The sequence below is a fragment of the Nyctereutes procyonoides genome, unplaced genomic scaffold (assembly GCF_905146905.1).
Source record: "Nyctereutes procyonoides isolate TBG_1078 unplaced genomic scaffold, NYPRO_anot_genome, whole genome shotgun sequence".
In the NCBI taxonomy this organism is placed as follows: domain Eukaryota; kingdom Metazoa; phylum Chordata; class Mammalia; order Carnivora; family Canidae; genus Nyctereutes; species Nyctereutes procyonoides.
This window is the reverse complement of record NW_026575137.1, coordinates 10,672,876-10,744,964: the sequence shown is the minus strand read 5'-3', so window position 1 is coordinate 10,744,964 and position 72,089 is coordinate 10,672,876. Positions and strand designations below refer to the sequence as shown.

The following is a 72,089-nucleotide window of genomic DNA, read 5'->3' as shown; positions in this document are numbered from 1 at the left end:
AGTCACAATAGTTCATTTTTGCTTTTGTTTCTTTTGCCTTCGTGGATGTATCTTGCAAGAACTTACTGTGGCCTAGTTCAAAAAGGGTGTTGCCTGTGTTCTCCAGGATTTTGATGGAATCTTGTCTCACATTTAGATCTTTCATCCATTTTGAGTTTATCTTTGTGTCTGATGCAAGAGAGTGGTCTAGTTTCATTCTTCTGCATGTGGATGTCCAATTTTCCCTGAAAAGGGAACCCTCTTACACTGTTGGTGGGAATGTGAACTGGTGCAGCCACTCTGGAAAACTGAGTGGAGGATCCTCAAAGAGTTAAAAATAGACCTGCCCTACTACCCAGCAATTGCACTGCTGGGGATTTACCCCAAAGATACAGATGCAATGAAACTCTGGGACACCTGTACCCCGATGTTTCTAGCAGCAATGTCCACAATAGCCAAACTGTGGAAGGAGCCTCGGTGTCCATCGAAAGATGAATGGATAAAGAAGATGTGGTTTATGTATACAATGGAATATTACTCAGCCATTAGAAACGACAAATACCCACCATTTGCTTCAACGTGGATGGAACTGGAGGGTATGATGCCGAGTGAAGTAAGTCAATCGGAGAAGGACAAACATTATATGGTCTCATTCATTTGGGGAATATAAATAATAGTGAAAGGGAATAGAGGGGAAGGGAGAAGAAATGGGTAGGAAATATCAGAAAGGGAGACAGAACATGAAGACTCCTAACTCTGGGAAACGAACTAGGGTTGGTGGAAGGGGAGGATGGCAGGGGGTGGGGGTGAGTGGGTGATGGGCACTAAGGGGGGGCACTGGACGGGATGAGCACTGAGTGTTATTCTGTATGTTGGCAAATTGAACACCAATAAAAAATAAATTTATCATTTAAATAAATAAATAAATAAATAAACAGTATTATCATCACTTTTAAAAAAAAGCCAGTTAAAACAGGTGTACATAAGATCAGAGTCTCACAACACAATATCCAAAATGCCCAGTTTTTAACTGAAAATCACTCATATGCCAAATATTAGAAAAATCTCAAAAGAAGAAAGATGATCAATAGATGCCAACACTAAAGTGGCAGATGCTAGAACCATCTGACTAAGGTTCTAAAGGAGCCATCCAAAAATGCTTCAAAAAAGCTATTACAAATGCCATGGGAGGGAAACATGAAAAAATTGAAAGTTCAAGTAAGGAAATATGGTCTCAGTACAGAAATAGAAAGTAAGAAGAAGAACCAAATGGAAACAGAACTAAAAAATACAATAATTAAAGTCGATTCACTGGATGGACTCCCTAGCAGGGAGCAGGGGCCAGAGAAAAATGAAATCTGTGAACTGGAATAGACAGCAGTAGAAATTGCCCAGTCCGAATAATAAAGAGAAAATAGACTAGAATAAAGAGAAAGAAAACCGGCAGAGGTTCAGAAACCTGTGGGCCCATAACCAAAAATCTAACAGTCATGTCATTCAAATCCCAGTAGAAAAGAAGAAAGGGAGCAAAGCTGAAAAAAATAGTTGTAGAAATAATGGCTGAAAACTTCCCAGATTTGGCAAAAGACATAAACCTACAGACTCAAGATGTGAGTGAATCACAAACAGGATAAACCAAAGAGATGCATGCCAAGTCTAATTTTTCAAAATGGAACATAGTGTTTGTTCTTATATTTAAGTGTAATTTTATGCCTGAGTAGAATAATAAAATTTAGAGCTTATTAAAAAAAAAAACTAAGAGAAAAAATTTTGAAAGCAGTCAGAGAGAAATCATACCTTACACATAGAACAAAAATAACTTGAATGATAGCAGATTTCCTGTAGGGAACCATGGAGGCCAGAAGAAAATGATGCATTTTGCAAGTGCTGAAATGAAAAAACTGACAATCCAGAATTTTGTATCCAGTGAAAATATCCTTCAAGAATGAAGAGAAAATCAAGACATTATCAACTGAAGAAAAACTAAATGAATTTGTCATCAGCAGACTTACCTTAAGAGAATGGCTAAAAGAAGTCCTCTAAACAGAAAAGGAAATGAAAAAGAAAAGAATCCTAGAATATCAAAAAGAAAGAACAACAGAAAAAGTTAAAAGTAAATATATTTCTTACTCCTCTTAAGCTTCTGAATTATATTTGATGGTTTAAGCAAAAATTATATCACTGACTGTTGTGCCTGTAAATGTACAAAGAGGAGGGGTGTCTGGGTGACTCGGCCAGTTGTGTCCAACTCTTGATCTCAGGTCTTGATCTCAGGGTTGTGAGTTCAAGCCCCACGTTGGGCTCCACACTGGGCATAGAGGCTACTTTAAAAAAAATGTATGTAGGTATATAGAGAAAATATTTAAGAATTTATAAGCAGGGGAAGGCAAAAGGATGTAAAGGGATTTGAGTGTTCTATACTTGACTTGAACTGACAAAATGGATACCATTAGGCTGTAATAAATTATGCATATATAAAGTAATAGCTGGAGCAACCATTTAAAAAGCTACAAAGAGATACGCCCCAAACACTGTAGTTCTAGAAGAATGTACAGAATGATGTAATTGTAAAATGAAAATTAAAGTTAAAAAAGCCATCTATAGATAAATAAAAATAGAACTCCAAAAATTGTTCAAGTAATCCACAAAAAAATAAGAAAAATAAACAGAAGAATAAGCAATAGAACAAACAGAAAACAAAAAATAATATGGCAGGTTTTAAGTCCTAATATCAATAATTATATTAAATGTAAATGATCTAATCAAAAATCATGACATACCACCTTATATTTGTCAGAACGGGCTAGAATCAAGCATTGGTCAGGATGTGGAGAAATGGGAGCCCTTGTACACTGTGGGTGGGAATGCAAATTGGTGCAGCCTGTGTGGAAAACAGCGCAGAGATTCCTCAAAAAATTGAAAATATGATACTATACAATCTAGTAATTCTCCTACTGGGTATTTACCCAAGGAAAACAAAACACTAATTCAAAATGATACATGCACCCCAATGTTTATCGCAGCATTATTTATAATAGCGAGGATATGGAAGCAATCCAAATATTTAGAAATAGATGAATGGATTAGAAGACGTGGTATAGTCATCGATGGAGTATTACTTGGCCATAAGAAGAATAAGATCTTGCCATATGCAACAATATGAGTGAACCGAGAAAGTAAGAAGCTAAGTAAATTAAGTCAGAGAAAGACAAATACAATATAATTTCACTTATATGTGGAATCTAAAAAATAAAACAGAAACAGAATCAGAAATACAGAGAACAAAATAGTTTTTAGTGGAGAGGAGTTGGAACCTGGTTGGGGAAATAGGTGAAGGGGATTAAGAGTTACAGACTTGGGCAGCCTGGGTGGCTCAGCGGTTTAGCGCCGCCTTCGGCCCAGGGCGTGATCCTGGAGACCCGAGATCGAGTCCCACGTCGGGCTCCCTGCATGGAGCCTGCTTCTCCCTCTGCCTGTGTCTCTGCCTCTCTCTCTCTCTCTCTGTGTCTCTCACAAGTAAATAAATAAAATCTTAAAAAAAAGAGTTACAAACTTCCATTTATAAAATAAGTCACAGGGATGAAAAGTCGAGCATAGGGAATAGTCAATAATAAATGCAATAACATTGCGTGGTGACAGGCGGTGACTATATCATTAGGCCGAGCGTAGCATAACACACAGAACTGTCAAATCACGATGTTGTGCACCCGGAAGTAAGAGAACACTGTATGTCAATTATACCTCAATAAATAAATAAAAATCATTCAAAATGCAAATGACCTAACTCCATCAATAGAAAGACAGAGATGGGCAGAATGAACTAGAAAATGTAACCCAACTGAATGCTGTCTACAGGAAACTCCTGTATAGTTAAGTTGAAGGTAAAAAGATAGAAAAAGACATATCATGCAGACATGAGTCAAAAGCAAGCGGAAGTGGCTATACTAATATCAATAAAGTACACTTCACAGTGAAGAAATTTACTCACAAAGGCATATTGTGTGATGACAAAAGGGTTAATCTACCAAGGAGACACGGCAACCTTAAATACGATGAAGCACCAAACAATGAGACACAAAATATGTGAAGCAAAAAGTGCTAGAGTGAAAAGGATCAGGGGACAAATCCACGATCAGGGCTGGAGGATCCTACATCCCTCTCGCTACAGTTGAGAGAGCAGCTGGACAACGAGTCAGCGAGGACGGAGAACATCATCGAGGATCGGGATTTAATTGACTTTTAGAGAACACTCCGCCCCCAAAACAGCGGAAAACAGTCTTTTCAACTTGTTCGTGGGACATATGCCAAGATAGGGTTGTATGTGAATTTCACAATTTAAAAAAAGACTCTCTTGGCCCTTTGAATATTTAGGAATAACAATGGGGTTTATATTGGAGCTAATTTATCAAAAGCGAAGATTTACATTTTATCTCACTTTCATTACCCGTTGATGTTGACTGCATCTCATCTGCCACGACGGGTAACTCCTTTCCTCCCTTCCCGAAGATGGGTGCAGCAACCCAAGACAGGGGAGCACATGCTTTAAGCAAACCAAAATTGTCTATCTGGACTTAGAGAGACGTTGTCACATTCACAGGTGTTTTCATAAAAGACTGGCCAAAATATTGCTTTCCTGGAAGCTCCCCTCTTTCAGCCTGAATGCTCTTTCCTAACTAATACTATGCACGTTCTAGTTCCTTCGTTCATTCACTCCCTCATTCGTGCATTTATGCCAGAGACAGCATGAGAGAATGGGGCGGGGGGGGGGGGAGACGCAGAGGGAGAGAGAGACTACCTCAAGCAGGCTCCAGGCTCAGCGAGGAGCCCCCCGCCGAGCCCCGAGATCATGACCTGAGCCAAAATGAAGAGCTGGTCGCCCACCTGACGGCGCCATGTGGGCGCCCCTTGTATGTCCTACCTCCATGGGCAATCGCGTGTGTTACCTAGAGCACCTGTACAGTGGCTGTGACGGGAGTTGGTCGTGTGCCTTCTCCGGGCATGCACACTCGTGAGCACAAACTGGATCACCGGGGTCACACAGCCGCCAGCTGGTGGTTGGGCCTTTTCCTCGGCCAGGGACGTGGCACGTACATCTCATTCCTTCATTCACGCTCTCAGCCCCTCCGTGGCCAGGACCACCGTGGCTATGAGTGATGGAAATTCAACTCAAACTTGCATAGGCGAAAGGGAGGAATTTACTAGAAGGCTCATGAAAACCAAGCTGTGGGCAGGACAAGGGGTGCTGTGGCATCACAGATATCTGTGCTTCCCCAGCCCCTAACACAGCATCCAGTTGCTGAGGGACTAATTCATCTTTTTTTTTTTTTTTTAACAAATCTCCCTGGGCAATGCATTCCAGGTGTAGAGAACAAGGAGTTGGAACCACCCGCGTACTGTGATGTGCATGAAGTAGTGACCACGTAGCACAAGAGATCGCTGTTGTCTGCTGGGGAGAATGACGAGGCCTGTCCCGGGGAGGGGGGGGTCACACTTTTTTTTAAGATTTATTTATTTATTTGTGATAAACAGACAGTGAGAGAGGCAGAGACACAGGCAGAGGGAGAAGCAGGCTCCATGCAGGGAGCCCGACGTGGGACTCGATCCTGGGACTCCAGGATCACGCCCTGGGCTGAAGGTGGCGCTAAACAGCAGAGCCACCCAGGGGTCCCCTGGAGGGGGTCACAGTTAACATAGAAGTGCGTTCCCTGCTCCCCCGTGTGGTTTCCTTGGTTCACGGAAGACAAGACTCCAAACAGGACGTGTCACGTCGATCCGATTAGTGATTTAAGTTACGACTATATATCAAATGAGTTACATCCCAGAAATGTCCCTGGAAAAAATAAACTCCCATCTGGGCAGTTGGCATCAAGATTGAAACACTTAAGGCTCAGTGGTTGAGCCACTGGGGGGCTCAGTGGTTGAGCCTCTGCCTTCAACCAGGGCGTGACCCTGGGGTCCCGGGATCGAGTCCCGCATCGGGCTGCCCGCAGGGAACTGTTTCTCCCTCTGCCTCGGTCTGTCTCCCTCTGCCTCTGTGTGTCTCATGAATAAATAAGTAAAATATTTTTTAAAAATTGAAAAATCAAGACACACACAAGGACCCTTCTCCTTTGTCTTCGTGAACAAAGAGAGATCGGACAGAGGAAGAGCCGAATGAACTGTTTCCACTTAATTGTGGGAGAAAAGTCACCAGTGATGAGGAGATGCCCTTGGCCCTGGAAAACAACGTGTCGGTCCCCGCGTGGGCGTTGGGGGCCGCTGAGGAGCCGGCGGGGCCCGGGCTGCTGCGTGCTGGTGGCCAGGACGGGCAGTGGCCCTCCCACGAAGCAGTCATCCCTCAGAGCCACGCCTGCCCCGTTTCCTCTCTTCTCCTGCTTCTCCATCCCTCCAAGTGCGTCTCCTGGGGACCCTCCAGGAGCAGGCCCAGCGCAGGTGCCCAGGTGCCGCTGCCTCTGGTGGGAGCCACGTGGTGTCTGTCCTGGGCCTCAGTTCCCGCCCCGACCCCGCTGGGTGGGTCAGGGGCGCCCTGACACCGGAGGCCCCCACGGCGTCATTGTGCCTCCGACGCCCGCTCGGGCAGCACAGCACCAATTTGGCCTACTGCTCGCCCCCTCTCCCCCTCTCGGCCCCGCTCATGGCAAGGAACAAGCACTTGCCCCCCAGGACTAGTGAAGGGGTGAGCTGAGCAGCTGCACACAGGCGCCGGCCCGGCCCGGGAAGAACAGGTCCCACCGGCATCTCCTCCCGGAACAGTGAATGGACACAGGAGACGGCGGTGGCTCCAGTGGGGAAGGCGGTCCTCCTGGCACCGGCTCCATCCACACTAAGTGAATCGTGACATCTCATTTAAATGAATACTGGTTTAGATGGAGCTAAATGATGGGCATGCGTCCCTTCCGGGGTGGCGCCCTGCACCCCGCCGCTGCTCCTAGGACGGCTCGCGTCCCACCTAACGCGGCAGGAAACCAAATGAAAACCCTGTTTTCTTTTGTGCCTGCCCAGAACCAAGAGGGAAAGCAAACAAAAAGGTCAAGATGCCTTAGAAGCATGTAAGACGCGGACAGTCACCGCCCAGGACTCAGAGAGTGTTGTTGTGCTTGTAACAAAGGGGGAGTTGGAAGGAGTGACCTCCTCTAATTTATTTAAAATACCCTTCAGGGCCCCTGGGAGGCTCAGTCAGGCAGACGTCTGCCTCTGGCTCAGGTCGTGATTGATCCCAGGGTCCTGGGATCGAGTCCTGCATCAGGCTCTGCGTCTCCCTCTCCCTCTGCTCCCACACTCATGCCTTCTCTCTCTCTCTCTCTCTCTCTCTCTCTCTCTCTCTCTCTCTGTCACATGAATAAATAAAATCTTTTTAAAAAGTACCCTTTTCACATTCAAGTTGGGAATTGAGTGTGTGCTTAACGTGGCCGATGGCACCAGTTTCCGTGGGCAACCATCTGTGGATCCGTGCTTCACATCCTGCTTCACGTCCGTTTCATGTGGGTTCACATGTAAAAGAAAATCAAAACACAAAACATGAAAAGAAATTGTGAGAGAAACGTGTTTTTTTTTTATAATCTTCCAGTGGGCAAAGAATATAAAGAATTAAAGGATAAACAGGTGGCTTTCAAATACATGACAAGGTGTTCACATCCATCCATGAAAAGAGACAGGCAAATGAGGCGGCATGGAGAAGGGACAGAAATATTAAGTCCTGTGTTTTCATTCTACCCTGGAGATCCTATAGATATCGGGGAAGGTTATGATGCTGGCTTTTCACCGGGCATCCCATGGGGGGTGGTCTATACCGCTTTTATTTGGTCATTCAAGGGAAGGTTCGTCTGGTAAGGCTGAAGGCCTTAGATGCAATTGAGATCATAATTGCAAAATAAGAGAGAGAACATATTCCTACTAAATCAACACTCTATAGAATAAGAATCAAGCATATTTCTCTAGGATCTTTTTACATCGTATTACTAAGGTAAAATGCAGACTGAAAAAAACAGCATGTGGGATATATCAATTTTGTCTGTTTTGTATGCCGAGGAAAAAACTGGAAAATGGTAATGGTGGTCATCCCTTACCTAGTAAAATTAGAGTTGATTTTTAAAATATTTTCCTTTTACACGCTTTTCTATTTATTTTTCCCGATATTTCTGCAAGGAGCACATGCACATTACTTGTGTTTAAAAAGAAAGAAAGAAAGAAAGAAAGAAAGAAAGAAAGAAAGAAAGAAAGAAAGAAAGGGCACATTAATTAAAACAAAACCCAAATCTGTCCCAGGAAAGAGTGTGTGATACATTCATTCCTCCAAACCAAAACCCAAACAGATCTGTGACAACCACGTGCAGTAACTTACAAAGAAATGGAGGAAGCATCTTTATGTTGACTGACAACTTTCTCAACTTGTCTGTCACCTTAGGAGATCAACATAGGGTAAAACCACTGCAGCAAGAAATTAAGGGATAGTGAGATAGCTTCTCAAAGCTTTGACTTCCTAAAAAAAAAAAAAAAAAAAAAAAAAAATCTTTGCGGCCCCCATCACAGATCCTGTGGTTTTAAACAGCTCTCGGGGAAATTTAATCCACGGGCCTGTGTTTAAACACTCAGGATATTATTATGTAACTAAGCAGCTGGGAGATTAATCGTGATTAAAAATAAAAAGGGAAAACACAGTGCACCCAGGCAGGACTGTTTGATGAGAAACGGGTACCTTGTTGGGAAACCGTATTTGTAGGGGGACGAGCAGTCACCCGAGGAAGACGCTGCAGCTCGCGTCTGCCCCGAGAGGTGCTGCTGACCCCAGGCAACGGGACACCGGCATTGCGGCCCCCACACCCCGCAGCGTATACACGACTAGGAGTACCAGGGCCGCTTGCAAGTATTAATTTTCAGATTTCATGCCCAGTCGTAAGGTGCAAGCAGCTGCAGGTGCCTGCCTCCCCTCCGTCCTCACACGCGCTTCGCGGTGGGAGCGGCACCTGCCGTGTGGCCCTGGGCGCCCCCAGAGCCCAGCCCCGCGCCATCCCGACTGCAGAGCTGCGTGGGGCAGCACGGGCGTCGGGGCACGTCCTGGGGCAAGTGGAAGGATGATTACAACTTGGTCTGCGCTGAGAACTCGGGGAGAGGGAGCACGTGGACAGCCATCACTGTGTGGGCGCTCCGCTGCAGGAAGGGTGCTCCGCCGCAGGAAGGGTGCTCTGCCGCAGGAAGGGTGCTCCGCCACAGGAAGGGTGCTCCGCCGCAGGAAGGGTGTTGTGCCGCAGGAAGGGTGCTGCACTGCAGGAAGGGTGCTCCACTGCAGGAAGGGTGCTGTGCCACAGGAAGGGTGCTGTGCCGCAGGAAGGGTGCTCCACTGCAGGAAGGGTGCTCCACTGCAGGAAGGGTGCTGCGCCGCAGGAAGGGTGTTCTGCCGCAGGAAGGGTGCTCCACCACAGGAAGGGTGCTGCACTGCAGGAAGGGTACTGCACTGCAAGAAGGGTGCTTTGCTGCAGGAAGGGTGCTCCGCCGCAGGAAGGGTGCTGTGCCGCAGGAAGGGTGCTGCGCCGCAGGAGGGGTGGTCCACCGCAGGAAGGGTGCTGCGCTGCAGGCCAGCTCCAGGAGGACATCACCCGGCACCCCACATACACAGCTTCTCCAGCACCCACGGGAGCTCGGAGGGTGAGTGAGTCACACGGGCCGGGCCCAGGCCGAGGGGGTACCGTCCGTGCACACTCAGTGTCTCGCTCCTACGGACCCGCACCTGCCAAGCACCCGGGCCTGCGGGCCTCGCTGGGTCCAGGCCGGGGCGTGACTCCCGCGGACACGGACACGGACTCGCCGGCTCAGGGCAGCACCAAGTCCCCGACCTGGGCTCCGTGCGGGGGTTACTCACCGTCGCCTCCCCGTCGCGGGCACGGACAGGCCCCACTTGGCCCATTTACCAACGGGCCGCAGCAGGCCAGGGTCCCGGACGTCGCTGAGGTCCCGCAGGGGGTCTGGACCCCCAGGCCCCCCGGCCCACCCTCTCCGAGCTTGAAGGCGGCTGCCGCTGCGCACCGAAGCCCTTGAAAGGTCCCTATCCCGCTTCCAATGCTAACGGGCCATGTGGCCGCCCAGCAGGCCTCCTCCTTGGCAGACACGGTGCTGGTGGCAGGCGACACACACGTCCCGCCTCTGCTGGTTCCTGAGCAGAACCCCGCGCCCTGCATGTGTCCCTGTGTCCGGGTGAAGGTCTCAGCTCCCCCTCGGAGGCTGAAGCTGGCCCAGGAAGGCCCCGCGACTCCGGGGAGCCCCCCGCCCCCAGCTCGGGGTATTAGTGGGTTCTTGCTGAGTCCTCCTTACGGGTACAAGCGGGATGTTTTGTTTGCAGCAAGTGTCTCCGTGACGTTTACCGGCGTGTGGCTCCTTCTGGCCAAGGCGACGGGTTACTGGGCCAGCGTCTTTAGAGAAATCCGATTTCCGAGAGCTGAAGCAAATGCAAGGCCCTCGGGGCTGTGGTGAAAAGCTAAGTCCCAACCCTTTGATCTTCACGCAGATGTTGCACTGGCCCAGGGATGTGGCCACGTTTCATTCACAGACTTTCCCAAGAACTCTGAACGTGACGTGGTTTTTACTTCCGTCAAAGCAAAACACCAGGAGCCTTGACCTCGGCTGTCGACTTCGCCCCCGGCCTCGCTCCTACTGCTCCCGCAGCTGGGCCTCCCCGCGTCTACACCCCTGCCCAGACTCGGGCTCCAACTCAGCCGGCCTGACGGGGCTCACGCCACCTCCTGAGCCCGAAGTGGCGACAGGTCTCTCCTGGACCGGCCCGCGCCCAGCGCTTGGTGCCCATCTCCGTCGCCTGTTTGTTTCCCTTTCACCTACTCTGGGGCTAGAACTACACCTTTTCACCTACTTTGTACCCGGAAGACCTACAGTCATACTTCGGAGAAAAGCTGTGCCCGTGCGCTTTTAAACTTGGCGGTTTAAGATCTCGAGAACGGTAAAAAACACAGGCGCCGGCATCCAACAGAAGGGCTGCGGGCTCGGCATCCAACCCCAGTTCCGATGGCTACGTGACCGTGAGCTTGACGTCTCCGAGGCGGTTCCATCCTTTGGAAATAAAGACTTACCTCTCCGCGAAGATCAGTGGATAAGGGGGGGCAGAGCTGCCACGGATCCAAATTTACGCTCAGCTGCGTGTTAGCCTCGGGAGCAATTTCATTTTGTGAAAAGGGGACATTTAATCAAAAAGAGAGGAAGGAAACTGCCGAGTAGGAATGACTCAAAACCTGTTTTTATAAGGACACGTAAGTTCACCTACATCGAGGTTAATCTGCAGTTCGTGCCTAACGTGCTATCCGTTGCTCTTCACATGGGCAAGAGCAAAACGCATCTTCAAGGGTTTGGACATGTATCGGATCCTTTGAAACGCCCCCCCCCCAAAAAAAATCCTAAAAATTAAATGATGTTGGCCCCATCCAGGGAGCGTCTTCTGTGCCATGAAGTCAATAGGGCAGTAAGTGTCCTGAGCAAGACCCCGTTTTAATCTCGAGGAGACTGGAAACAGTGGTTCATCCAAATTTTTAAGCATCAAATTTAGAACGGCTCAGAGGGTATTGTGAAGTTTAGTTACTAGTAAATCGGCGCCTGAGCCGGCGAAGAGTCCAGTGATCCATGTCGGGTTTTTTTTTTTATTTTTATTTTTTGATCCACGTCCTTCAAACCGTTCTGTGTAAGGCCATCAGACGGGGACCGAGATGCTTAGCACTGACCGCGGCCGGACTTCAGCAGACAAGCCGGGCGGCGCCTCCTGGGTCTAGGACCCTTGAGCTCAGCGTCCCAGGGCCCAGGGTGTCCTGGCGCTTGCCTCTCCAAAGCCACAGAATTAAACAAGAGGATATTCCCTTGGCGTCGGGGCCAACTAGGAGTGTAAGAGTGCGCGGATGTGCGCAGGCACGCGGCCCATGGCTCAGCCTCTACTTGCTCTGGACCAGACGCCACCCAGGGCGGGAGGGCCCACGACGCATCCGACAATGTACGCTCACCCTCAGGCAGCTCCCAGGTCGAGTTTTATCTGCAAAGATGGTGTGTTAAGCCGGCGGGGATTCAGATCGCAGGTTTGGGAGAGGCAGACAGAAGAGCAGGGGAGCAGGGGGCGCTGGGAGGACACAGGCCCGCAGGAAGGGGGCCTTGGCGGGCGGAGGACAGCCCGCGGTGCCAGCAGCGCCCGCAGTTGTGTTCTGCGATCAGTAGGTATTTTATGATTAGAAATTCTGAAGTCCCCAGACAATCCTTATTTCTTTTTAAATATCAAATGAGAAGGTTGACGAGTATACAGCACAGAGTTTATCACTGGAAAGCTCAAGCACTACACTAGTTTTCAAAAAATGTAGTATCCCTTTTATTTTTAATTTTTATTTTTTTTTTTACAATTTTATTTATTCATGAGAGACACAGAGAGGCAGAGACACAGGTGGAGGGAGAAACAGGCTCCATGCAGGGAGCCTGACGTGGGACTCGATCCCGGGACCCCAGGATCACGCCCTGGGCCAAAGGCAGTGCTAAACCCCTGAGCCCCCCAGGGATCCCCCTCCCCTACCTTTAAAAAGATTTTAATGATCTTAGCGCACGAGCACAGGGAGGGGCAGACGGGGACGCAGGCCCCCACCCCCAGCAGGGAGCCCAATGTGGGCTGGATCCCTGGACCCAGGGTCAGGGCCTGGGCAGGAGGCAGACGCTCCCCCGACGGGTGCCCCAGCAGTGCCCCCTTGACGACTGCTCGGTTCCACTGTGGCCGTGTGACCAGTGCACGTGTGGATTCAATCTGGGCCGCGATCATGATGCTGAAGGGCGGAGAGCAGAGCCACGGCTTAGAAGCGGCGGCCCTCAGCCCAGCCACACCTAACGCCCAGCGAGGGCTCCGGCCCTGGACCACGGGAGCTTGCCTCCACGGGTGAAGGTTCACGGCATGGTAACGGGGCACTTTGGGCCGGAGAGGCTCCTCCTGACCCCGGTGGAGGCACAGCCCCCGAGCTGGGGCCACTCCACTGGGCACCAGGGCACTAGCGCTCCTGCCCTCGCTCTAGGTCAGGACAGAGACGGTCCCAGTCCTGCCCCCTGGTGGCTGGGGCACAGCCTGCAGCCTCCGTGTGGCCACGGGGGACTGGACCGGACTTGACCGTGCCCCTCTGGGGGATCCCCGCAGCACTGGATGGGCACCCTGCCCGGCAACGGCTCAAGTCTGAGAGTCACACACCCATCCTAAAGGTTTGTTACTTCCTGAAGTCAACAGCCAGGTCCTGTTGTTGGTAAACAAGAGCCCTAACTCCCAGACTAAAAAAATAAAAGTAAAGAGCAGCGCCGTAAAGTTACTTTAATATCTTTTTCTCCACGACTGAATATACAGTGATAAGGGGAGTAGCGTATCCTTCTGCTGTAAAGACGGGTGGAATATGTCAAAATCCACCTGCTGGATCCTCTTTAAATAGTTCTCCAGGGCAACCTGGAAAAGGAGAATAATGGCCATTAGGTAATAGAATTACTAAGTTTTTTAAAGAAACTGAAGAAAACTTGTAAGTATTCAGGCTATTTTAGTTTCCCTGAATTTAAATGAGAATTTTAAAGGGCAGAGAGAAAATAAAGACATCTTAGAAGTTTCTATCAGACCAAGTAAGGCAGGATCCAAGAGCGAGTACTAGAAATATCAAGCCAACTCTGATCATGATTTATAGAACATAAGTTTATAATTTGTTTTACACACAATGTACTCAATCACGGACAATGAATGCCACCTCCCCCCCCAACACACACACACACATACTGTGCCATGAGGACGAGCGTAAGTTGTTTAAAAACTTATTTTGTGGAAAAGTTTAATGAGTCTCCATGTTCTTGCTAGAAAACAATGTGCTGCCTCGGAGAACCACTGCGGGCCCCTGTAAGTGTCACCCCACACTTCCCCCGTCACACAAAACTTGATCTTAAGCTTTCGTGGGGATTAGGGAGCAGGATGGAAAAGATGGTGATGGGCCAGGCTCTTTATTTTATGGTTTTCAGTTCTTTTTATTAATTCGTACTTTTTAATTTATTCTGGTAACTTGAATAAACAGAGAAGCCACTTAGTGTTGCACGGCATGGTCCTAAGAGGCATGTCGAGCCTTTCAGTCCACCCGCCCAGCTCCCCTGCGGTCTGCACTACAACCTGTGTGCTCCAACACTCACGGGGTCCTGCTGTGGGTTTGCTGGAAGACTCAGATGAGCCAAAAGCCAAAAAACAAAAATGGACTGTATTTTCACCCAGGCTTTTTTTCCCCTACACACAAATGCACATACAAATTTAGTGTCTACATTTTAAACCCTAAACTTACACGTACGTATGAGCAACAGGACAGGTGCATGAATGTGCATAGCTCTGCCTTGTGCTGTCTTAGTAAAAAACCTGCAAACAATCCAGGTCTTTGACAAAAAAAAAAAGTACTCTTCACACAATGCAATATACTGCAGTGAAAGGTGTGACAGACGACATAAAGCTCAAAAACAAAACTAAACGATATATTGTTTAAAAACAGATCAAACAGGGAAAAGCCCCTCCCCCCCTTATTTAAATTTTATTTATTCATGAGAGACACAGAGAGAGGCAGAGACACAGGCAGAGGGAGAAGCAGGCTCCATGCAGGGAGCCCGACGAGGGACTCAATCCCAGGTCTCCAGGCTCACGACCTGGGCTCTAGGCGGTGCTAAACCGCTGAGCCACCCCGGCTGCCCGGAAAAGCCCTTTTGAAGCAGAATAATGAATTCAAAATTCAGGAAAGCTACTTGGGGGAGGCAGGCAGAGGCTGGGGGATGAGACGGGGATTAAGTAGAGGACTGCGGTTTAATGGTGATATTCTCGTTCCTGGACCGAGTGGTGAGCTCATGGGCGTTCACGACGTTGCGCTTTGTAACACACACATATTTATTTGTAGATATCAAATACTAAATTTTTAAAAGAGAATGAAAAAAAAATTTCGGGAGATATTTTAGTGTACTTTCACATGTTCCCTTTTTTTTGGGAAAAAAAGCTCGTTATTATTCATGATGTTCTAAGTGATAAATATTTAATATTTTGTGATCTACTTTCTATCTCTAAGAATTCTACTATGTTTGTTAATATCTAATTATAAGGACTGGTTAATGAAATTAAGGTAGTCAGCACATGATAGACTATTGTGTAGCCATGAAATATTGTATTTATAAATATTTTTAATGGTGTGGCCAGATGCTTGTGAAGTAGGACGACATGCAAAGTGTGATTTCAACTCTACACAAAAATTCATTAAAAAAAAAAAAAAAGAACAGAACAAGCAGTGGTTATGTCTGTCCTGGCATTATAGGTGATTGTTCTTTCCTTCTCCTTTTTCTTATGTTGTCCAAATCTCTGTTCTGAGAATGTCATTTTCAACAAACTAGGAGGAAGTTCCATTAAAGTACAGATGAAGGGGCAGCTGGGTGGCTCAGTTGGTTAGGCATCTGCCTTCAGCTCAGGTGGTGATTCCGGGGTCCCAGGAGGGAGCCCAGGGTCCTGGAATCGAGTCCCACATCTGGGTCCCTGATCAGTGAGGCGTCTTCTTCTCCCCCTCACCCCTGCTCATGCGCTCTCTCCCTCTCTCTCCTCTCTCATAAATTAATTAATTAAAATAAAATAAAATACAGGTCAAACATGACTTCAAAATCAGAGCTCAACTGGAAATGCGCAGATTAGGATTTGGTCCAGAGGCACGTCTGGCTAACGGTGCATATCTGCACGCGCACACACACACACGCACGCCTGCGCAGAGAGACCCGTGCGGTCTGGTGACTCCACAGCTGCCCCAGAAACACAGGCAGGGCCTCAGCAAAGCACAATGTGATGAACAAAACCCACCACACATCTGCCCCATTAATTAAACAGCCTCCTCTGTTAATCTACTTACCGTCTGAAGAAAAGCAGGAAACGCTTTCACAGGAACACTTTTGTGGAAGGACCTAGCCTGCAAAGGAAGGAGAAAGGAAACTGGGTTCAAACGTAAATACTTCTGGGAATAAACACTCTGCCTCTGAAGTGATCACAAAGCAACACTAGAAGCCTAAAGACACGGCTGGGGCCTCCCGCGAAGGCAAGAAAACCGCTCTCCGGCCAATTAAGGTTAATTTCTTAAGCCTGAAGGACTCAGGAAAAAGAACTTTAGTAAGAATTGCATTCTTTCTTGCAGGTGGGCTTTGGCCCTCCCCAGCCGCCCCAGAGCACCTACCCCCGGGCCCTCTCGCTCAGTAGCGAGGGGAAGGAGCTACTGCTCTAATGAGGCCCGGCAGCAGCGCGGCCTGGTGGTGGGCATGTCCGGTCACCTCCTAACTGCCTTCCCGCCCGCTTCTCCAGCTTTTGTTCCGTCCACACAGGCAGCCAGATGAGCGTCGTGGGTCACTCTTAGTTCTACTTTCTGTAACCTAAGTCCCCGACACACCAGGCCTCTGTCTCCAGGGCCCCACAGCTTGCTCCAGTCTCAGCGAGCCCAAATCACTACGGCCCGGCCCCCGGCCGACCCACGCAACGCCCATCCTCCTGCGCTCACCAAGCCCACTCTTGTCTCCAGGTCTCGGTTTCTATTGTCAGAGAACGCCTCTACCCCCTGCCCTCTGGTTTTACCCTCACCTGTCTACTAAAATTGCTCTTTTCGAGATCATCCACGATTTACTAATCACCGTACCCATCTTTTCAACCTCTCTACAACGCACAAAACTTTAATATTCCCCTTTCTTAGAATGTTCTCCTCCCTCGGTTTCCGAGACACTGACTCCTAGCACACCTACTTCTTTGATCACTAGTTCCTTCTCCTCCTTCCTAATACATGGCCCTTGCTCCTTCGACCCGAGAAGTGGAGGTGGGCCCCGGGTTCTGCCCCTGGCGCTCGTGTCTGGACGTACACTCTCCTTGCACAGTACCATCCACACGCAGAGCTTTCACCACAGGCCTTCTCTGTGCATGACTCCCAAATCTCTTACCTCCAGTCCCCACCTCCCTTCAACGCTGCAATCCCGCAGTCTTCAGTAGCTCGTCTCCCTAAATGTTCTCAAATCCCCTTCAATTCAGCGATGACCAACAGCCGGGCCAGAGGCTGCTGCTCAGCAGCATGTGCCCCTGCTGCTCACTGTGGTCCCTGAACAGCACCACCACTACGTAAACCTGGACTCCGTGCAGCTTTCCTTCTCCCCGATCCCGACACAACCCAGTCAGGCATCACAGTCGATTCCACCTCTGGGTTGTGTGTGTGTGTAATCCTACATACTAATACATACACACCCAGCCTCTCTAAGCCAGATCCTCTTTGTCTCTCACAAGCCTCCTGACAGATCTCCCACTCTCCAAATTCGTCTCAAACGCTGCTGGCCAGGTTCTCCAACGTGCAACACACTGTCACTGCTCTACTCACTACTGGCAATGTTGAAGGGGCCCACGAGCCACATGCCAGGCACAGTGATGGTCTTTATACATGCTGACCCATTTATCCAAATCACAGCCCCCTGAGTTAGGTTCTAATAGGACCCTCTGTCCCAGAGGAAGAAACCGAAGCACAGAGTTTAAGACCATGTGATCAGTAAACTGTGGAGCCACAGCTGAAGAGTCAGCTCCAGAGCCAGCATCTGCACCCTCATCCACCACGCCCCAGGGCCTCTCCAAAGCCTCCCAAACGCCACAGTCTTCCTTCAGTTCACCCTTCCAAACCTGTTTTCCAGGATCCTAGTTCAAATAACCTACAAGTTTTCACATGTGGCTGACTGAAGTCATTTGACAATTTTCATTCCTGGCCCCATCCCAGCTTTACTGTGCATCCAGGGGGTGAGGCCTGGGAATCTGCATTTTCCAGGTGCCTTAAGTGTCCATCGGCTGGAACCATTCAGGTCCCAACACAGGGCTTTCCTGCTTTTACGATTCTGTTGTGTTCTCAGATCTTACCCAAAACTCTGCTAGTTTTAAGTAATTTCTTATCTAAACTTCCATGTATTTTATCTGTATCTCTGTCGTGGCAGAGAATGGTGCTTCAGGAAATTCAAAAAAAGACTAAGACTCTTTGCCTTCAAAAAGCTTACAATCTGATTACCTACTTAATATTTCACAAATATTTACTGAATGCCTATAATGAACCAGGCACTTAGATGCTGAAGAAAACAGCACAGAACCAAAGTTACGTCCATTCTATGAGGTGAAGGGGCATTAAACAAACTTTTAGTATGTGAGGTGGTAAAAAGTGCTAAGCTAGGTAAAGGGATGGAGGGTGATGTAAAGGACGATGTTATTGTAGATTTGGTGGCCAGAAAAGATCTTTTTGATAAGGAGATATTTAAGGGGTTGTGGGGGTGAGGAGTTGGGGGGTGGAGAGCACCTTTCAGGCAAACAAACAGCAGGTACAAAGGCCCTGAAGTTTGCAGGTAAATGACAAATCTTTAGGATCCACTGAAGCTCAAAAAGGGGGGGGGGGGGGGTTGGTTCACAAGAAGAACCAGTAAGAAACAGTGCCATGAGAATCAAGAAAATAGAAAGTTTCTGCCAAGTTTTCAGGAGCCACTAGAATGAAGGAAGATTTCCAGCAGAATCGGGAAGGAACAGCATTATTGGGATGAAGGACATAGTTTCAAGAAAGATGTGGCAGGGCAGCAACTGTCTGGCTCAGTTGATGGAACACTCGACTCCTGACCTCAGGGTTGTGAGTTCAAGCCCCACGGTGGGTGTAGAGATTGCTTAAAGATAAAATCTTTAAAAAAAAAGAAAGTGGGGGTTGGGGGAGTCAACAGAGTACAAGTTACAGCTTGAGAAGACGTGAAGAAGTAACTCTTCAGAAATACCTAAAGTGGTACGCAGGAGAAATCAGGAACCAGTTTAGGAGCCAAGTCAGAGAATCAAGGGAAAAACTATTAGAAAGTTTCAAGGAGAAAAAGTGTCTATGGTGTGAAAAGCAGAAAAAGTTTACACATATGAGAGTCTTAAGTGCCCATGAAATGTGACATTATTTAGGAGTGCAGTGCTTATTATCAGAAGAGACGGGATGGATGTGAAATGACGGCACAATGAATGGTGCCAGGCTGATGCCAGGTAAGGTAATGATGAACGCAGGCGGCTCACTCACAGAAGTTTGACTGGGAGGGGGACACAAGCCACAGGGGGGTCCAAGGCTGCCCGGAAAAGGGGCCAATTCTCAGGCCAGCTGCGTATGCCGAGGACGTGAGCACCTGGGAAAGGAACCATCGCCCCAGCAAGATGGAGACACACCGCGCCCCTGAGAGCAAGGGTGGGTGGGGCGCGGTGCAGACAGGAGCCAAGCCAGGAAGCTGAGTGAGGGTGCGTTCGTGCGCGCAGGGAGAGAAAGCGGGACTGTGAAAGCTGGAGGCAGTTCGTAGTGGTCCCTGAGATGAATCTACTGGGATTTCAGTGAGAACTGGAGTGAAGACTGGGAACCATGAGCACCTCTAGGCATGGGAGTTTCCTAGACGCTTCGGCAGAGAGGCGACTTACATGCTTTAGGTGCAGGTGTGCCTGGCTGGCAATGTCATAGATCACATCTCTCACGTTTTTATCCTGGTTCTTCCGTAGAAAATCCTCTTGTGAAACACCATGCTGGGCGGGAAAATACGACATTAGGAATCTAAAAGCACACACTCTTTAACTTAGTTCAAGAAAAACAGGTGATAGGATAGTATGTACAGTATGCTGCGTATCTTGTTCTGAAAGTACATGTGTATGCGTGTGTGTGTGTATACAGACACACACGCCCCTAGAAGAATACAACAGGATGTTATTAACAACAGCTGTAGGTGGGACAAAAGCACACAAGCAGAAAACAAACCTATGGATCCATCATGGACCTAAGTGCCTGATAAAATTCTCCCTTGCTGACTGGAGCCAAAAAGCAAGAGGCATTCATTTCACAGCAGTTACATGACTAGATGAAGCAAAGAACCAAGAGCTCCTGCCCACCCCCCCCAACCCCCCACGTGCCTGAGGAAAGCCAACAGAGGAACGGGAACAGTCTTACCAGCATACAGATGTCCATAGGAAGGAACACTCTTCTCCTGCTACCATGATAGGGTGTCGCTCGCAAGCAAGTGACGATGCCATGTGCTTTGCCAATGTGACTTGCGGCATGATCTGCATGAAGATCCTTTACACCTGTGATTTTTAGAAATTAAGCAAAAGGGCTGCTCTTTACTTCTTAAAGGCACAACAAATCAACACAAACAGCTTGGAGAAATCACCTAAACATGTAAAAGCAGGTGTTTATCCTATGTTTTGTATCCGAAAAAATAGGACTTATTTTGAGCAAAACTGGGCATAAAGGCAAGCTGACTGTTTACCACCAAACAGGTCTCCGAACTGCAACTTGTAAATAAAAGAGTTTTCCCTGGACCACAGCACACCGAGAACACATTTGGAATTTTAATCAGCTATCCTGGAAAAACATTACGAGTCTTCCACTTCTTGTCCTCGATGCAATTTCCATATGACCTCATTTTAAGTATACGCTTGACAAACATTCTGCTCTTTGCTCCATCCTTTCATTGTGTTGGCAAACGTGCCACCGGGTGGACATGCAGAGTAGGCCTGGGAATCTCAACAGGGACTTGTGTTACTCCTTTCGGCTGACACAAAGATCTATTACCTTCCCCAACACAGAGGCCCAAATAATCTCCTCCTTACAATAAGACTTCACCAACTTAAAGTCAGATGAGGAAAAGTATCATCTAAATTAGTTTATTTATTTTTAAGAAGAAAGAAAAAGAAAAAATCTCATAAAAACTTTGAGAAATGCAGTTTTATATTTTCCGCACACACCCCTGTGTTTTAACATGGGGAAGTAGTACTGACAGGGAACGACGAGTCGGGCCCCAGGCCTTCCAAACTGTAGAAGATGCTTAAAGAGGAAACAAATCATCTGCAATTACCGGAGTATTAATTACAGCATTCCCAGGAGGAGGCTAAAGTACTCTTATGAGAGCCTGAGCATTTTGGTTAGTCTGCACTCCAGAGAAGGATTATATTCCCCTCCTTGCTAAACAAAACAAAACAGAACAAAACAAAATTCCTGTATCAGTGGTGCAAAGAAAACTTTCAGTGTTAAACTGATCAGACTGTCAAATTGTGAGAGTCAAGTCTGAAGGTATTTTCTTTGAAAAAGAGAATTATGAAACAGAAAAAGACTTACCCAATATTTCCAGTGTTAAGTAAAGAAGAGAGCTCTGTGTGTTTTCAGCATAATTTTCCAATTCCTGGATATTACGATACGCTTTGTCATCTAAATTCTTTTCCTATAGTCAAACAAAATGCAAATAAAGTTTGATGAATTGTCAGTATTTTATAAAGAAAAGGCACAATTTTTTTGCCCTAAAGAACTAATTAAGAATAATTAGTACATAGCTCAGTACACAATAAGATTTAAAAAAACATTAAAGTCCTACACATTCAATACTTACAAATCACCCCTCAAAATACTACCTTGGGGATAATCTCAATACACAAATCACCACAGTCATAGGGTTAGCTAGTTATTAATTCCTTCGAAACTGATCGATGGTTATCTTGCCTGATCACACTATATTCCAGAAACAGAAAAATGTAAATCTCAGAGCAAAAACATCTAGCTACTTTTATAATAATACATTTACAAAGACTCCATTGCTAAGGAAATACACCCATTCCTTTTTTTTTTTTTTAAATCAGAAGAACATGGCACCAGCAATGACCCCAGGGGAAAACATTATGCCGTCTTTCACATTTTGTAAAACTTGAGACATAACTCACATACCATGAAATATACCCTCTTAAAATGTACAATTCAGTGTGTTTCAGTATATTTACCAAGTTGTACAACTATCACCTCCATCTGGTCCCAGAATGTTTTCCCCACCCTGCATCCACTAAGCAGTTACTTCCCATTTCCCACTTCCCAGCAAGCAAACCACTCATCTACTTTCTGTCCACATAGATTTATTTGTTCTGCACATTTTATAGAAATGGTGACAGGATATGTAGTTTTTTGTATCTGGCTTCTTTCAGTTTGCACGTTTTCAAGGATCATCTGCGTTGGAGCCATGTATCAGTACCTGATTCTTTTTAACTTAAGAAATTATGATTATGTTCCATGTATGGATGTACCACATTATGTTTGTACTCACTGATAGATCCTGAGTTGTTCCCACTTTTGGACTATTAGGAGTAATACTGCTATGAACATTTGTGTGCAAATTATGTATGGACACATGTTTTCATTTCTCTTCAGGATAAATATAGGAGTGAAAATACTAGGTCTATGGTAACTCTATGTCTAACTTTCTGAAGAACTGCCAAACTTTTCCAAAGCGGCTGCACCATTTGCCATTCCCATCAGCAATGTATGGAAATTCCTAATTTCTCTATATCCTCACCACCAACACTCATGTACTTGTGTTTATCCATTCGTCTTTTTAATTACAGCCATCCCAATGAGTGTAAAGGAGTCATTTATTCTGCTTTTGACTTGCATTTCCTTAATGAAAAGATGCTGAGCATCTTTTAGGTGCTTATTGGTCATTTGTAGGTCTTCCTCACAGAAATATTTACTCAAATCCTTTGCCCATTTTTAAATTGGATTATTTGTCTTTCTATTTTTGAGTTACAAGAGTCCTTTACATATTCTAGATACTTGTTCCTTATCAAGTATATAACTTACAAAAATATTCTGCCATTCAACTCCCATTGAAGTTTTTAATTTTGTTGAAGTTTAATTACTTTTTTTTTTCTTTTATTGCTTAGGCTTTTGGTATCTTATCTAAAAAATCACTGCCTAACCTAAAGTCCCAAAGATTTATGCCAGTGTTTTTTCCCTAAGTGTTTTATAGTTTTAACTCTTACATTTAGGTGTTTGACAGATTTGGAGTTAGTTTTTGCATATGGTGTTAGATAGGCATCCAAATTCATTCCTTTGCATGTGGATATCCAGTTATCCAGTTGTCCTGGCATTATTTGTTGAAAAGTCTATTCTTTCCCCATTGGATTATCTTCACACCCCTGTCAAAAAATCAATTAACTATAAATATATGGCTTTATTTCTGGACTCTCAATTCTATTCCATTGAATTATATGTCTGTGCCATACCAATACTCCACAATTTGGTTACTGTAACTTTGGAACTAACTTTCATCTTTTTCAAGATTGCTTTTGTGATTCTGGGTCTCTTGCATTTCCATACGGATTTCAGGATCAGCTGGTCAATTTCTGCAAAAAGGCAGCTGGAATTTTTATAGGGATTGTATCAAATCTATAGATCAATGTGGGAGATTGATCCCAGTCTTTTAAATATCCCTCCCTACAAATGCCAAATGTTATTTTCCATTAAACCAAAAAGTTATCTCTGTCTTAAATTCTGTAACTGTCTTTACCTCATAAAAACAGAAAACACCTAGGGTGCCTGAGTGACAGCCAGTTAGGCCTCCCACTCTCAATTTCAGCTCAGGTCATGATCTTATGATCTCAGGGTCATGAGACTGAGCCCCATGCCAGACTCTGCATTCAGCTGGGAGTCTGCTTGAGATTCTCTTCATCTCCCTCTACCCTTCCCTGCTCCCACTCACATACACATGTTCGGGCGCTCTCTCTCTATCTAAAAGAAATTAATAAATCTTTAAAAACAAAACAAAACCAAAAACACCTGAAAAATAGATCTTTTTGGTGCTAGTTAGGTCTTTAGGCCAACTGCACAATTTTTTTAAAATGCTGAATTATCTCCCATTTTAGCTTATAATTATTATAGTCTATGGTTATTAATGGGTCATATTCAAATAAACTAAACATATTTTCAAGACAATAGTATGTGATAAATATCAGGCTGATGAGGACAGGGGGGCCAACAATGTGTCAGGAAGACTACATTATTAGGCTGGGACAAAGAGCAATTTGCATGCTTGGCTGGACCTCAAGCTCAGTTCCTAGAATGTGGTCTGGTACTCCATTCACTAGAGTAGACCCGTCAGACTCTCCCTCTCCTATTTGGACAGAGATCCAAATGCTGTGTGTACATAAACGTATGTGCATGACTACTAAAGTTTTGATGATACTAAGGAATTATCTGTAATTTTTTGAGGTATGATCATGTATTGTGGGTATATTTTCTAGAAGTGTTTTTAAAATCTTTTCAAGATACATATATATTTGTAGCTCCAATAACATATCTGGGGTTTACTGTAAAATAATCCAGTGGGGTTTAATGAGAGAGGCTGGTAAAATATAGATGAAGCAATACTGGACGTGTGTTCATAGCTAAAGCTGGGTGAGATACATGACAGTATGATATACTCTTCTACTTCCGTATAAGTCCAAAATTTCCATTAAAAAAAAAAAAAAAAAAACACTGCAGGGGATCCCTGGGAGGCTCAGCAGTTTAGTGCCTGCCTTTGGCCCAGGGATTGATCCTGGAGTCCCGGGATCGAGTCCCGCACTGGGCTCCTGGCATGGAGCCTGCTTCTCCCTCTGCCTGTGTCTCTGCCTCTCTATCATGAATAAATAAAATCCTTAAAAAAAAAAAAAAAACACACACGGCAAAACATAAAACAGTAGTGTGTGGGTGTGTACACACACACCTCCGCCAGGGTGCTGTGTCTGCCGTCTGACTCAAGACGCAGAGGCAGGGCTGAGGGGGTGGCACGCAGTGAGGGAGAGTGGACAGAATGGCACAGTCCTCTAAAAGTTTCCTTCCCCCAAAATATAATATGCTTATTAAAACATTTCCTCCCAGGTTAAGGACCATCCTGCTAAAAGATAAAAGGGTCAACCAGGAAATTAAGGAAGAATTAAAAAGATTCATGGAAACTAATGAGAATGAAGATACAACTGTTCAAAATCTTTGGGATGCAGCAAAAGCAGTCCTGAGGGGGAAATACATCGCAATACAAGCATCCATTCAAAAACTGGAAAGAACTCAAATACAAAAGCTAACCTTACACATAAAGGAGCTAGAGAAGAAGCAGCAAATCGACCCGACGCCCAGCAGAAGAAGAGAGTTAATTAAAATTCGAGCAGAACTCAACGAAATTGAGACCAGAAGAACTGTGGAACAGATCAATAGAACCAGGAGTTGGTTCTTTGAAAGAATTAATAAGATAGATAAACCATTAGCCAACCTTATTAAAAAGAAGAGAGAGAAGACTCAAATTAATAAAATCATGAATGAGAAAGGAGAGATCACTACCAACACCAAGGAAATACAAACGATTTTAAAAACATATTATGAACAGCTCTACGCCAATAAATTAGGCAATCTAGAAGAAATGGACGCATTCCTGGAAAGCCACAAACTACCAAAACTGGAGCAGGAAGAAATAGAAAACCTGAACAGGCCAATAACCAGGGAGGAAATTGAAGAAGTCATCAAAAACCTCCCAAGACACAAGAGTCCAGGGCCAGATGGCTTCGCAGGGGAATTCTATCAAACGTTTAAAGAAGAAATCATACCTATTCTACTAAAGCTGTTTGGAAAGATAGAAAGAGATGGAGTACTTCCAAATTCATTCTATGAGGCCAGCATCACCTTAATTCCAAAACCAGACAAAGACCCCACCAAAAAGGAGAATTACAGACCAATATCCCTGATGAACATGGATGCAAAAATTCTCAACAAGATACTAGCCAATAGGATCCAACAACACATTAAGAAAATTATTCACCATGACCAAGTAGGATTTATCCCCGGGATGCAAGGCTGGTTCAACACTCGTAAAACAATCAATGTGATTCATCATATCAGCAAGAGAAAAACCAAGAACCATATGATCCTCTCATTAGATGCAGAGAAAGCATTTGACAAAATACAGCATCCATTCCTGATCAAAACTCTTCAGAGTGTAGGGATGGAGGGAACTTTCCTCGATATCTTAAAAGCCATCTACGAAAAGCCCACAGCAAATATCATTCTCAATGGGGAAGCACTGGGAGCCTTTCCCCTAAGATCAGGAACCAGACAGGGATGTCCACTCTCACCACTGCTATTCAACATAGTACTGGAAGTCCTAGCCTCAGCAATCAGACAACAAAAAGACATTAAAGGCATTCAAATTGGCAAAGGAGAAGTCAAACTCTCCCTCTTCGCCGATGACATGATACTCTACATAGAAAACCCAAAAGCCTCCACCCCAAGATTGCTAGAACTCATACAGCAATTTGGTAGCGTGGCAGGATACAAAATCAATGCCCAGAAATCAATGGCATTCCTATACACTAACAATGAGACTGAAGAAAGAGAAATTAAGGAGTCAATCCCATTTACAATTGCACCCAAAAGCATAAGATACCTAGGAATAAACCTAACCAAAGAGGTAAAGGATCTATACCCTAAAAACTATAGAACACTTCTGAAAGAAATTGAGGAAGACACAAAGAGATGGAAAAATATTCCATGCTCATGGATTGGCAGAATTAATAGTGTGAAAATGTCAATGCTACCCAGGGCAATTTACACGTTCAATGCAATCCCTATCAAAATACCATGGACTTTTTTCAGAGACTTAGAACAAATTATTTTAAGATTTGTGTGGAATCAGAAAAGACCCCGAATAGCCAGGGGAATTTTAAAAAAGAAAACCATAGCTGGGGGCATCACAATGCCAGATTTCAGGTTGTACTACAAAGCTGTGGTCATCAAGACAGTGTGGTACTGGCACAAAAACAGACACATAGACCAATGGAACAGAATAGAGAATCCAGAAATGGACCCTGAACTTTATGGTCAACTAATATTCGACAAAGGAGGAAAGACGATCCACTGGAAGAAAGACAGTCTCTTCAATAAATGGTGCTGGGAAAATTGGTCATCCACATGCAGAAGAATGAAACTAGACCACTCTCTTGCACCATACACAAAGATAAACTCAAAATGGATGAAAGATTTAAATGTGAGACAAGACTCCATCAAAATCCTAGAGGAGAACACAGGCAACACCCTTTTTGAACTTGGCCACAGTAACTTCTTGCAAGATACATCCACGAAAACAAAAGAAACAAAAGCAAAAATGAACTATTGGGACTTCATCAAGATAAGAAGCTTTTGCACAGCAAAGGATACAGTCAACAAAACTCAAAGACAACCTACAGAATGGGAGAAGATATTTGCAAATAACATATCAGATAAAGGGCTAGTTTCCAAAATCTATAAAGAACTTATTAAACTCAACACCAAAGAAACAAACAATCCAATCCTGAAATGGGCAAAAGACATGAAGAGAAATCTCACAGAGGAAGACATAGACATGGCCAACATGCACATGAGAAAATGCTCTGCATCACTTGCCATCAGGGAAATACAAATCAAAACCACAATGAGATACCACCTCACACCAGTGAGAATGGGGAAAATTAATAAGGCAGGAAACAACAAATGTTGGAGAGGATGCGGAGAAAAGGGAACCCTCTTACACTGTTGGTGGGAATGTGAACTGGTGCAGCCACTCTGGAAAACTGTGTGGAGGTTCCTCAAAGAGTTAAAAATAGACCTGCCCTACGACCCAGCAATTGCACTGTTAGGGATTTACCCCGAAGATTCAGATGCAATGAAACGCCGGGGCACCTGCACCCCGATGTTTCTAGCAGCCATGTCCACAATAGCCAAACTGTGGAAGGAGCCTCGGTGCCCATCGAAAGATGAATGGATAAAGAAGATGTGGTTTATGTATACAATGGAATATTACTCAGCCATTAGAAACGACAAATACCCACCATTTGCTTCAACGTGGATGGAACTGGAGGGTATTATGCTGAGTGAAGTAAGTCAATCGGAGAAGGACAAACAGTGTATGTTCTCACTCATTTGGGGAATATGAATAATAGTGAAGGGGAATATAAGGGAAGGGAGAAGAAATGTGTGGGAGATATCAGAAAGGGACACAGAACATAAAGACTTCTAACTCTGGGAAATGAACTAGGGGTGGTGGAAGGGGAGGAGGGCAGGGGGTGGGGGTGAATGGGTGACGGGCACGGAGGGGGACACTTGACGGGATGAGCACTGGGTGTTATTCTGTATGTTGGTAAATTGAACACCAATAAAAATTAATTTATAGAAAAAAAAAATAAAAAAAAAAATAAATAAAACATTTCCTCCCAGAGGAATTAGCTTATGGATTAAAAGGGAAGAAAACACTTAAGACTTGAGCAATTTCAACTTACTCTTTCATCAATGATTTTCATAAGCCATCTTTTAGTCAGATTATGTCTTTTCACAGCCTAAAAAACAAGAGTGTTATAAATTTTTAGAAAGTACTAGAAATGACTTCAGCAGACTTGAATAAACAAACCAAATACAAAACTAGGTAAGGAAACATTTGTAATAACTCATCATCAGATAAACAGCCAGTCATGTTAAATATCAGGGGAAAAGAAAATGTCCCTAAAAAACATTTCAAAACATTTCCAAGTACAGATGATACATCCAAAACATTTCCACTAGACTTTTCTTATGCTACTGGTAATTTAACAATTCTACTTTCAAAAAAAAAAAACAAGAATTAAATACTGAGCTTCTGTTATATGATGCAACTTGACTTCTCTGTTTACTTATCACACATAAACTAGTTTCCATAGGATAAAAATTCTACTTAGAGTAAATTAGCAAGCAAAGACACTCCAGGAGGAAAAAACACACCTAGTGCCCAGATCTTGGATACCAGTACCATTCCCTTCAAAGGAAATGAGGCCCTGAAGAAACGGATGATTCCAGAGAGGGGACAAGAGAGATTCAGGGTGATCCTAGAATATGTTACTGTGCCAGAAAATAAGAATGCCCCCAAAAGTGATGGGGGTGCATGTCACAAGGACACAGGAGCCAGTTTGAAAGAGCTCCCACTGTCCAAATCTGGGACTGCTTTAACACCAATATTATTAAATATAGCAATGAATTATAAATTACTGGAAAAAATAGGAATTCATATCAATAATTAATACACAAATAAATAAATACAGGAGATTGAGAGCTCTTCCCTACAGCAGAATGCCAGCCAAGTCCCAACCAGTAATGTTGTCAGAGGACTAGAGTCTGGAAATTATCATTTTGCAATCATAACAAGGGAAGACTAAATCAAAGAAGAACTATCAATGAATGCTAAATTTAGGAAGAAACTGATATGTGCACAGTCTTGAAGTCAACCTTAAAGTCTTAGGTTGTAAGAGTAATTACAATTATAGACTAGGAAAACCAGGCAACATCTTGACCAGATGATAAAAATTAATAATGCCAATAAAGGACAGATGGACAAAGTGTGCCTCTAGACATGACACCCTGAGAAGAACATGTCACTTCTGCAGTATTCTGGCCAAACACACATAAACTGAATTGGCCATGAGAAAACGTCAGACCATTCCAAAATGAGGGATGTTTTAGAACAGCAAGGGGGAGGAGGCTATAATCTTCAAAAATGTCAATGTCTTAGAAGACAAGGAGAGCCCAGAGAACTGTTCCAGATTAAGCAGGCAAAAAAGACAGGACAACTAATACCTGACCCTAGACTGGATCCTATACTGGAGGGGAAAAATACTAATGTAGACAATACTGGAGAAGCCTACAAAAGTGGAATATAAATAGAAAATTAGATAAAAGTATCATACCGAAGTTAAATTTATCAAAGTCAGTAACTGTTTTGGTTACATAAGAGAATATTCCTATTCTTAAGCAATGCTCATTAAAATATTTAGAAATAAAAGGACCATGATGTATATAACTTATACTCAAATGATTCAGATAAAAATTTTGAGTGTGAAAATGCACACGCACATGCAAGAGAATGCTACACAAATCATTAACAAATAGACTAAAATGTTAACAGGTGAATCTGGATATAGATTATAGAAGTTTGTTTGTACTATTTTAAATTTTGCAACCTTTCTCAAAGTTTGAAATTATTTCCAAGTAAGTTTTAAAACCATTTTCTTACCAAGTCAACAATAAGATATATTTTCATAATAAAAACAGTAATGAAACAAAATCTTAGGAATATCCTACACTCCACCTAAGACCCTAAGCTGTCACTGATACTAAAATGTAAAAGCATGCTCCTTGATACACATTTATGTCACAAAGGGTATGGAGACAGAGCCCATTTTGCCCAGTAGGAACCTAATGGAAGCTACAAGTGCTGCATGGCATTGGCTAAAGCCCTTTCAGCACTGCTAATACATGGTAGGACTCCCTCAGGCTTCTCCCCAATCCTAGGACTCAGCCTGGGATTCCTCAGTTGTTACAGAATCCTGATATTGTTTTATTTTGTACATGTCTAAGCGGGGTGAGGCATGTTTGATCTCTGCAACCACCATCAAGCACCATTCCTGGCACATAAAGTACTCAATAAATATTTAACCACCGAAAGTTGGATTCCTGTTTACTCAAGGCTGAATCCATACCGGCTGCAGTTCCTTGACCACAAAATATAATTCTTCTGTCTGATTCTGGAGGAAATCAGAGATCAAGGTAAAAAAAAATAAGTATTTAATAAGAAGCTGAAAACATGCTGAATAAAGTATCAACAATTTTGGAAGTAGAAGCCAAACAGAATAAAAACCTTGGCTAAAAACATAAACTGCAACTAACATTAATACACAGAGAAATGAAGAAGCCCATATGAAATACATATGTGATTATAGATACACAACCATTTTGTACCCTAAAGGCACTAATGAGTCACTGTGGCAGAAAAGTGCTCACTGAGCAACACACTGTCACTCTTTCCCTATTTAATCTTCTAAAAGAGCCTGTCTCCCAAGAACCAATGGAAGGCTTTACTGGACAGAGGCCCAATGAGCATAACGTCCAGCAGGAGGGGGACAGGGAGAGAACAGGGGCACCTGCTCTGCTCACTACCTGCCTTTTGCACATTCTCAGATTACTCTTCAACACGGGTCACATCAGAAAGCTGGCCAACAGCAATCATCCAAACTGAAGCAGCTGTTAACACTGGACAAATTGGCACGCAGGTAAACACTCTACAATTCAGATATGTCTTCCGGGTCTGTTTGTTTTAAGAGAGGCCAAGAACAAAATAAACGTGTGTTGAAAGAATTTCTAACCATCCTTGATGTTTCCTGACAGAGGCCAGGGCATTCCACGCAAGCCTTAGCATAAACCCCCACTGCAGTGATGTTTGCCTGTAAGACATCATTTTTCTAGGCTTCAAGAGAAACTTTTCTTTAAATGGAGTCACCAACGTTGAGGTTCTTAAAGGAAGATGAACAGAGGTAAACAACTAATCTAATACTCACAGCTTCCCATCCACTTTTTCTTCTCAGTCCCCGGTTGACGGGGGAGCCTGGCTTTCCATCCTTACTGGGGCTCTGTGCAGTCAGTCAGGGGCCCAGGAATGGGGCCCGCCTCTGCTGGTACGCAGACCTGAGAAGAGGTGCACCCCTGTCAGGTCTGTTGAGTGGCTCCGTCACAGCACCTGTCTTTGGCACTCATCACACCACAGTGGGGACCCAGATCAGGGACAAAAGGCACCGAATTCCCTTCCTCCAGTCGTGGTGTAGCACATTTCCCAACTCTGCATGAATGAAGGATCCGTACAGCTGCTCTAATGTGGAACTACTCACTAGATACATCAAGCTATCCTAAGAATTCTTTTTGTTGTTGTTGTTGTTGTTTATTTATGATAGTCAGAGAGAGAGAGAGAGAGAGGCAGAGACATAGGCAGAGGGAGAAGCAGGCTCCATGCACCGGGAGCCCGACGTGGGATTCGATCCCGAGTCTCCAGGATCGCGCCCTGGGCCAAAGGCAGGCGCCAAACCGCTGCGCCACCCAGGGATCCCTATCCTAAGAATTCTCTAGCTCTTAGGTTTGTTTCCATTCTCTAATATTTCAAATTTATCAATGAATATGCAACGCTATCAAACTCAACAAGGCAGTTTTATATTTGTGTCTAGATAATGGTGAGGGCATGTCTCCCTTCACAAAAGATCAATATGGGTTTCTACAGCCCACAGTATAGATTGGAGCGCTGGAATAAGGAGCTACTGGGCAGACAGGACACGCAGTTCACCTGCCACTGCTTCAAAACTTGTGGGGTTTAGTTTCTACACCAAATAAGTGGAAATACAGAATTTATAACACAAAGGGACCAGGTTCCTTTTTCTTTCCTTTAATAAAGAAATTCACTGAAGTTCTGTCCAATTAGGAGATGATTTTGAATTCCTCTGTCAAAACTAACATAGTTCTGAACATCACATGAGCCTAAGATTATTTTCAGGAATAGATTCCCCATTGCCACTAGCCAAGTTGTATGCATCAAAAAGTATGCTCAAATAACACTTAAAAGAAGCATTTTGTTTTTACCTTCCACAGCTCCAAGGCCACAGGCTGCTGGGGTGGGTTATCACAGTATATATCGTCCACTGTTTTTTTCCAAAATGCCATTCGCATCAGTCCAATTGTTTTCTCAGAGACAGAGTCCTTAACCTATAAACAGAATTCAAAAACCTTAATAAATGCACTCTTCACAGTTTCAAAATCAGTATTTGTGACTGTATAATGACATAAGTCAGCCAAAAACTAAGTTTAATTCTATATATGTTTCAATTTTTCCTTGAAGCTATATATTGATCAAACCGTTGCCATTAAGTTTCCTAAGTAAACCTGCAAATTACTTCCAATATTTTCAAGGTTTGCATTCCAAAATAGGAAAGATATTCTTCTAGAAATAAATGGCAATAAAAAAACAAAAGTGGGGGGAGGACATTTAGATTAAAAGAAATTTAATAGAGGAACCAGTTGCAGTATATGGAGTTTATCTGATCCTGATTTGAAGAGATAGAGACAACTGGAAAAAATCTGAACACTGGATGTTTAATATTAAGGAATTATTAAATTTTTAATGCATGACAATGGCATTGCAGGTACTTTTTTTAAGGAGTTACCTCTTAGTGATACATACTGAACTATTTACAGATGAAAAAATTTATCTGAGACTTACTTCAAAATAACAGCGGTGAGGATGGGCTTAAGTGGGGATAGAAGGAAAACTCAAGATTGGCCATGAATTAGTAACAGGTAGAGCTGAGTAATGGGTTTATGGGACCTTATTATACTACACTAATTTATATATATTTGAAGTTTTCCATAATAAAAAAGTTTTTAAAAAATAAGTGGAAGAGAAGAAAAACAATCCTTTTGGATTAATGATTGTAAAATTATTTCTAAGTCTGGAGATAAACCTAGGAAACAGAACCAGGGGCCTTCTATAGGAAACAGGAAAGGAAGTAACATTTATCAAATGTCCAGGAGTACCAAGCCCTTTGCTAGGTACCGTCCCAGAGATTATCTGATTGCAGTCCCCACCACAAACCTGCAGGGTCATTACCAATATACCAATTTAAAAATGGAGAATTCATGGCTCAAAAAAAGACCGTGCTCTGCACACTCACAGCTCTCATAATGGAACCAAAAGGGTATGCAAAAGATTATGGGTGAGGGGAGCAGCTCACTACAAAGGTGCACATGAGGAATATCTGGAGTTGATGGAATTGTTCTTTTCTCATGACTATAGTGGTGAATGCATGAAACTGCATGTTTCAACACCTACAGAATTGTGTACCACAAAAAGTGAATTTTACTGTATATACATTTAAATAAACTCATTCATTCACTACATAACGTTTTTTAAGAGAAAGAGGGCATGTGTGTGCAAGCAGGGGAGGGGCTGAGGGGAAGAGAGAATCTTAAGCAGGCTCCACACTCAGGGAGGAGCCCTATACAGGGGTTCAGTAGGTTAAGCATCTGCTCAGGTCATGACCCAGGGTCCTGGGATCGAGCCCTACATCAGGCTCTGCTCAGCAGGGAGTCTGCATCTCCCTCTCCCTCTGCCCCCCACCACCTCCAGCTCATGCTCACTTTCTCTCTCGCTCTTTCTCTGTCTCAAATAAATAAATAAAATCCTTAAAAAAGTAAAATTTAATAAATAAAATATTAATGTCATAAAAGGCTGTGGAAACGTTCCAGATTAAAGAAGGCTAAAAAGATGAAAATTAATACAATATATGATCTTAGATTGGCTCCTGTACAAAAGAGGCAAAATGACATTATTGGGTCGTTTGACAAAATTGGAAACCAGATGGTAGGTTAAACAATCTACCAATATCAAATTTATTCAAATTGATTATTATGATTATATAATATTCTTATTATGAAATAAATTCAAGTTTATAGGGATAAGGGCCATGGTGTAGTCAAGTTACTCTAAAGTTATTCAGAAAAAAAAATATACATATACACACACACATATTTGTCTATATATGTATACACACACAAAATGACAAAGCATATGTGGCAAAATATCAACAACAGAGTATATGGATATTTTTTGTACTATTCTTTTGTGTGTGTGAAATTATTTCCAAATAAAAAGTTGTTTTTGTTAATGGTCTTGGTGCTGGGTAGGTCTCTTAGCAATGTTTAGTATTCAGATCCCAGGAGCATATGGCCTATTCTCAATACAATATCAAGAGTAATCTTTTTAAAATGTGACCAAGCTTTAACGTCCTTTTCTGCTCAGAACCTTCCAATGGTTTCCCATCTCCGAGTAAAAGCCAAAGTGACTGCAATGGTCTCCAAGACCTTGCCTTTCTGGTCCAGGTACCTCTAACCTAATCTCCTCCCATGGTCTCCCCGACACATCTGCTGTGCCATACTGGCCTTCTTGTCTTTCAATATTATCAGGTACACCTGCACCTCAGAGCCTCTGTATGTGCTGTTCCTTCTCTTTACTCAAATGTCTCTCTTATCTCCTTCAAATCTTTACTCAAATGCTACCTTCTGAGGTTTTTCCTGACCACCGTATATAAAATAGGAACTCCTGCTACACCCAGCCTTCCCCATCCCTCTTAATTTTTTTTTCCATAGTACTTGCTTCCACCTGATACATTACACAGTACTTGCTTGTTCCTTCAGTGCAGGGACTTTAAATGTTTCAGTGTTGCACCCCAGGACCTTAAACAGTGCCTAGCATATCTGAGATAATCAAATACTTACTGAATGAATGAACGAACAAGACTGTGTGTGCAAAACAGCAGCAAAACACTCTTACAATGTGACAGAGAATTCAGGGAGAACCCTAAGAATTTATCCATTAAAATGAAATTTTAATAATTTTAGAGTTAGAAAGGAAGATCACAATGGGGACTCCTTATTGCTAAACTGTCCTTGACTTAAGATGCAGATGTGCAGTTTATGCCTGAAAAAGGATGAGGTAAAAAAAAAAAAATACTGACTCATGACTTCTAGAAATAACACCAAGAAAAAAACTAGCCAGAGTCTATGAGAGTCTCTGCAGACTCAGTGTCTATCCTCGGGGGTGCTTCGGAGCTGTACTGACACCCTTTCATTCATTCCTAGTTCACTTCCTATCCTATACACTAGAGCAGTCATGCCAAAACTTGCCACTTTCTTCAAGACTCCAAACCCTCGCCCGATCACTCAGTCTTAATATCCGAGCCCTCCATTTAATGAGAAGACCAAGGTCACTCCACTTCAACTCCCTCATTTCCATCCTCCATTTCAACTTATGTTGTATCAGCCCACGGCCTTTCCATTCTAAGAAAAAGAAGGCTCTTTCCTTCCTTCATAATTTTTTAGACAAAAGTGAGTTAGAATGATCTAAGGCCTGGGTTTGCTATAATTATTTCTGTTCCCCATTTCACATTAAAGCTAATACCTCATTAAAAAGTGCTTTGAAAACTGCTATAAGCAGTGATACTGTGATGAGCCTACTCAACAGACAAACATGCTATGTTAATCGCATAGTTTTATAACATCCCTAGAAAAATAAATAAAAATCCCAGAATGGTAGTTCCAGAAACATCAAGTTTGTCAGCTAATTTATTTTTGGAATTGAATTGGTAAGCCTATATAGGAACACAAAGAAATCACCAGCAGAGACCTTATACACACCTAACATGCAAATTATAACTGTATTTCTTTATTTTTCAGCATTAAACACATTATATCACCATTTTTGCAAATAATTTTTTAAGGTATTTTAATACCAGCCTGAGCCAGTTCCACATTGAAGGCTCTCAGTGCAAAGGCAGAGCTTCTGGATTCTGCAGGGAACAGCAGGGAGCATAAATAGCCTTCATAATCCCGTTTCCTATAACAAACAGGCAGAAAAAGATAGTTACTTTTCACTTTCTAAACTGTACACCAAAAAGTGCTGACTAGTATTAACTGAAAGAAGAAAAAAAAAAAAAAAACCCAAGTATTCAATTCAAAACAGGCCTAAAATTTCTTGTATTTTATACTTGTTTATTTAAAATTACAAAAAAATGTATCTGCCCTCAATCCCAGACTAGTTAAAAAGAAATCATCTCTATTAATTTATCTGAACTTGTATGGTACTTATAATTTTCATTGTTTCAGAATTACTTTGGTTTTAGTAAGAATTCAAATGATTTACTGAGGTAGAAATCAAGAAAGTAATACCAGGAAGTATTGTATGAACTCACAGTTTTTAATACACAAATAAAGACACAGATAAAACATAAAAACAGAAAATAATATGGAGCGTGTTGAGTGTGTGTGCCTGTGTGTACACTTACATTTCCTAGCAGCATCTGCGGAGAGAGCCTAGAAGCAATGATAAGGAAAGACTGAGAAATTGTTCAAGCCTGAAGAAGACTAAAGAGACGTGATAACTAAATGTAGCATATGATCCTGAATGTATGAAAGTCATAATCAAATAATGAGCAAAATTTGAATGGAGCCTGTGGATTCAGTGGTAATAGTGGATCCTGACTCTGAAGGTGTACCATAGTCATATGGAAGAGGATTCTTGGGTGTACTAAGAAATACACACCAATGGACACCTGGGTGGCTGTCGGTTGAGTGACGGACTCTTGGGTTAAGCTCAGGTCATGATCTGGGGGTTGTGGGATCAAGCTTGATGTCAGGCTCTGTGCTTGGTGGGGAGTCTGCTTAAGATTCTCTCTCTCCCTCTCCCTCTGGCTCTACCCCACTCACAAGCACTCGTTCTCTCTTGCTCACTTGCTCACTCTAAATAAATAAATCTTTTTTTAAAAATACACACTAAGGGATCCCTGGGTGGCGCAGCAGTTTGGCGCCTGCCTTTGGCCCAGGGCGCGATCCTGGAGACCCGGGATCGAATCCCACATCAGGCTCCCGGTGCATGGAGCCTGCTTCTCCCTCTGCCTATGTCTCTGCCTCTCTCTCTCTCTCACTGTGTGCCTATCATAAATAAATAAAATAAAATAAAAATTTAAAAAAATAATAATAAAAAATAAATAAAAATACACACCAAGATGTTAGGGGGAGGCGATGGTGCATCATGTCTACACCTTATTCTCAAATGGCTCAGAATATTAACAATGAGGGAGTCTGAATGAAGAGTATACTGGAGCTCTGTGTACTATCTGTAATTTCTATGTCCGTTTGAAATTACTTCAAAATAAAAAGTTTAAAACAACAGAATGCTTATTATATACATCATAGGATGACTGCCTATCAACAAAGCTACTTTCACTATAACACACTGAAACTTTAATACAAACATTCTTTCCTATAAAACAATTATCTAAATAAAACGGGTCCAACGTCCTTCCATGGAATTTAGGTACTGAAATTCAGGTTACTCCCACATTTTAATTGGTTTACTTTTTTTTTCAATTTAATTTAATTTTTTTTAAGATTTTATTTATTTATTCATGAGAGACACACAGAGAGAAAGGGAGAAACAGGCTCCACGCAGAGAGCCCGATGCAGAACTTGATCCCAGGACCACGCCCCAAGCCAAAGGCAGGCGCCAAACCACTGAGCCACCCAGGGATCCCCCTTAATTTAATTTTTTGATAGAGAAAGAATGTGGGGGGGAGGAGCACAGAGGGAGAGAGAATCCTAAGCAGGCTGCATGCTCAGTGCAGAGCCCAATGCAGAACCTCGTCTCACCACCCTGAGATGACAACCAGAGACGAAGTCAAGAGTTGGACACTCAACTGAGCCACCCAGGCGCCCCTCAATTGGTTCACATTTTGTTGTCTGCCTAACAGAGAACTTAAACCTCTTCTAGCCACACCCTTCACAATTTCCTCCAACTTCCACATAAACAAAAGGAAGTGATAATGACAAGTAATCCTGCTATCACAAAACAGCTCTACCAAAAAATCTCACCGTAAGTGGTTTCAGCTACAAAATGGACAGTGTGGGCAAAACAGCTCTATAATTTATACCTTTAAATACATTATAGATATATTTTAAAACTCTATTATAATATAAAAAGTCTCTGAACTTCAAAGTGTTTAAAACACTAGGCTGTTAATATGAAACAGGGAGAAAACAGTGACTAGGAATCATGACTACTATCTTAATTTCAAGTAGTTGACAGAAATGCTACCTACCATATCTATTTCCTAATTTGCAAAATGAGGCTTGATAAGCAACCTGTTTCATATCTTCTAAAAATAAGCAATATGTGAAACACTTTAGATTTCTTAATTCTAGTATGGTAACAATCTTTGGGGAATAAGATACTCTACACAGAGAAAGGTTTCTCTGTATTTTTTTTTTAATTTTGGTTGGAAATTTTTCTAAACAACATTACCAATCTATTTACATACGCGAAGATACACTGAATATTGGAACCATTTCTTCACTCAAGATTATGGTTATAAATATCGATTACTGGTAGACGAGGTTATCTTAAGTAGCCAACCAAGGTCCAGTTATTAGAGAAATGTTCCAGATAGTGAGAAATTCCATACCAGGATGGTTTTATACAGCAACAGAGCCAAGAACCTTTCATCCACTCATTAATGGTAACATTTATTCAGTGCCCACTATGCGGCAGCACTGTGCTAGACACCAAAAATAGGTATAGACTTCAGTCTGGTAAGGAGGGGCAGACCAATGAAAAATCAGCATATCTGGTGTGAGGACTGCTGTGCTAGTTCTAGTTCCATGGAGCTGTGCCATCAAGGCACAAAACAGCGGCTCCCCAGTGTGTCTGGGGGAGAATGGAGAATAGGTACGCTTTGAGACATCACCACTAGCACCTCCTTACCTCCTTAGAAGCACTAATCCCAAGGCCTAAAGCAGCCTTGAGGTTCCTCAAAACCATCCCCCAGGAAACCTATGGAAATTAGGTCTGAGATATTCCCAGGAACGTAGATTCCTAGCAGAGCTCTCTGGCTGGCTAAGCCAAACTTCTGGCCTGGTATCTTTTTCAATATTTGGAGGGCTTGCGTAAGACACATGTCCAAAAAACAACCCTGCCCAAATGATTTCAGGGGCCAAATCCTGAAGATTAATGAACAACCAGGAGCTAGAAACTGTAACCTTTCCTTCAAGTTACATTTTGTTTCTATTTAAAAACTACCACTGTGCGTATGTTACTGTGCCAGCATATTTATACACACATCATTGCATTTAACCCTCATAACCAGGCTCTGAAGACTAGAAATTTACAAATGAAGAAATAACTGCAGCTTAATGTGAGCAACTTTCCCAGGTGATGGACTTGGGATTAATAAACTCGCATCAGGGCAGCCTGGGTGGCTCAGCGGTTTAGCATCGCCTTTGGCCCAGGCCGTGACGGGGGGGGGGGGGGGGGGGTCCTGGGATCGAGTCCTACGTGGGGCTCCCTGCATGGAGCCTGCTTCTCCCTCTGCCTATATCTCTGCCTCTCTCGTGAATAAATAAATAAAATCTTAAAAAAAAATAAAAAAAAATAAACTCAGCTCAGGTCTGCCTGCAAAATCCAGGCTTTTTAATAAATCACTCAAACGCCTCCATTCCACTCAAATACCTACATGAACAGATTAAGTTATCTGCCCACTTGCAAATATGTATTTGAGATATCACTGCCATGATATCCACAGACTATTACTGGAAGAACTGCAGGATCACTATGCACATGTATATATAATACGTAGTGTGTGTATATATACACACACATATAGCACATATATATGTAATACATTTTTACTCATATACAGCAATACATAAGAAATTAGGAAGAGGGATCATCCGCCTCTGGATGCAGACGTTAGGACATCACAGGTGTCAAAGATGGACCCGGACAAGTGGATACGGGTGGCATACATTCTGATGCTCTATATCTTACTATCATCAAAAAATCGGTAGCTTTATATGAAAACGAGCCTCACTCTTCCCGCAGGTTTGCCTTTTTGCAAGGTCCTTACGGCTCGGATCCCCCTACTGCTAGCCTGCTTCCTTTATAAGCGCAATCAACAAAGAGGCCGGAGCAGGGCCGTCATTTTTCAAAAGGGCCCAGAAACGACGCGCTGAAATCCGTGGGAATCCTGTTGCGTCACACTACAATTCGCTAAAATAGAATGCAAAAAAAAAAAAAAGAAAAGAAAAGAAAAGAAAAAGAAAAAGCGATGTCCCGGCGCAGTCAGCCCCAAGCCGGCAGGCCCGCAGGCCCGGGTGCTCCGGCGCAGCACGGAGCTGCGACCCCCACGGTCGGCGCCCCGCCCCGCCCCGCCCCGCGCCTGACCCCCAACACCCGGGGCCGCGAGCGCGCGTGCCGCACGGCTGGCCAGGAAGGACCAAGCCTCGGCCAGGGCGGCGGACCACGGGCGTCACGGGCCCCGCGGCCGCAGGAAGGCCCCGCTCCCCGCCCGCTCACCGCAGCAGCTCCACGCAGTAGCGGTCGGCGCCCGCGGCACCCGAGCCGCTGGCCGCGGCCACGCTCCGCCCGGACCCCGCGAGCCCCGGGAGCCGCCGCGCGCGCGCCCACAGGCCCCGGGGCGGCCGGCGGCGGCACCACAGCCCCGGAAGGCCGAGCCGCGGCGGGCCGTTGGCGGAGCGCAGCACGGAGGCCGCCATGACACCGACGCTGCGTGCCCTCTGACCCCGCCAGCCACGCCTCCGCGCGCCGCCGGCCGGCGCGGGCGGGGGTCGCGGCGCTCCAGTGCGTCTGCGCGGCCGCCGCGGCTCCGGGCTGCTAAGCTCCAGGAGTGCGCTCCAGTGCGTCTGCGCGGTCGCCGCGGCTCTGGGCTGCGGGACTCCGGGGCTTCGCTGCAGTGCGTCTGCGCGGCCGCCGCGGCTCCGGGCTGCTAAGCTCCAGGAGAGCGCTCCAGTGCGTCTGCGCGGCCGCCGCGGCTCTGGACTGCCGGACTCCGGGGCTGCGCTCCAGTGCGTCTGCGCGGCCGCCGCGGCTCCGGGCTGCAGGGCTCCAGGGCTTGCAGGGCTCCGGGGCTGCGCTCCAGTGCGGCTCCGGGCTGCAGGGCTCCAGGGAGACCCCGCCCGCCCGCGCTCTCCGCCTTCCTCCAGGGCCTTCTGAAACTGTATCCATCAAGGTAGGAGGAGAGACAGTGTTTTCCCCGCCGGCTTACTACCTTACCTTACAGCTTTCAGGTATGGGCCGCACGGGGGGAGCCTCCTTTGCCCTCCGAGCCGCCGCCCTTGGAGTATTGAGGCGGGTCTGGTCGCCAAGAGCGACGGCCCCGCCGTCCCTGCCCGCGTCTGCATCCCGGGGACACCTGCCCGCACGTTTGGACGATCATGCGGCCGCCAGACGGGTGCTTGCTGGAGGGCGCACCTGGTCCTGACCCTGCTTGCCTGACAGTCTGCGCTGCGCATTGCATCGGCCCCTCCCTCCGCCATGTGGCCTCCCTTTACTTCTCAGCCCCCGGCTCCCTAAGCCCGAAGGACTGGACCTCGTTACCTGGACCTACAGGTCACCTGCTTGAGACTGGCCCCCTGAGACTGCCTCTCTGCAGCCTGTGCAGGACCTCAGTTCCTCCCGCATCAAACTCTCTTTTCCCTCTGGGCTTCTGTCCTTCCGCCCTGATGGACACACACCAGTGTTTTCAATGCCACAATTTAAACCTGATCCATAAGAGGAGAAAGAAAAAATCACTCCTGTGCGTCTCCAATTCTGATCTCCTGCCCAGCTGGACTTTTCCATCTGGACATCTTCCCATTACTTCAAAGTCAACCTGTCTGCAAACCAAGTCAAACTAATTCCCCTTGTTGGTCTCTTTATTTACCTGGACACTATTCCCCCTCTTACAACCAGAGGGAACACTTGGGAGTCATCCTTCCCTTTGCCCTCTTCCTAATGTAATAAAATTGGTCAGATCCATCCTTTTTTTTTTTTTACCTTCACAGGCTCACATCTGTGGCTTCATAGCTGATGGGAAACCTGGATTCAGTCCCTGGCTCCACCTCCCACTATCTCTCCTATTATCTCTGTGACCCTCGGTGACCGACTTACCTTTTCTTGAGCCTCAGATTCCTCCTCTACGAAATGTAAATAATAATAAATCCTACCCCCTAAAGTTCTTAGGAGAATTAAAGAAGCTAATATATTTAAGGCACCTCCTCATGTGTCTACCCATAAATAGCATTTAACAGAAATCATTTAACAGCTATGTAGGGAAAACATTAAGAAAGACTATTTAGGGCAGCCCAGGTGGCTCAGCAGTTTAACGCAGCCTTCAGCCCAGGATGTGATCCCGGAGACCCAGGATCGAGTCCCAGGTCAGGCTCCCAGCGTGGGGCCTGCTTCTCCCTCTGCCTGTGTCTCTGCCTCTCTCTCTGTGTGTGTGTGTGTGTGTGTGTCATGAATAAATAAATAAAATCTTTTAAAAAAGAAGAAAATATTTAAAAGGAACAAAAATGGCATGCCTTAGTGGCTCAGTGCATTAGGTATTTAACTCCTGATTTCAGCTCAGGTCCTGATCTCAGGGTTGTGAGATTGAGCCCCACATTGGCCTCCATTCTGAGCATAGAGCCTGCTTCAGATTCTCTCCCTCTCCCTCTGCCCCCTTTCCCCTAGGCCACCCTTGTCCTCCCATGCACTCTCTCTCCTCTCAAAAAAAATAAAAGGATTGCTGGGTGTCCCAGTGGGAAGCTAAACATTATTCAGGTTATCTGATTCTGTGGGGTCTTATCTCACTGCCTTTCATCATCTTTGAGCTATTTTACAATTCCATAAGTTACTGGATATTGACAATAATGCAAATAATTCTTGTCCATAAATATGCAAATTATGTTTGTAGGGATTCTGTTGATTTTTGTTCTGTGGATATTGGCCGGTTTCACCAGTTTTGCATCTGTTAAAGCAGATTTACTTAAGCATTCCTAACTGCCTATGTAGTCTGGTCCTTTGATTACTTCTTTGAATTGGTGGCAACATCTTACTGGTTCCCACATTGATTAATGAGTTAAATGAAAAAACAATTTTAAGATTTTATTTTTGGAGTGCTTGGTGTGCCACAGTCAGTTAAGCATCTGACTTTTGATTTCAGCTCATGTGACCTCAGGGATCAAGCCCTGGATTGAGCATGGTGTCTGCTTGAGATTCTCTTTCCCTCTCCCTCTGCCCCTCCTGCTCCTGTTCTCTCTCTCTCCCCCTCCCTCTTTCTCTCCCCCCCCCAAATAAATAAATAAATATTTAAGAAAAAAGATTTTATTTTTAAGTAATCTCTACACCCAACATGGGGCTCATACAACCCCAAGTCTCACACTCTACTGACTGCCAGCTAGGTGCCCTTTAAATGAATTTTTTGACGTGTGTTCATTTTATATCTGAGAGTCATGGTTATACAATTTTGTTAAAAATTTAAGAACTACCATTAGGTGTTATTAACTTCTCTTCCATTTTGTTTCCAGTACCTAGTTTCACATCTTTCTGATGGACCTATTTCATTTGTTTCCTTATTTCCAGGTCAATAAGTCTGTATTGAAAACTACCATGCCTAGTAATCATTAATGCAAATCAAAGTAATGTGCGCTAAAGGTGTTATGAGCCTATAGATTTATAAACTTTACGGCAGAAGTCCAATTAATGGCAATAGAGGAAAAATTAAGGACTTTTTAAAATTATGCTATGGATGATACACTGCCACCAACTAACATAGATAAGAACATCTGTTCTTTGCTAATCTTGAAATTAATTTTTTTTAGAATTATGAGCACATGAAATAGTTCCTTAGTCTAATTACTTGGTATCAAAACCAATGTATTTGAAATATGCAAATGCTTTTATTCAGTCAAGGTTACAATCAAGGCAAAAGCTCAGTGCTTAACCCCAAAATTAACACTTACAAATAAATGACCACAGACCACAATTTGTTAACTTGGCCTTTAGCTATTGTATTAGTTGTTGTATTTCATTTATAATTGTTGTATCTCATCTATAACAGATGGAGAGTATGTGCTCCCTGGCGATTATAACTGTCTCATCTGTGTAATTATAGATGAAATACAATAACATTTCTTTCCAAGCCCAAAAAGACTGTCCTATGGTTGACTGCTAAATTTTAAAGAGTTATGTCTTACTGTTCTGGAATATTACTCCTCCTCTTATTTTTTCCATGCCCTTTGTCAAAAAGTGAGTTTCACTCTTTATGTTAAGAGTCAGGCTGGGGATCCCTGGGTGGCGCAGCGGTTTGGCGCCTGCCTTTGGCCCAGGGCGCGATCCTGGAGATCCGGGATCGAATCCCACGTCGGGCTCCCGGTGCATGGAGCCTGCTTCTCCCTCTGCCTCTGTCTCTGCCACTCTCACTCTCTCTGTGACTATCATAAATAAATTAATTAATTAAAAAAAAAGAGTCAGGCTGGCTTTCTGGCTTTTACACGACACCTTGAGCACATAAAGGGCCTGAGACAGTCTACACCAGATCATAGCTGGTTAAACCTCCCAGGATAAGAATACTCCACACACTTTCTCCTTCTCCAAGGCCCTCAGGGATCAACTGACTTCTTAGTCCATTTTGTCTTCTTACATGTTTTTCATTTTATTTTTTTTGAGGTTTTATTTATTCATGAGAGACACAGAGAAAGAGAGGCAGAGATGCAGGCAGAGGGAGAAGCAGGCTCTATGCAGGGAGCCCGACGTGGGACTCGATCCCGGGTCTCCAGGATCAGGCCCTGGGCTGAAGGCGGTGCTAAACCGCTGTGCCACCGGGGCTGCCTGTTTTTCATTTTATACATATGTACAAATACACACACATATACACACACACACACATATACACACATTTGCCTATGTTTTCCAGATTTCCTTTAATGATATATATAAAGAATACATATATATATATAAAATATATAATTAAAGGATAAAAAGTATACATATATATGTAGGAAACATGGTAAAATGAGTAATTCAAACAGTTACTGTTTACATTTTGGTATTAGATCTAACCTTTTTTTACTATGCATAGGCTTTTTTGCTTATAAATATTGCATGTACAGTATTACTTGAATAGGCAAACATGGTTATAAACATTGTGCTATTATTTCATTCATTTTAAAACATTTATTGGGGGCAGCCCCGGTGGCGCAGCGGTTTAGCACCGCCTTCAGCCCAGGGCCTGATCCTGGAGACCCAGGATCTAGTCCCACGTCAGGCTTCCTGCTCTGCAGCCTGCTTCTTGCTCTGCCTGTGTCTCTGCCTCTCTCTCTCTCTTTCTCTCTCTCTCTCTGTGTGTGTCTTTCATGAATAAATAAAATCTTTAAAAAAATAAAATAAAAATAAAACATTTATTGGAAGTCCACTCTGTTCCTACAACGTACCAGTTTGCCAGGATTCCAGAGTGAGCCAACAGACATGCGCCGTGTCCTCAAAGAGTGTATTCTTTAGTAGTAGATAAAGACATTTACCCAAAAAAATCACTTCAAATAAATATATAATTATAAAATGTGATAACTGCTATTGTGTTAATAAGGATATAAATTCAGCTGCTCAAATAAAGACACAAAATAGCAGTGCTGTAAACAAGATGAACATTCATTCATTCCTATGTCAAGTAGCAGTTTGGGTGTAAGCAGTCTCAGGCTGCATGGAGATGGGGGAGACCTAGGCCCTTTCAGTCTGGTCATCCCACCACGTGAGGAGTGTAGCCCTCGCCTGTGTTTTGAGACGTCCCTCTAGTAGTTCCACATGGCACCAGTTCAAGAGTGAAAGGATAAGGAGCAAGACACCCTTCTCTTTAAAAGAAATGTCATTTTTGTGCCTTGGCATTTAGCAAAGTGTGTGCTTCTTTAAGCATTAACTAATGAGACTTTCAGTCAGTCTGATACCAAATTTCATCGTGGTGCTGAACATAAACAATGTATTAGATATATGCAAAGTGATTAGGTGGTAAGGAAATGTCTGTGATTTCATTTGGTGACAGGATCATAGTCCCTGCTAATATTTCTGTGCTTTGTTGCCTTTATGCATAAATAAAACAGATGCTAAACTTCAGTTAGCAGTTCATGAAACTACAGATGTGATTTTTTTTTTTCCATTCTAATTCACAGGCTCCGGGAATTCTATCGACAGCTTCTGTAGGTTGAGAACCTCCTACCTGGGGTGCCTAGGTGGTGCAGTTGGTTGAGCCTCTGACTCTTGGTCTTGGCTCAGGTCATGATTTTAGGATCATGAGATGAAGCCCCACGTCAGGCTCCACACTGAGCTCAGAGTCTGCTTGGAGTTTCTCTTTCCCTCTCCCTCTGTGCCCCTCCCCACTGCGCATGCACTCACTTTCTCTTGCATGCTCTATCTTATATATATAAATAAATCTTAAAAAAAACTTTAAATATATATATTATTATATTATATAATAATTATTATAATAATATAATATATAATATATATAAATATATTATATATATTAAATATATATATAAATAAATCTTTTTTTAAAAAAAAGAACTTTCTGCTTTAAGGGAACCCCCAAAATTTGCACATATCACATCTGCCCAAATCCCATTGGTCAGAATTTGGTTTTCTACAAAGGAAACTGGGAAGTAGGTTTTATTCCAGTCAGCCCTGTACCCAGTTAGAAATCAGGAGTACCTATGGTTATTGAAAATGAGAATGGATATTCTCATTCTGGGTTCAGTGAGGTACCCCTAACAAATAAAGAACCTTACACTATGAAAGAGTTTAACAGGGAGTCCTAATCCAGATTATGGAGTCAGGAAACTATCTCAGAGAAAGTGATAGTGAAGCTGAGATCTGAAAATGTAATTAATAATCATAGTGACGACATTTGCTACTTACTGAGTGCTTACCAAGCTGCGGGCGTTCTAGAGTGCTGCCAGTGTTAATTCAATCTCCTGCAACCATACTCGCTTTAGGGTGACTGTTGAGGTTTTAGGACTGCAAGTCCAGCATCCTGGGAAACCCCTCCGTCTGGGGCAAACTGGAGGGTTGCCACTGTGCTGGTGCCATTGTTACCATCCACACTTTACAAAAAAGGAAATCAAGGCATGAAAAGGGTAAGTTGCCCCGAATTACTCAGCTAGTGACTGGCAGAGGCAAGATTTCCATGTAGGGAGGCTGCTCCAGAATCGACCTGCTTAACCACTGGTTTGGTTTGCGTGGGCGGCCATAATAAAGAGCCACAGACTGGGTGGCTTAAACTACAGACTTGTATTTCCTTACACTTTTAGAGTCTAGATGTCCAAGATCAAATTGTCAGCAGGGTTGATTTCTTCGGAGCTTCTCTCCCTGACTTGTAAATGGCCCCCTTTTCCCTGTGACTTTACGTGCTCTTTCCTCTGCGTCTGTGTCCTAATATTATCTTTTATAAGGACACCAGTCTTTGGATGAGGACACACCCTAATGACCTCATTTTTCCTTAATTACACCTTTGCACACCCTGACTCTAAATAACAGTCCCCTTTTGAGGTGCTGGAGGTTAGGACTTCATATGCATTTAGGGGGGATGCAATCCAAGCCCATAACGACTACTATCTTCTGCTACCAGGCAAAGGGGATGGTGTTCCACAAGACAGAACTGCGTGTGCATGAACCCTGAATCAGCAAGAGGTCCGGTGCATTCGAAGAGTGAATGCCTGTGTCGCTGGCATTTACTGAATGTGCAGGAGGTTGGGCCAAGTGAAGGTGGAGAGGTAGGCAGGAGCCAAATGATGTGATGTGTTGTAGGCCAGGTCGAGATGTGAGGATTTTGTCTTAAGTGCACAAGGAAGCCCTCAAAGGGATTAAAGCAGGGGTTTGGCAGACTTTAAAATCCAACTTAGATTTTAAAAGACAGCTCTGGTGTCTCTGGACATGGGGAGACTGGCTGGGAGCTAATGGCAGGAGACTGGGAGCAGTGCAGTGGTGGAGGGAGGTGGAGAAAAGTGGGTGGGTATCCACGGTGAAGGTCACGCCAGTGGAACTTGCTGGTGCATGGAAGGGGTCAGGGAAAGGGAGTCTCCTGCTTCGTCCACCTGCAGAACCCTGTATCCACCTTCCTGCCTTCAAGGAGCCAGGCACCACTCCGCCCACAGAGGTACATCTTCTGAGTGCCCGAGCATGGTGTTGGCACTTCCCTCGGCAGTGATTGGTCCAGGCCAGTGCATGTGTCCCTGCTCTGGCCAATGGCACTTAGGGAAAAGTCTCCCATGGGGCTTCTGAGAAATTTGCCTCGCTAATAAAGGTACGATAAGCCACTTATGAAATATTCTTGCCAGAAGTTTAACATAAATCTAAATCTAATTTTGAAGTTCATGAGAAATGTAAAGACCAGAGGAAAGAAATGAATGGCATCATGAGGAAATACACCAGAATAATTCAAAAGAAAAACACAATGCCATGAGAACCAAGTTGAGGGCATGCTCTAAATTAAAAGGGACCAGAGAAACCTAAAACCAAACACAGTGTATGAAACTTGATTGGATTCTGGTTGTAAAAAGATAAGTAATAAAATACATTTTAGGGGCTACTGAGGAAATTCTAACTTGGACTGAATATTAGGTGATACTAGGGAATCACTGTTAATTTTTCTTAAGTGAGCTGTTATTGTGGATCTGTAGGAGACATTCTTAGTCAACATAGGCTGATGGGGCATGTGGATGGCTCAGTCGGTTAAGCATCTGACTGGCTCAGTTGTGATCCCGGGGTCCTAGGATCGAACCTGACGTCAGTGTTGAGCTTCACACCCAGCAGAGTCTGCTTGGCCTTCTCCCTATGCCCCTCCAACCCCCAGCGTACCCTCCACTCAGCCTTGCTGTCTCTCTTAAAAAAATAAATAAAATTTTTTTAAAAAAAGGAAATATAGGCTGAATCCTATAGAGGTACAGTGTCATGATGTCTGCAACTTAATTTCAAATGCTGTAGGAAAAAGAGTGAAGGAGAGAGATTGAGCAATCGTGGCCTGTGGCAAAAGGTTGTCAATTGTTGAATCTAGGTAGAGGGGATAAGGTTCATCATTGTACTGCTCTCAGCTTTTCTGGTGTCTAAAATTCCTCCACGTGAAGAGATGAGGGGGCAGAGATACAAGGAAGACGCATACCTCTTCTTCCTCTAGATATTGGCAGTTTTGAATGTGCCACTTCCAGCTGGAGCAGCCATGGTGGGGCCATGAGGGAGACTAGCATCTGGCTAGTGAGCATCTGGCTGAAATGCTGACCTGGCTCTGGGGACCTGCTGACATTAGCAAGTCAGTGCGTTTTCGGCCTTTGGAGCTGCCTTCCTCTCTGTTATGTGAAGTAATCTATTTTCCTTACTATTTAAGCATTTTGAGTTGAGCCATTATCTCTAGCGGAGATAGGAAAAAACCTGAAAATAGAATCATCGGGGCGGGCTGCTGGGAAGCCAGGAGACAATGGTGGTAGAGATATAAATCGTGATTCGTATACAGTGCTGCTCTCTGCTTGCTAAAATATAATATGAGTTTTCCCATATCGTTAAGATTTACTTATAGACATTTTTAATATTTTGGAATAAGTAATATGTTCTGTGGTAGATTAAATAAGGGTACAGATTTTTTTTTAAGATTTTATTTATTTTTTAGCAAGAGAAAGCATAAAGCAGGAAGGGCTGGGCAGGGGGAGAGAGAGAGAATCTCAAGCAGACTCCACACTGAGCACAGAGCCCAACTTGGGGCTCGATCCCAGGACCCTAAGATCATGACCAGAGTCAAAACCAAGAGTTGAATGCTTAACCGACTGAGCCACCCATGTCCCCCTGAATATGGCCACAGGTTTCTTACAGCTATTCTCATCAAGAGGTGGAGTCTGTTCCCCACCCCCTGAAGCTGAGCTGGGGTTTGGCGGGGTTTTTTTGAAGCACAATTAACATTCAGTGTTGCATTAGTTTCAGTTGTACAACAACATAATTCAATGATTCTATACATTAATCAGTTCTTGCCACAGTAAATGTACCAACCATCTGTCACCAAACAACATTATTACAATATTATCGATTTTATTTCCTATGCCATCCTTTCCATCTCTGTGATTCATTTGTTTTATGCCTGGAAATTTGCACCTCTTAGTCCCCTTTATCTGTTTCACCCATTCCCCCCATCGACCTCTCCTCTGGCAACCACCAGTTTGTTCTCTGTGTTTGAGTCTGTTTGGGTTTTTTGTTGTTGTTGTTTGCTTGGGGTTTTGTTTTTCAGATTCTACATAGAAGTGTAATCATGTGGTGTTTGTCTTTCTCTATCTGAAATCTGAGCTGTCATTGACATTTGCTTTGACCAATAGAAGATAACAGAAGTTACATTATGCAAGTTCCAGAGTGTAAGCCTCAGAAACCTTGCAGCTTCCACTTTCCCTGTCTTGAACACGTCTCCGAGTCTTCTATGTGAGGAAGTTGGTCTAACCTACTAGAGGGTAAGAGGTCACAGGGAGGAAAACGAGAGCCAAGACCAACTGACAGCCGTGTGAATGAGGCCAGCTTGGACCTTTGGGCCCATCATATCTCTCAGCAGAACGCTACCATGTGACCAAGGCCAGGTAAACAAGCAGAAGAACAATCCAGCCAACCCAGAGAACCAGGAGAAATAAGAAGTCATTGTTGTTATAAGTCATCAAGTTTTAGGGTTGATATGTAACAACTGATTATGAATGCAATTTCCATGGTCTAAAAAAATTTAAATATAAAAATACCTAAGTGAGGACTCAAAGAGATAAAAAAAATTTAATATAAAAATACACAAGTGAGGACTCAACGAGCTATTTGTACACAGATGTTCATAGCAGCATCATTCATGATAGCCAAAGGGTAGAAGCAAACCACATGTTCACTGATTAATGACTGGATAAAAAATATGGTGTATACCTACAATGGAATACTGTTCGGCCTTAAAAAGGAAGGAAATTCTGACACATGCTATAATATGGACATTAGGTTAAGTGAAATAAGTCAGTCACAAAAGGACGCAGACTGTATGATTCCTCTTACATAAAGTACCTGGGAGAAGTCAAATCCACAGAGATAGAAAGAATGGTGGTTTCCAGGGCTGTAGGGAAGGAGGGGGCAGTTATCCTCCGATGGGTACAGGGTTCGAGTTTGCAAAATGCCAAGACTTCTGGAGGTGGATGGTGGTGATGGCTGCACAACAACGTGAATAGGCTTAATGATGCAGAGCTGTATGCGGTTAAGATGATAAATTTTGTTATGTATATTTTACCACAATTAAAGATAGCGGTGAAATTCTCCAACCCATTCCATATCTGCCCCTCTCCTCACTCTCCCATGACCTTTCGTTAACCATGCTCCGTGGCAGTTTAAAAACTATGTCCACCAATTCTGGAATACTCCTTTCTTCAAGAGACTAGGCTTCAATTTCTCTCCCCATGAGCATGAGCTGGATTTGCTTCTAACAAGGAGAATGATGTTCCACCTCTGAGTTTAGGTGCTACAAGGTCTGCACTTGCCATCTTGGGATCCCCACCCACACTCACCCGTCACCTGCAGCTGGGTGTGTGAGCAGCCCCAGGGAGAGGCCTGTGCGGCAAAGAACCCAAGCCTCCTGCCTGCCAGCAGTCACGGGTGAGCTTGGAAGTGGATGTGCAGACCCTGTGCCAGAGCCACCCAGCAAAGCCACTTCCTGACCCCTGGCCCTCAAAAACCATATGAGGTATTAAATATCGGTTGTCTTAATCCATTAATCCATTAAGGTTTCAGGTAATTTGTTATAGGGACATAGATAACTAATACAGCATCCTTTCCTTTATTCATGCAGATAATAATGCAAATAGGAATATAGATTTCATTCTCTCCCTGCAACTTCTTACATAAAAGATAGTATGTTGTTCACATGATCATAATTTCCCTTAGATATTTCCATAGAAGTTCATAGTGAATTTCACCCTTTTTTTATTAGTATATACTGGTTAATTTAACCAGTCTTCTAGTGGTGGACACTTATTTTTCTCTACTCATTGCCTATGACAACCAGTGCTTAAATTATTAGGTTTGTGCACTATTTTTGCATGCAAAGACCTAAATAAATTCCCAGAAGTAGAATTTCTGGGTCAAAATTATGTTTTTGATAGATGCTGCTCAGTTCTCCTCATAGGATTTACAGCATTTTGCACTACTACTAGCAGTGGGAGAACCCAGTTCTCTGCAGCAGCCTTGCCAAAAAGTTTGGGCATTTTTGCCAATTGAATAAGTAAAAAAAAAAAAGTATTTCAGTTTAGTTTTAATTTGCATTTCTCTTATTAAGAGTAAAGATGAGGGGCACCTAGGTGGCTCAGTCAGTTAAGCATCCAACTCTTTTTTTTTTTTTTTTTTTTTTTTTTTAGCATCTAACTCTTGATTTCAGCTCAGACATGACTTCAGGGTTTCCTGCTTGAGGATTCTCTCTCTTTCCCTCTCCCTCCGCCCCTCCCCTTGCTTGTTCTCCCTGTCTCCAATAAATAAATCGTTTATAAAAAGGATTCTCTATCTCCCTCTGACCCTCTCCCCCCCCCAAAAAAAAAGTGAAGATGAGCATCTTTTCATAGTTTTAGAATTACTCTTATATCCTTTCCTATAAACTTTTTTTATACTTTAAACATTTTAACTTAAAACACACACATCATTTATTTGTCAGTTTTTAAATATTGACAATATTTTCAATATTTACATATATATATAAACCCTGTGCCCAACATGGGGCTTGAACTCAACCCTAGAATCAAGAGTCCCACACTCTACCAACTGAACCAGCCAGGCACCCCTACTAACCAATATTTTGACATAAGGCCAAAGCCTTTTCTTTGGTCCTGGTGCCCTCACCGGGGATCCTTGCTCTCTTTTTTGCATACATCACACCTATAATGCGTTACCCACAGTTTCAAATTTCAACTTCTTTAAAGGGGCATGAAATCTTAAAGAGTCTTGAACATCCGGTACAGCGTTCTTTCGTATTCTTTTTTTTTTTTTTAAATAGTTACGGGGTAGAATTTAGTAACATCAGCTGCATATAATGCCAGTGCTCATTACTATCAGGTGCCCTCCTTCATGCCCATCACCCAGGTACCCCATCTCCCTACCTACCTCCCCTCCAACAACCTCAGTTTGTTTCCTAGAGTTAAGAGTCTCTTATGGTTTGCCTCCCTCTCTATTTTCTTCTTATTTTATTTTTCCTTCCCTTCCCCTATGTTCATCTGTTTTGTTTCTGACTGACTTCTTTCACTTAGCATAATACCCTCCAGTTCCATCCGCGTAGTTGGAAATGGGAAGGTTTTGTTCTTTCTGGTGGCTGAGGAGTATTCCAGTATGTGTGTGTGTTTGTTTGTGTGTGTGTGTGTGTGTGTACATATATACATATGTGTATATTTGCCACATCGTTATCCATTCATCTGCCGATGGACCTCTGGGCTCCTTCCATAGTTTGGCTTCTGTGGACACTGCTGCTGTAAACATTGGGGTGCAGGTGCCCCTTGGGATCACTATGTTTTGTATCCTTTGGGTAAATACCTACTAGTACAATTGCTAGATCCTACGGAAGTTCTATTTTTAACCTTTTTTGGACCTCCATACTGTTTTCCAGAGTGGCTGCACCCGTCCACATTCCCACCAACAGTGCAAGAGGGTTTCCCTTTCTCCACATCCTTGCCAACATCTGTTGTTTCCCAAGTTGTTAAATTTAGCCATTCTGACTGGTGTAAGGTGGTATCTCATTGTGGTTTTGATTTCTATTTCCGATGCTGAGTGATGTCGAGCGTTTTTTCATGTGTCCATTGGCCATTTGTATGTTTTCTTTGGATAAATGTCTGTTCATGTCTTCTACTCATTTCTTGAATGGATTTTTTTTGGGGGGGGGGGTTGAGTTTGCTAAGTTCTTTATAGATTTTGGATACTAGCCCTTTATCTGATAAGTCATTTGCACATACCTTCTCCCATTCTGTAGGTTGTCTTTTGGTTTTGTTGACTGTTTCCTTTGCTGTGCAGAAGCTTTTTATCTTGATAAAGTCTCAACAGTTCATTTTTGCTTTTGTTTCCCTTGCCTCCAGAGATGTCTCTTGCAAGAAATTGCTGTGGCTGAGGTCAAAGAGGTTGCTGCCTGTCTTCTCCAGGATTTTGATGGATTCCTGTCTCACATTTAGATCTTTCATTCATTTTGAATTTATTTTTGTGTGTAGTATAAGAAAGTGGTCCAGTTTCATTCTTTTGCATGTCACTGTCCAGTTGATCCAACACCATGTATTGAAGAGACTATCTTTTTTTTTTCCATTGGATATTGTTTCCTGCTTTGTCAAAGATTAGTTGACTGTTGAGTAAAGGGCCCATTTCTGGGTTCTCTGTTCTGTTCTCTTGATCTATGTGTCTGTTTCTGTGCCAGTAACATACTGTTTTGATGATCACAACTTTGTAATACAGCTTGAAACCCAGAATTGTGATGCCCCCGCCATTGGTTTTCTTTTTCAACAGTACTTTGGCTATTAAGATACCTAGGAATAAACCTAACGAAAGAGGTAAAGGATATGTACTCTGAAACTATAGAACACTTATGAAAGAAATTGAGGAAGACACAAAGAAATGGAAAAACATTCCATGCTCATGGATTGAAAGAACAAATATTATTAAAAAGGCTGTGCTACCCAAAGCAATCTACACATTCAGTGCAATCCCTATTTAAATGCCATCAGCATTTCTCACAGAGCTGGAACACACACTCCTAAAATGTGTATGGAACGAACCTGTCTTTTCATAAGCTTTGCCCACTTTTCTATAGGTTACAGGCCTCCCATACTGATTTATAGTAGCTCTGTGTACATGAAAGAGATTAGCCCTATGTCTGGGACATAGATCACTTTTTTTCCCAGTTTGTTTTGGCTTTGACTTTTCTTGTAGAATCTTCCCATGTACAAATTTTATAATATATTTTTATATAGCCAGACTTCATCAATATTTACTTTTATGGCTTCTAGATTTTGAATCATCATTATAAAGACCTTCCCATTAAAAAATGTTTTTAATCTTTGTTTTCTTCTAGTACTTCCATAGTTTTAGTTTTTATATTTCTTTGTCTTTCTTGAGTTTTTTTGGAGGAGACAAATGTTGCAAAGACATAGATCCAACTGTTTGTATCTTTCTACTTGTCTTGACATCATTTATTCATGGGTCTACCTTTTCCTCTTTGACTTGAGATGCTTCCCTTTCCATGGAATGAACTAACGTATGTATTTGGTGTCTATACTGTTCCATTTGTCTATTAATATTCTAGTACTCTCTTAACTATTGCATAAAATATGTTTTCATATATATCTGCTAATACTGGTGCTTTCTCATTGCTCTTTTCCCTTGCCAGTGTTTTCCTGGCCATTGTTGTTAATTTTTTCTATTCGACCTTTAGGATCAGTTTTTCTATTGAAAAAAAAAACTGAAAGTATTTTTATTGGAATTATGTTAAATTTATATTTAACTTATGGAAAATAGGTATTTTTATTATACTGAGCTTTCATAAATATTTTTGTTGACACTATTATAACTTATCTTACTGATAGATGTAACACTATTGATTTAACTGTGCTCTTGTTATTTGATCCTTCCAATTTTTGATTTTATATATAATTCTTAGATGAAACACTGTCGTTTAATCTTTGTCCATATCTGTGATATTATTACCTTGTGATAAAGTCCTAGAAATAAAATCACCAGTCAAAGGCTGTGGACTTTTGGGGGACCTGGGTGGCTCAGTCAGTTAAGCATCTTTCTTTGGCTCAGGTCATGATCTCAGGGTCCTGGAATCTAGCTCTGTGGAGGGCTCCCTGCTCAGTGGGGAGTCTTCTCTCCTAAAACCCACCCCTCCTCACCCCTTGTTCTCTCTCTCACTCTCTCTCTCAAATAAATAAATAAAATCTTAAAAAAAAAGGCTGTGAAGTTTTAAGATATTTGACATTGCCAAAATTATTACCAAAGAAATTATATATTCCCACAAAGAAATTATGATTAAAGTGATTGATTTATTAAAAATTTTAAAAGTCATGGTAATATGTAAAAAGTGATATCTCACTTTTAATTTTCATTTATGTGACTGTTAGTGAGATAGGACATTTTTTCTTTACTACATATTTATATTTGATTTTCAGTGATTTAGTGTCGATATCCTTACTCATTTTTTGTTAAAAAACTAGTAGTTAAAAAAAAAAACCTAGTTTATTTCAAAGTATAATTTTTTTCTTACCCATTTTTTAAAAGTGTATTTGTTCATTTGAGAGTGAGAGCACATGCATGGACACACACATACACCAGTGGAGAGAGGGGCAGAGGAAGAGAATCTTCAAGCAGACTCTGCTGGGTGCATAGCCCAACTCCCTAGGGGCTCAATGCCCAATTGACCCCACGACCCATGAGCTCATGACTTGACCAGAAACCAAATGTTGGTTGCTTAACCTACTGAGCCCCCGAGGCGCCCTTTTCCTTACCCATTTTAAATGCTGATGGTCTTAATGTTTTTCTCTTTGATTTGGATGAGCTTTTGTATATTAAGACTGTCAAATCTATTAAGTCTTACCATATTTGTGTCAAATATTTTTCCAGTTTGTTGCTTATTTTCAGTTGTTTATAATATGTTTTGCTGTGTGTAATTTAAATGAAATCATACAGAAACATGTATAGTAGAAAGTGAAATTTCTCTCTGCCCCAACCCTCTCACTTCTGCTAAGAGATATGTGTGGTGATGTTTTTTGGACATTCAAATTTTTAGGCCTTCTTTGTTGTCAAATATATATATAACTCTTCCTTTGTTCATTTCTTCTATCAGTTTATGCTTAGAAAGACCTTCCCATACTGCAATCTGAGATGGAGGGGAGCCAAAGTGAATATAGAGAAGCCAGTGAGTAGGATTTTGAGGTTGTCTGGGCAAGAGGTTATTGTGGCTTGGACTGGGATGGTGGTCATGAACATAAAAAGAGATGGACAAATCAATATATAATTTGAAGATCAGCTTGCTGACAGACTGATGGGGGAAAGTAATGGAGAAAAGAGAGAAATAAATGATGGTTCCTGGATTTTTGGCATATGTATCTGGTGGAACGACATATCTTTTTCATTCCTGAGCTGAAGAATGTGAAGTCTTTTAGGGGAATTGAGGACATTTTGGTGCATGATACTTTCCCAAAGATATTCATAGACATGTGATCCCCTTTTGTGGGGTCCTTAAATACAGGTTGGCATATCCTTCAACTCTCTGTGGCTAAACTTGATCTTTTTAAAAATATATATATATTTATTTTTTTTACCTGCCATGTTTTAATGGGCCTGCCTACTTTGTAGGAATGTTCTTTTGTGTTTACAAAGTGTTCTTGAGTTTGTCTCCTGTTCTCATTGATGACTCCTACCTGGATACTAATATGGGCCAAGGTTCTCCATTCCCTGGTCAGTGGGAGCCTCAGAAGGAGGGTGTTGGGCACTGGAGGATCACAAACATGGGTGGGGAGATACTCCTCAGTGCTTTCTGCTGTTATCAGATTGTTGCAATGAGGGCCCTCAGGCAGTTCCCGAGGGCTGGTGCTGCATTACTCACCACCTCCTTTTATTTCAACATAGAGGTCATCAAAGGAGAACCTAGTTTAAGAGTGTGTGGCCCGGAATAGCTAGTTTGGAACTAATCAGTAAAAACACAGTCAGCAGGTTTGTTTTTGTTGTCCTTGTTGTGGTGCACAGTGCCCAGTGAAGCTTCTAGTCCTCCTTGAACTCCACAAACAAGATTCAGAGGCCACCGCCCTTTCAGTACCTCACAGCAACACCAGAGTCCCTACCATGGGGGAAGAAGTAAAGGTTGTTGCCTCTGATCCCCCACCCTCTACAATCAGTCCGCTGCAGGCATTGGACCACTCTCCCTGAATGACCTGGAGAAGCCCTCTAACTCCCTGCCCAAGGGACATGCACCTAGTTGTTTTTCTGAGAGTGACAGTGGCTTCTGTGGAGCTGTGCTATGCGCATGCTTCCTCCCAATTCTTCCAGCAACCAGTAGATCGCGCCAAGAGAGGGAAAGGTTCATTAGAGTTAGAAATGTAGTCTGTGGTCTTCGAACAGCTTTTCTGGGCAAAACTAACTAATCATTCTAGGGAAATAAGCAGCCTAGGTCGTTCAGAAATTACATTCTAGCTGCTGCACAATTCTATTGCATAATCAAAGGTCACACCTGCAGCCAAATTAAATATGTTTGTCACTAAGGATATTTCCATCTGGCAAACAAAATACTGTGGTATTATACTGCTCCCTCTTCCTGGAATGTCCTTGTGTGCTGTATCTTCAAGGAGGCCATTTGGCAATGTTCCCAAATCCCTGGCCTTTGACCAGCCATCTCCTGCCTCTCCAGACTCCCAAGAGAGCTATGTGGGGGGACATTGCTGGCAAGTGAACACTGTTTTTTCTTTTTACACTGTTTATACGAGCCCCACTGCTGAGCTTGTCTGGATCACTTCAAAGACAAAAAGAGACATAGACAAACCCAACGAAAATGGTGGGACCCAAAACCTAGATCAAAGTGATGAAGCTGCAGCCCTAGGCTTTCCTGAGGCTACGGCTGCAGGAAGAGACTCCCAGGCTTCTCCTTGTTATCAAAAGCCCTGTTGCCCTTTACCCACCTCATGAACCTCTACTCATCCTATGAACCCCAATTCCAAAGCCTTGTACTTTGTGAATTTGCCTTGACCCCAGCCCCATCCAAGAAAAATGAGCAGTTCCTTCATTTGTGATCCTGTCTGCATTTCTCTTTGATCACTTTACTAGCTCTTATTGTGGTATCTGTTTATATGGCCCACTTCCCAGACACCAAAGGTAGACTCTGTCTTATTCCTCTTTTTATTTCCAGCACCTGGCCAAGTGCCCGGCGTTGGGAGGTGTTTGGTGTAGTATGCTGAGAGCCATGTTTTCTGGCACTGGAAACAAGGCACCTGGTTGTGCAGTGTGTGCAGTGCACAAACATGCTGGGCCAAGGGGGTGAGTGGGGCTGGTGTGGACTGGTTTGGGGCTGTCTCTGAGGAAAGAGAACCTGTTTTTTCCCACAGAGGCACAAGTTGGCAGGGCTGTTATGAGCCCAGAGGGGATACCTCCTAATTTGCAACCAAGATACTACACAGACTTGCAATCTTCCCGATTGCCGACCCAGACAACCCAGACCCAGCAGAATTGCAGAATGTGAAGAAATTCAAGCTTGAAAGGAATAGTTTCCCTTGTGAAAAGTTTCCACTACTCATCTAATAGGCAGGCCTTCCTGTTATCTGATTTTGGAGAACTTACCGTCAATTATGAATAAGAGGATTCTGAATGCATTATGCTTTCCAATGTAGGGTACTCACCCTCAAGTACAATTTTAAAAATGTATACAATTACGCAGTTTTAGACCTGAAAGTAATCTATTGATGTTTCTTTTGAGCATTTAGTATTGTCTATATGCTTAGCACAGACTAGCATATAAAAATTAACCAGTGTCAAATACCTATTTAGTAGCAGGTTTTTCATTTGCTAAAAGGGCATCTACCATACAATTCTATCAGAAACAGAAAGAGGCAAAATGGTCACTGTGTTAGTGCAATTGGAGTTTTATCCATCTCACTCTTTGGTTTTCGCTGTAGAAGCTGACATTTCTCTAGTTTTTTCCCCTCCTTTTATATGTTCACAGCTACCTACTGAAAACAACCAACCAACCATTTTGAGGATATCATTGCTAGATTGGTAACACCCTGAGGAAAGGAAATAAGTCTCAATCTTGTGTTTATCCCATGGCTTTTATAGCAGGGTAAGTAGTTGTTCAATAAACCTTTTAAAAATGAAAGTAATGAATGAAGGCATTAATGAATGAATAAATAGGGGGTAAGGAGAAGTAACAAGAAGCCTTGCATGCTGTGATGTTTTATTTAAAAATTTGGAAAAAAATGTCAAAATATTAACATTTTCTAAATCAGAGTGGTGGATATATGAGTACACATTATCTTACTCTCTGTGTTGTTTTTCATATTTAAAAACTCCTATAATTTGAAAAACCAAGATGAACAATAAAGGTAATAATAGTATGACAAAAGTACCTTTCTTCAAGTATCTTGTCATTACATATTTCAGGTACACATGATTGCAGAAATCTATTGGGCTATACTTTTTTTAGGAGTTGACTGAGTAGAAAAAAAAAGCAACAAATAACTCTAAAACTAGAAAAGCAGGAGACCAAGACCCTTCTGAGTGTGCCATCTATTTTCTGTTTGGACCTTGATTGATCAAGGGCCTGGACCATGACATCCAAGTTTTACCTCCTCCCCAGTAGTCAGTACCCAGACTTCTGTCCTTCACTTAGCAGAGCCCAGAAGAGAACCTTAGAGAATTACCTGTAAATACTAACCGCCTCTCCATAGCTGGCATCCTCAGCTCTAAGTCCTCTTGTTCTCTTCTTTCCTACCATAAAGTTATAGAAACAGAAGTGGTAAATGACTGCAAAACACTTGAAAATATATTGCCAACATGAAATAATTACAATCATCCTTTCATTAATTCCACTTTTGATCACTTTGCCATCGTCATATATTAATACATTAATACATTAATATACATTAATATATAAAAATTATAATCAGGTGGCTCAATTAGTTTAAGTGTCTGCCTTCAGCTCGGGTTGTGATCCCAGGGTCCTGTCATCGAGCTCCACATCGGGCTCCCTGCTCAGTGGAGAGTCTGCTTCTCTCTCTCCCTCAGCCTGCCATTCCCCTGCTTGTGCTTGTTCTCTCTCTCTCTCTCTCTCTCTCTCTCTCTCTCTCTCTCTGTCAAACATAAATAAAATCTTAAAAACAGAAATAAAAAATAAATTTCTTAAAAAAAAAACAAACAAACTGTACACAGACTCCTGGGTGGCTCAGTGGCTGAGCATCTGCCTCTGGTTTAGGGTGTAATCCCAGGGTCCTGGGATCAAGTCCCCATTGGGCTCCCCACAGGGAGCCTGCTTCTCCCTCTGCCTGGGTCTCTGCCTCTCTCTGCATCTCTCATGAATAAATAAATAAAATCTTTTTTAAAAAATTATAGTCAGAGGAGAAAATCTAAACATTCTATCTATCCTATAATGATGAAAGGGGAATGTGTGTGATTTAGTTAATTTGAAATATCATTGGAAAGCAACAATAAAAATGAAATGGACAATAGAATTGGTAGGCGTCTGGGGTCACGTCCCTGGGCCTGGGCAGGGGTGTTGGTGATATCTGAAACTCTTTAAGGCCTTCGTACATATTATTCCCTCTGCCTGGAATACTTTCCCTTCCTCTCCCACTCTTCAAATCTGGCTAATTCCTATATATACGTCAGCATTCTGCCTAAATGGCACAACCTCAGATGAATCCCTGATCCTGATCTAAATCAACCCCAATTTTGTTAATTTTCTCTGATAAAACCCAGTTCTTTTCCTTCTTCCTACTTACCACAGTATAATCATATATTATTTGTGTGTTCATTGTCTAATATCCATCTTACCCATGAGGACAGGAACAAGGTTTGTTTGGTCTCCTCGCCATATTTATAATTCCTGGCATGGAACCTGTCAATATTAGGGGCCAGTCTATAACTGTGTAATAAATGAATGCACAGAGTCCTTAGGTAGAACCATGCACTTGTGAATCACAGCTCCATTTATACTACTGTTATCAAAGGTGAATTATTTACTTGACTTAAGCCTAAGATATGCCATAAATAGGACTATTGGATATCATTCTTTAGAAGAAATAAATATGTTTATATATCTGCTGTAGATTTGCATTTTATGAGTCATATTTTGTTCCAGGAAACCAGAAGTCCAGCCAACTTTGCATAAAGTCTTTAAAAAAAAAAGTTCTTTCTTAAAGTTACAAATGACTAGCTCTGTAATTAGATGTACTAGGGGAGGGATGCCTGAGTGGCTCAGCTGTTGGGTGTCTGCCCTTGGCTCAGGGTGTGATCCCAGAGTTCTGGGATCAAGTCTCGCATCAGGCTCCCTGCAGGGAGCCTGCTTCTCCCTCTGCCTGTGTCTCTGCCTCTCTCTCTCTCTCTGTGTGTGCCTCTCATGAATAAATAAAATCTTAAAAAAAAAAACGATGTACTAGAGGATGCCTGCCCTTTTTGCCTGCACAGCTTCTTTTCCCCCTTCCTCAGGTTAGAGTACCAAGGACTACCATAAGGCCTCTCGGGGGTTGTGCACTGCAGTGGGTCGCATCCATGTAGACTATAACATGAATTAGAATTCTGAAGCTGTACAGCTCTGTGGCCCCCACATAACTCTTTCTTTTGGTAAATGCTTCTCACCCACCTAGATAGTGCAACCTGTGGGTCTGCTTCCTTGCTATAGAAGTGGATATGTGATGTAGGCCACTCAGCCAAAGAACTATCTCTAGAAACCACCACCGGTTATTATAGGACTAGGCTCATAATCAAGGAAGCCAACCAGCATTCTTTGGGGGATTATGTGAATGGTAGGAGAAAAAGAATCTCTCCTGGCATATCTAATACTAAGAAGCATGAAGTCTGGAGCTACTGGTGGTTCTTTTGCCATATAATAATAAAAGCTTATCTGCAAACAAAGTCAACATAGAGGAAAGGAGAACTGAAAGAAGGAGAAAAGGGGACAGATTATTGATGATATGGGTTGATCCCCAGCTCTGCCTAAATACTCATGGCCTTTTTGGTTACGTGAGCTAATAAGTTCCCTCCCTTGCTTAGGAGAGCTTGAGTTGGGGATCCCTGGGTGGCGCAGTGGTTTGGCGCCTGCCTTTGGCCCAGGGCGCGATCCTGGAGACCCGGGATCGAATCCCACGTCGGGCTCCCGGGGCATGGAGCCTGCTTATCCCTCTGCCTGTGTCTCTGCCTCACTCTCTCTCTCTGTGTGTGACTATCATAAATAAAAATAAAATAAAATTAAATTAAAAAAAAGAAAGGAGAGCTTGAGCTGAATCTCTGTCACTTGCAACCCCAGGACTCCTGGCTAGAACAGGTGCATAAGTGAAACCATCAATCAGGAACTTGGAACTTGTTTTCTGGTTAACAGAAAACTGAATATGCTACTTTTGACAATGATGTCATTTCTCTGCCCACAGCTCTCCAGTGGCTTCTCTTATTACCTGGGGAAGAAAGCCGTTATCCACACGTGGCCAGTTGGTCCCTACCTTATGGGCGTCTGACCTTATCTCCCTCACTTTCCTTCATGTTGCTCACCATGCTTCAGGAACCCTGACTGTGGCAGTCCTTACACTTGCCACTCGTGTGCTCCCACCAGAGGGGATTTGCACTTGTTATTCCCTCTACCTGGTCTGTGCTTTCTCCAGTTACCTTCTTGACCTATATCCTCTTCTCCTTTCAGATGCGAACTTCCCCCATCACCCCATCTAAAATCTTACTTTCCGTAGGGCAGTCATAACAAAGTACTACCATTTGGAGACCTTTTCAACAGAAGTGTCAGAGTTCTAGAAGCCAGAAGTCTGAGATCAAGGTGTTGACAGAATTGGTTTGTTCTGAAGGCCATGAGAGAGAATCTACTCCATGTCTCACTCCTAGCTTCTGGTGGTTCGCTGGCGATCTTTGATGTTCCTTGGCTTGTAGAAGCAACACCCAGATCTCTGCCTTCATCTTCACATGACATTCTCCTTGTGGGCACGTCTCTGTGTCAAATTTCCCCTTTTTATGAGGACACTAGTCATTGGATTAGGGCCCACTCTAATGGCCTCATTGTGATTTGATCATCTGCAAAGATCCTATTTCCAAATGAGGTCACATTTACAGGTACTGGGACTTCAATTTTGGAGGGGACACAATTCAACCCAAAATACTCTTCTCATCTTGCCTGATTTTTCCTTATGGTATGTATCACTGTCTGACATTATAGACTTATGTTTTTACCATTTGATGTCTCTCTCTCTCTCTCTCTCTCTTTCTCCCATTTAGGATGTAAATTCCATGAACTCAGGGATATAATGTTATTTTTTAAATTAATCTTTTAATTTAAATTCAATTAATTAACATATAATGTATTATTAGTTTCAGAGATAGAGTTCAGTGATTCGTCAGTCTTATATAATACCCAGTGCCATCCTTAATGTCCATCACCCCGTTACTCCGTCTCCCTCCCCTCCTCCCCTCTAACAGGATATAATGTTATTTAAAACAGTGCCTAGGGACCCCTAGGTGGCTCAGTGGTTGAGCATCTGCATTCGGCCTGATCCCAGGGTCCTGGGATCAAGTCCCACGTCAGGCTCCCTGCATGGAGCCTGATTCTCCCTCTGCCTGTGTCTCTGCCTCTCTCTCTGTTTCTCATGAATAAATAAAATCTTTAAAAAAAAAAACAGTGCCTAAGTATATAGAAGGTATGCAATCAAATATTTGCTAAATGAGTGAATACTCAACAGGAAAATAGATTCTCCAATTTTAAAATGTTAAAGTCTGAAACTACTTTTTGCATAGTCAAGGATTTGAAGAAACTAAGCCTTCTCCAATTTCTTTAATATGCATATTCAGAGTCTAAGACTCACTGGAGATCCATCCAAAATCTCTGTCACTAACAAATACCATCACTGTGAAAATAGAAGACTGGATAGAAACACTCTGAGGAAGAATGGAATTGGGAGTGGTAGGTTGAGAGAGGACATGTGAGAAGTGGTAGAGATTGAGGTTAAAAGTGGTCAAGTTATGGCAAAATCTAAAAGGACTGATCTTTATGCCTGACTTCATGGTAAAAGTATGCCAGTGGCCTTCAATGGAGTTTCATTGTGTTCATTACACATTAAAAAGCATTTTTAGAGACACCTGGGGAGCTCAGTCGGTTAAGCCTGAGCTTAACTCTTGATCTCAGCTCAGGTCAGGATCTCAGGGTCATGGGATTGAGCCCTGCGTCCGGCTCTGCGCTTAGCACGGAGTCTGCTTGTCCCTCTCCCTCTGCTCTTCCCCCATTCTTTTTCTCTCTAAAATAAATAAATAAAATATTTTTAAAAATAAATAAAAATAAAAGGGATTTTTAACTGAAAACAGATTTTTCCTGCTGCAGGTATTTCCAAATAGCCCCTGAGGCATTTACTGTGAAGTATTACCTGCGTATCATTTAATCAAGTTATTATTATCCATCTTTCATCTGGTGCCGCCACGGGATTATGAGCTGAGGGGCAGGCGGTTCTGTCTTTGCCAGCCCACAGGTAGTCAAAAGAAAAGTGATAAAATATTTGCAGCACACACGTGCAAAAAAGCGTTAAGAGCCCTTACTTACATAAGGCTTTTCTAGATCAGTAAGAAGACAAATGACCCAGTGGATCAAAGAAAGTGCAGGTGCCATATAAACATTAAAAGTTGCTCAATCTTGCCAGTAGCCGGGGAAATGCAAATTAATAACAAAATTGAATTTTTGCCCATCTGCTTGGCCAAAGTCGAAAAGATTGAGAACTTCCAGGCTGCTGAGGGGGTGGATAATCAGACACGTTGATACTTTTGAGCGGGGGACGGTGTGTGGAACCGCGTGTTCCGATCTGAAATACACTGACCCTCTGACCTGAAAATCCCTTGTTTAGGAAGCTGTCCTCCCAAAGAATCGGCCCTCAATATGATACACGCCGCCGATAAGACTCCAGAATTTTAATGTAGGAAAGACATAGGGGTGCCCACTGGGTTTTAAGCAAATCAAGAATATGGTATTTCTTATACTTTTGAGTTTGTGTAGTAAAATTCCTGCTCTCTACAGAATTAATTATTAACTAAATAGCACAATCAGCTTTTGTCAAGTGGCAAGTAGAGGCCAGGGATGACATCAGATTCCTTAAAACAGCGTTTTAGGGATTTAGTTGCAAATATTTAAGAAAATAACTCTTCAGTTTCTACCACTCCCCCCTCCCCAAAACCGGTCTCTTACCCAAGGGGAGGCGGGGTCGTGGGAAGGGCCCGGGCACCCAGGGCAGGAAACCTGTCTGCTTTTGTTCCCAAATGTCGCTCTGGCTCTCCCCATCCCTGTGGTCTCCGTTTGTGATGAGAAGGAGAAATGCCAGGTGGAGCCAGAGTTGCCCCCACGCTGGCTCCTACTAAGGGCGTGGCTGCGTGGGTTCCACTCGAGCAGGGAAGGCCAGTCGCAGGCCTCTGAAGGGACAACAGGAGCTCCTCTCACCCAGACCGGACGGGGCCAGTTTTTTGAGCTAACTGCTCGGCATAACAAAGTGAGAAGAGCCTGGACTCCTGCTAGGGCCAGGGAGGGGACGAGGGTCCGGGAAATGGGGGCGATGGAGGGGTTCTGAGAGTGAAGGGGGGCTCGCCCAGCACAGGGCCCGGAGACCCCCGCCCCAGTTCACAGCCCAGCTGGGAGCAGCACAGTTGGCCTCCAGCTTCAACTCCTTCGGGAGCTGCTCCAGCTTTTTTTTTTTTTTTTTTTTTTTAGGAGGCAGGGAGGTTGTCCCACTCCTTGTGGACAAGGCCTAGACTTTTTGGCCAGATAGAAGGCTCCTTTACCGTGCAAGCTGTGCTTTGAGCGCCCCTGATTTCGGCAAAGCCTTTATCAAGTGGGCCTGGGCTGGACGGCCCCCCCTGCCCCAGCGGGCTTGCCTCCCCTTTGTCCTGGCAGCTTTCACTCCCCACAAGCCTTTGCTGCCCCCCTTCCCCGGCTCAGCACCTGCTCCCCAGAGCCCACCGGGCACAGCTAAAGACTCCTCATTTGCAACTGCAGACTTCACACCAGTGGGGATTTGTATGACACCAAAAGGAACTTTTTCCCTCATTTTAATTTCAAGTTCAGAATTTAAAACCGAATAATTGCCAATCTGTTCTCTGCCACTCGGTCACTGTTTAACCTTGAATGATGACCGATTTTGTCTGAGCAAACAGTCACAAATTCCCTCCAGAACATATTCTTTTTCATTTTATTTTTGGGGTTAAAGAGAAATGAAAGAAATTCTGGAGGGAAAATACCTACAAATATCACTACAAAACTTTCTAACTCTGACAAACAATAGACTCCTAGTTTTAGAATGAGAAAAGATCTTGAAGTTTATTCCAGTTAAAGTCCCTCACTTCGCATCAGAGCGTTTGCCCATAGAGCCCTTGAAAATTGTAATCTAGATCTCCAGTTACAAAAACCGACAACAAGCAACGCAACTTTGCCACCATCTTAGTAAAAACAGCTAAGTTTCCAAAAATTATAGCTATGTTTGCAATATTCAAGATTACTGTCAGACTTGGTGCTAATATCCATCTAGATGCTAGCGTTATAGTCATTCAAGGAGAGCAAAAAGTTCAATCTTTAGGATCTTTTTATTTCTATTGGATATATTTTCCTTTTCTTTGTTTTCAACTTGCAGATTATATTTTTAAAGGGGCAATTGAGTTTTCTTTTTCAGAAAAACGACACATAAGGCCGCTTGGCCTTTCTGATCTGTGTGCTGAGGAATTGGCAATCGTGTTAATTCAATACAGTGTATTTTTGCAGGGAGGGGCATTCTTTGTTCAGTTAAGAAGAAAAAAATCGCTTTAAAAATGTGTAACTTTTAAAATGACGTTAACAAATAGTTATTACTTGATTAATAAGCTTTGAAGCTTGTTAAGGGGGAAGTTGACATCCAAAACGATTCTTCTGCATGTTTAATAGGACAATATATTTGTCAATTCCTTTTATTCTCTAAAAGCTCCGTTCTCTGCCCTCTTTTGTGATCTCTGCTGAAATTACATCTGCGCTTGGCTCTTTCTCCTTTACAAAAAGGAGAAGCTCAGCTTCGGACCCAGGTTGCTTGACCTTCATTTATCCACTTTCCACCCCAGCTGGCCTGGAGCAGATGAAGTTACGGTGAGATTTCTCTGCCTCTCGAGAAGACCCTGGTGCCTAGACCTTTCTCTGCTGCTGCTTTGAGGAGCTCTGCTACACATCAACCCTATCGACCCTCTCTCCTGTGACCCACTGCCCCAGTAGTTCCCAGGGCGAGATGGCTAATGATCTAAGTCCAGCTAGACCTGGTCGCTACTGACACCATGGAACAGCCAACCTGTCTGTACGAAAGGGTCGTTTCAGCTGCAAATTACACGCAGATGGGGAATATCTTTTCTGTGCTACCAAAAGTGAAGCAGGGTGTTTCCAAATGAGAGGCAATCACTTGAGTGAGGGGTATTTACTTGCATGTCCTTGTAGGCCGAACTCCACGTTGCCTAGCAGATGGCGTCTGTGGTCGTAAGCACAGAGTGCAGAGTATTTCCACATCTGTAAAATATACGTGCAAATGTCAGGGTAGCCATGTCATAAAGTGGAAAATTATTTTCCTAGTTAAATCTTAAATAGTTTCGATGGGAACTACCCAACAAGATTAATTACTAGTTTTTAGTAACAGCTCAGTATACGTAGAGTTCCTTTGCAAGGAGCTTGTGATCTAAACAAGACTTAGCAAACCAATACCTCTAAAAATTAGCTGAGAAAAGCCTCGGTGTCAGCATCTGGGGAGAAAACTGGTCTTAGAATTTGCCCTTTGTTACACTTCCCCAAGCTAGGGTTATTCAGAGTTTTTCTTTACACAACTGGACATGGATAAGACTTGATCATCATCTTTAATTCATTATGTGTTACTAAATAATAATATAGTTTCCCAATTATGAATTAAATATTCTTGGCTTATGGTAAGGGAAAGGAGGAGGAGTGGACACCGACCCAGAAGGTTATCTGGCCCAGTTCTTACATTTATAAAGAGTCTTGAATTTAGGCTTCTGACATTACCTTCAATGGAGATTACACCAAAATACACTGATGGGATTGAAAGAAGACACCCTCATCCAAATTTAAAATTGAGATCCCTGACGAAACTATATCACCTTCCAGTGTACTGTGGATTTTAAAAGTTGAATCTTTATCTTCCAACTAGCGCAACTGTTTTGTGTTGTAATTTGTGTGTGTGTGTTAAAGGCATCAACTGTTTAAAATGTGAACTTTCAAAACACCCCAATTTTTAACCCTTTTAGTGATTTTTTTTAAAAAAATTAATATACTGGGAACCTCAAAAGTAATGGAGGCAGCCTAGATCTCTCTCAGCCTTTGAGAAGTTCTGAAATGATTTGGTTAGAATGCAAATATTTCCACAAGGTAGCAGGAGCATTTTCATGTAAGCCTAAGAAACCATAGACTAAGGAATCCAGAAAATAGGAAATTCTAGAAAAGAATAAATTGTATGTTTCAAATGAAGACTCATTGCATACTCTTTTTTTTTTTTGCCTTTGTATTGGATTTTATGGACTTTAAGGAATATTTCAGTCACACTATTCCAACATGTTAATACATATTTAAGATATATAATATCTGCTGCTTTAAAGCACACTTTTCTCAGCATAAAGTCACCAGCTGGCTTTGGTAAACTTATAGAAATAGCAACTATGTGAAGCTGTGAATATTCAACAAGAGTAAACTGCATGATTTACAAGTGTTCTTGGACACCCAAGGCTTGGAATGCTCTAAAATAAAACCTGACCGATAGAGGGTCTTTGAAAGACAAATCTTACAGCCATGTCTTAAAGGAGAAAGGAGTGACAACTAAAACAGTAAGAAAGTCAACTGTCATGAGTTAGAAGGGAAGGTTAATCCCGGGTAACAAGTCAACAGAGGTCATTATCTGAATTATAAATATCCTGAAAGGGAACTCCTTCCTCTTGTTTGCCCAGTTCCCACAACTGCATCGTCTCCGGGGAAGCATGCATTTATTTATTTACTTATTTCAGCAAATTCAGTACAGAGTCGTAGAGACAATCGTTTTTTAACAGACATAACAAACCATTACTTAACAGACTGAAATATGAAGGCATCTGTCCAGTTGCAGTTGGGAAATTCTCTCCCCGAGCCCAGTAGGTGTTGGTGTGGCCGAGGGCATTTAGGGAAGCATAGAGGAAACAGGGACACACAGGGCACCAGAGGTGGAGGGTTAGAGTCTGCAGAGTTCAGGTGCTCCTGCTGGTCTCAACGCGGGGCCTAAGGTCAAAGCACGATCACAGGAGGAAGGCTCCTGTCGTCAGCCCCGCTCCAAAGAGCCCAGAGTCCTAAGAGCTAAAATACAAGCTAATGAGTAACAGTGGCACAAACTGTGCCCTTCCAGGACTCTGCAGACGGCAGGTAGAGGAGGAGTTTTAAATCTGCAGTGGTTTTCCAGGAAGGAGCACAACAGACACAACTCATGGTTTGTTTGACGGGGGCCTGAAGTATATACTTCGGAACAAACCCCGGGAATGGTCCCCGAGATACGTGGTCCGCGTATGTCATCCAGATGCTCCTCCGGGCAGCTCTGTGGTTGGAGGTTCGTACTCCTATATGCAGAGAAGGAAACGGACCTCAGACAGAGAAGTCAAGTCGTTTGCCCAAGGTTGGGTGGGAAAGTTGGGCTTTAGATCCCCCTGACTCTCAGATGGGTGCCGTTTCTACGGTATCTTTCTGCGTCATTCTTACTGTTATTTAAGTACTTGTAAATTGACTTGATTTTCCTCTTCTTCAAGGGAAGGAACACAGGCCTGAACCTTGGGATCTTTGTTGACGCTTCCCATCAGTCATCCCACCACTATTTATGGAGCAGCTAATAAGGACCACGCATCGCGGTTAAAGAATGAATGAAACACAATCCCCGCTCCCAAAGAGCATACCGGTCGGTCGTCCGAGGCACCCGGTAGCATTCATTCCTCATGTATCTCTCCTCGTAGATAGCTCTCTTCCGAGTGTCTGGTGCAGGCCCCCACCGCCTGGACAGCGGTCTTGTAAGTGGTCCCTCTGGGGATGGCCGAAGCTCAGGTCACCATCTCACAGCCGTCACGAGATGAGATCGAGCCCCGCGTCGGGCTCCTTGCTCACTGAGGAGCCGGCCTTGGATTCTTTCTTCCTCCCCCTCTGCCCATCCCACTCACTCTCAGTCTCTAAGAAATAAATAAAATCTTAAAAAAAAAAAAGTGGTCTTTCTGTGTTATTAGCCAGGTCGCAGGAGATCTACTCAGACAGTTGTAGGCAAGGTAAAGAATTTATGTACTTATGTATTTATTTATGAATTTATGGTTGAAGGGAAGAGCAGGGGGAGAGGGACAAGCAGACTCAGTGCTGAGCATGGAGCCCGAGGTGGGGCTCTATCCTACGACCCCAAGATCATGACCTGAACTGAAAACCAAGGGTTGGACACAACCGACTGAGCCACCCAGGCAACCCAGAGCAAATTTTTTTTTTTTTTTAAGTAGTAAGGAGACATTCAGAGACTGCAACAGTGGGAAACCACCACCATGCCTAGGGCCAAAATACTCCAGAAGGTATGTTAAAATCCTAACTGCCCCCAGCGACAGCCACGGAAGGAGGCAACTGGGAAACCTCTCTCCTCCGCGCTTCTGATCTATTGGAGCCAGTCCTGCCCCAGCTCTGAAGCCAGGCAAGCAAACGGGCCCAGCTGTGCAATCGCAGGGGTCAGCCTCCCCGTGCAGAGAATGGGGGTGGATCGGGCCGGGGCAAACAGAGCACGCAGCTGCCTCGCCACTCCTTCAAGCCATAGGAAAGAACGCCACGCACCTGGCAAGCCCATGTGGGACGAGAAGAGGGGAGGGCTCCTGGACAAGTGTTGACACCTCCAGCACTTATGGCTACGAAGAGTAGATTGCATCACCAAGGGAGACTAGAATGTCTAGAGAAAACCACAATGAAATACCTCACACCTCTTAAGATGGCTGTTAGGGACTGATCTGTGCCACCACGCCCCCATTTTCTGTATGTGGAGCTCTACCCCCCAATGTGACGGTGTTTGGAGATGGGGCCATTGAAAGTTAAGTGAAGGAATTAGGGTGAGGCCTAATCTAATAGCACTGATATCCTTATAGGAAGAGACACCAGATCTCCCTCTCTCTCTCTCTCTCTCTCTCTCTCTCTCTCCCCCCTCTCTCTCTCCCATGCATGCACAGAAAAAAGGCCATGCAAGGACAAGTGAGAAGTTGCTGTCTGCAAGCCGGGAAGAGAGGCCTAATCAGAAGCCAATGTACTGGCACCTTGATCTTGGACATTTAGGCTTCAG

The 72,089-nt window shown here is 43.4% G+C and overlaps 1 protein-coding gene and 1 long non-coding RNA gene across 5 annotated transcripts; one reads left to right on the top strand and one right to left on the bottom strand.

The window, feature by feature from the left end:
* Window positions 1-13,272: 13,272 nt before the first annotated feature.
* NDUFAF6 (NADH:ubiquinone oxidoreductase complex assembly factor 6) lies at window positions 13,273-44,708 on the bottom strand. 4 transcript variants are annotated; one of them, XM_055303339.1, is made up of 9 exons: window positions 41,302-44,708; window positions 35,973-36,072; window positions 32,265-32,387; window positions 28,118-28,174; window positions 21,135-21,237; window positions 19,968-20,101; window positions 19,448-19,549; window positions 15,876-15,932; window positions 13,273-13,426 (listed from the first exon to the last, which is right to left on the bottom strand). In XM_055303339.1, the coding sequence occupies exons 1-9, from the start codon at window positions 41,562-41,564 to the stop codon at window positions 13,298-13,300; spliced, it is 1,068 nt and encodes a 355-aa protein (XP_055159314.1). In that variant the 5' UTR covers window positions 41,565-44,708; the 3' UTR covers window positions 13,273-13,297. The 4 variants fall into 4 exon arrangements, with proteins under 4 accessions (XP_055159314.1, XP_055159315.1, XP_055159316.1 ...); XM_055303340.1 differs by lacking the exon at window positions 41,302-44,708 and adding an exon at window positions 40,585-40,788; XM_055303341.1 differs by lacking the exon at window positions 41,302-44,708 and adding an exon at window positions 40,585-40,719 and having other exon boundaries at window positions 35,969-36,072.
* Window positions 40,904-70,972, top strand: LOC129495671 (uncharacterized). Its single transcript, XR_008661589.1, has 3 exons — window positions 40,904-41,257; window positions 59,753-59,869; window positions 70,549-70,972. It is a non-coding gene; the product is annotated as an uncharacterized LOC129495671 (long non-coding RNA).
* Window positions 70,973-72,089: the final 1,117 nt, after the last annotated feature.

Bases quoted from the DNA above. Each gene is read 5' to 3' on its own strand.
- NDUFAF6 (XM_055303339.1), bottom strand. From the start codon at position 41,564: ATGGCGGAGGGAGGGGCCGATGCAATGCGCAGCGCAGACTGTCAGGCA. The intron at 36,073-41,301 runs GTAAGGTAGTAA...TGTTTGTTATAG, and splicing joins CCATACCTGAAAGCTGTAAG to GAAACGGGATTATGAAGGCT. The intron at 19,550-19,967 runs GTAAGACTGTTC...TTTCCCGCCCAG, and splicing joins CTATGGACATCTGTATGCTG to CATGGTGTTTCACAAGAGGA.